Source organism: Triticum urartu, chromosome 3A (assembly GCF_056163025.1).
Source record: "Triticum urartu cultivar PI428250 chromosome 3A, HENAU_Tu73, whole genome shotgun sequence".
Taxonomy (NCBI): domain Eukaryota; kingdom Viridiplantae; phylum Streptophyta; class Magnoliopsida; order Poales; family Poaceae; genus Triticum; species Triticum urartu.
The window spans coordinates 318673126-318743958 of NC_141875.1; the positions used below are offsets into that span (position 1 = coordinate 318673126).

Consider the following 70833-nt stretch of genomic DNA (forward strand, 5'->3'; position numbering starts at 1 on the left):
AGAGTTTGCAAAACGGTGCGGACATGGGTGACATGCTCTTGGATAGATTTGCTAAACACAAGAATGTCATCGAAGTAAACCACAACAAATATACCAATGTAAGGGCGAAAGACATGATTCATAAGGCGCATAAAAGTGCCCGGTGCTTCCGAGAGACCCATAGCCATGACTAACCACTCATACAAACCAAACTTGGTTTTGAATGCGGTTTTCCATTCATCACCCTCTTGTATGCGGATTTGATAGTAACCACTTTTAAGATCAATTTTAGAAAATATAGTGGCACCGCTAAGCTCATCAAGCATATCATCTAGGAGTGGAATGGGGTACCTATAGCGAACGGTGATAGCATTGATAGGTCTACAATCGAAGCACATGCGAAAGCTACCGTCACGTTTTGGCACAAGAATGACCGGTACGGCACAAGGGCTCAAACTTTCACGCACATGTCCATGGTCTATGAGATGCTTCACTTGCCTTTGTATTTCTTTGGTTTCTTTAGGGCTGACGCGGTATGGAGCTTTGTTCGAAAGCGGTGCTCCGGGGATGAGGTCGATGCGGTGCTCAATGCCTCGTAATGGAGGTAGTCCCGGAGGTAGCTCATCGGGGAAAACATCTTGAAATTCCTGCAAAAGAGAAGACAACACTAGAGGAAGAGTGTGAGAAGTGTTAGTTTGTGGTGCATTGTCCTTGCACACGAGGACGTAGTGTAGGACACTAGATGGGTTCTCACACACTTCTCTCATCTCATGTTTGGTGGCAAATAGAACGAGGTTCTTGTTTTCGCTCATCGTGGAGGCACTCAATTTGGGCTTGTGGCGCTCACTCTCTTTTTGGTGGCTCACTCTCTCACCATTCTCTCCACGATGGGTGGCTTGCTTATCGGCGATCACTTGGCTTGGAGACATAGGTCGTAACACAAACTCCTTTCCTTGTATCTTGAAGCTATAGTGGTTTGCACGCCCATTGTGGACGACTCCTCTATCGAATTGCCATGGCCGTCCAAGGAGAAGATGGCAAACGGTCATTGGGATGACGTCGCACTCCAAGGTGTCTTCGTAGGCGCCGATTTTGAAGGAGACTTGTACTCGGTGCTCTACTTGGATAGTGCCGGAGTCACTAAGCCATTGCACTTTGTATGGATGTGGATGCTTCGTCTTGGGCAATTGGAGCTTGGAGCAAAGTTCTTCACTTGCGAGATTGCGACAACTCCCTCCATCGATGATGACCTTGACGGATCGTCCACTGATGCCGGCCTTGGTGTGGAATATGGTGCATCTTTGGTCTTCATCTTGGTGATGTTGGAGAGTCAAGACTTTGGAGACAACAAGTGCGGGGCTTGAGTCTTCATCACAAAGACTTGTTCTTCTTCATTGTTCACTTGGCGGTGCATGGCGACTTGCTCAAGGGCTTCCATTTCTCCTTCGCTCATGGAATCATAAGTGCCATCGTCGTTGAAGATCATGGTGCGCTTGTTGGTGCACTCATAGGACTTGTGGCCTCGGCCTCCGCAAGTGAAACACTTGAGGGAGCTCGTCTTGACGGTCTCATCGGTAGGGGTTGATGATGATGAAGCTCTCGGCTTGAAGTTGCTTGTAGTAGGCGAATCTTTCTTGGAAGTCGACTTGTCGATGTTGGAAGTAGACGGTCTTGTAGTCGGTATTGGAGTCGTTGAAGCTTGGTTATTGGAGAAGCCGTAGGACTTGGATGAGAACTTGGCATACTTGAAATCATCTTGCACTTGGCGTTCTGCTTTGGTAGCTTGGTGCATGAGCTCGATGAGATTTGAGTATGGTTGGAAGTCGGCGATCTTCTTGATAGGATGATTGAGTCCATTCAAGAAACGTGACATAGTTTGCTCATCATCTTCCGTCACATTGGCTCTTATCATTGCAATCTCCATCTCCTTGTAGTATTCTTCAACGCTCTTGGTCCCTTGCTTGGGTTGTTGGAGTTTCTTGAAGAGGTCGCGGTTATAGTAGGTAGGCACGAAGCGTGCTCTCATGACATCCTTCATTTGTGCCCAAGTAGTGATGGGTGGACCACCTCTTGCCTCGCGGCGCTCAATGACTTGTTCCCACCAAATGAGGACGTAGTCTTGGAACTCAAGGGATGCCATCGCGATCTTCTTCTCTTCTTCATAATTGTGTAAACGGAAGATCTTGTCAACTTTCAGTGCCCATGAAAGGTATTCTTCGGGATTGTTGCTTCCGTTGAACTTGGGCATGGTGAACTTGAGCTTGCCGTAGCGTTGCTCTTCATTGTGTTGGGGTCGGGGATGATGACGCCCATGTTGAAGATGATTGTCCAACTCGTGGTGCTCTTGACGCGAAGGGTTGTCAACCTCGTGTTGCTCTTGTCGTGGAGGATTCCCATTGTTTTCATGCTCTTGATGAACTTTATGGTCTTGGCGAGCTTGTGGAGGAACGCGTCGAGCTCGAGGGGGAACTAGACGATGCATGCGAGCTTGAAATCGTCGCTCGTGAATTTCTTCGCGAAGTGCTTCCTCTTCTTCACGGGCTTGTCGGCCTCGGTCGGCAACGGCTCGACTCGCATCGCGTAGAGCTTGTTGCGCCTCAAGTGCTTGATCGTCACGGAGTTGTTGTTCTTGACGTTGAGCCTTGCATCTTGTGCATTTTGGTGTAGACGCACGCGTTCTTCCTCTTCATGTTGGCGTTGTTGTTGCCGTTCTCGAGCTAGCGCAAAGGCTTCTTCGGCTTGATGTCGTCGGCGCTCTTGAGAGTCGGTATCCCAAAGCGGATTGAGGTTTGCTTGACGGTCGGTGCGCGCGGCTCGACGAAGAGTGTTCGATGTCGGTGTACTTGAGTCGGAATGGCGACTTGAACGGCTCCTTCTTGAAGTGGAAGAAGAGCGGTTGAGCAACAAAGCGCGAATCTCGTCCATCCTTGCGTCATTCTCTTGCTTGTGATCGTCAAGCTTGTGGTCGAAGTAGTCCCTTGTACGTTGCTCGGAAAGTCGCAAGTCGGCGGCAAGGTTGTCGATGCGTTCACTCATAGCTTGTTGCTCTTGATGCAAAGCACGTTGTGCACCAAATAGATGACTCTTGGTGACGAAGGAGTTCATGTCGTCGTCTTGCTCCATGAAGAGTGGATTGGTAGAAGTACTTGGCCTATCCATCATTCCAAGACAAATGTGAGTGGTAGAAAGAAAGGAACGAGTACCAAATGTACCTTGACCGAAGTTGAAAGTGGATTGAGGATCACTCCAATGTAGGACAAGGAAATAGCATAATTGGTACGAGTTCTTGTCGGTTTCTCACACCTATACAAGTAAAAGCTTTTGGTGGAGCTTGGTTAGGATGGTGGCACAAAATTTGATGCAATTGTAAGTGAGGTTCAATAATGTTGGAAAAGATTCGCAAGATGCAATGTAACAAGTAGACCAAGCATATAGGGTACACGGAAACACACACGCAAAAAGATAAGTGGGGTTGTGCAACCAAGGGTGAGCCAAAATGTGGAATCCACAAAAATACTCTTGTTGCACAACACTAGAGAGACGCTAGCACGATTGCACGATAGGTGGATACAAGAACGTGTGCACAACCTACTTAGCAAAAATGCAACGACTTCTATCCCAAATATTTTGAATGCAAGGTGTTGCTATGATATGATCCAAGATGATCGAGTATGACAATCTTAATGTTGTATGATGCTATGGTTCTTGCTTAAAAGCTCTTTGCTTATCTTTCCTCTTTGCTTAAAAGCTTGGTTGGCTCTTTGATGTTTGAGCTCTTTTCTCATGCAATGCTTGACGAACCAAGATAGCAAGTGAGTATGAGATGACAACTTTGTGACACAAGAGATGATACCAATATAGGCAACAATGATGTATGTATGTTATGGGAAGTATGATCACTAATGTGCACAAGTCTCGTTGCCGGCAATACTCAATGACTAGTCTCGATGGGTAAGCAACGCAAAGGAGTAAGGCTATGATGGCTATCAATGTAGTGGCAAGAGTGATATGTCCAATACCAAGATGAGGTTACCGGTCTAGCTTCCGGTATGGTGTCAAAATGGTGGCACGAATACCAAGTCGTAGTCGAGGTGGTCGTTGTTGATGACGCGTCCGTGGCGGAGATGAGCAGCGGTGATGTCGATGTCGAACCGTACCTAGATAGCCGAAACACAAAAGGATACGGTACCGCAACTCAAATTCTCAAACTTCAAAGTAGCAATTGTGTCGGAGAGCGAAACGGTCTAAAAATAGTTGGGTTATGCGGGAGTGGAGGAGGTATGAGGAAGTATATATGGTATATGGTGAGCACCGGAACAAAATTTGGTGGAATTTGGGCGGAGTTGTGGAAGTAGTGTGAACTTTCTGTCGAAGCCGGAAGTTCCGAGCAAGACGGAGGGTCCGAGGTCCGGAGGTTCCGGGGAAGGCCGGAAGGTCCGGGGGCCGGAAAGTCCGAGCTGGACCGGAAGTTCCGGTGGTTGGGATTCTGCCAAGAACAGAGACTTCGGGATCGTGGATTTGGGCGGAAAAACTGAGGGAAAGGCCCAAATCCGAAGGGGAAAAAGAAGAAATTGGAGGAAAAGAAAGGTGGGGAGGCTAGATCTACAAGCCACACATAAAATTCACGGATCAAGACCAACAAAATCTCAACACACGAACAAATCATAAAAAAAATTGGGGCTATTTTTGGTGGGGATTTTCGGATTAGGACGAAAAACAACAAAATTAGGCTAGAAACACAACGGGGAGGCTCCGAAATCGTGATCAACCTTGCTCTATATACCAAGATGATGTAGGGTAGAACCCTAATCGCCCGATCTTTCACGAAAGGAGCGGATCCCGCGAAGAACACGAGGAAGGAAACGAGGGAAAACACAAGGGGAAACACAAGAGGAACACTCAAACTAACAAGAACAAGTCACACATGTGCTAGATCCTCGGATACATAGAACGATACATGAATCCACGGACAACTAAGGACGATACAAAAGGGTAGCCAGTTCTTCTCCGTGAGGAGGTCTTGAATCCACGGGAGGATCTTCTCCGCGAGGAGGTCTTGAATCCAAGTGGATCTTCTCCGAAGAGGGGTTGCGGTCTCTCTCGTGGAGTAGATCCGGATGGATGAGCGAAGCTCTATCTCTCAAATGAGCTAAACCAACGCTAACCCTAGAAAGTTGTACGGGATAGAGTATATATAGTCTAGGTGACGAAAGGGTACACGGGCCTCGGCCCAAGAGGCTGCGCGCAGGCAGGGCCGGAAGTTCCGGGCGCCGGAGGTTCTGGGGAGGGTCCGGCCTAACCAGAGAGTTGCCGCGGAGGAGATGTGCTGGCATCCGGGGGCCGGAAGGTCCGGGCCGGCCAGAGGTTCCGCGCGCCGGAAGGTCCGGGACGGGATCCGGGCTAACCCGAGAGTTGGCACGCCTGGGCTGGTCGAAGTCATCGGCAGCCGGAAGCTCCGGGTCGGCCGGAAGGTCCGAGGACCGGAAGTTCCGGGCTCTAGCCGGAAGTTCCTGTCTGTCCAGAGTGCTGACGCCTGTCTCTTCATCTACAGTCCTCGGCTCCGAGTCTTGAGCGTTGTACCTAATGACACATAGTATCTCGGACTTAGGCAGTAGCCATGTCTCACTTGAAGAGGGAGAAAAATCAAGTAGGAATAGCACGTGCCCTAGCCCTTGTCATTGGTCCACTTGAAGCTTGGATAATTGATGTGGCGTCTATGGGGATGGTCGTGGGATGCTCCGCATCAAGCCTTGTGATAGATGTACCATGGCAAGGCGATTTATCAAATCGTTCCACGATGCAAATCAGGGGCCTATTAAATCTCGTCTGAATGTCACATTCGGATGAATGGATTCCAGAACCACCGTGGCGATAGTATCACCCTTATAACAGAACAATATTATATAGAGCTAGATATTGTTTCCCGAGTGTGGCATTACCTAGTGACTTGTCCTCCCAAAATCTAATTTCCAAGCCATCTTTTTGATAGAGAATGATCCATAGAGAAAGAAATATCTTCGTAGCCATTAGACCAGCCCAAAAGTACGAGTCCTCAGGCCTCCAATATACTGGAACACAGCCTTTGAGCCAACATATTTTCTCATTATGAGGGTTTGTCATACACCATCTTTCGTCAGTAGCTTAAACAACCACTTACCGAGAAGGGAAGTGTTCTTAACTTTAAGGTCACAAATACCCAACCCCCCTTGGTCTTTGGGACGAAAATTCCCAATGCTAGCACAAAAAAAAAGGAGCAAAAGGCTTGAAAACGTAAAAGTCTACTTGCAAATTATGCAAACGGAAGGACCGGACAAATGCAATCTCCGAGCAATGTTTGGTCATTCATGTGAAAGACATCAGCTGACCTCACATGGCACATCAAACGGCACCGAACCCTTTGTACAACAAAATATTCCCTCAAGAGTCGAGATTAATGAAATAAGCCTTTCGAGAAGCATTAGTTGCAACAGTTTCAGTTCTGATTTACCAGCATAGACGGAGATATTGGAGCAAAAGCGAGATGACCACATGGACGCATCATATGAGGGTTGATGAAACTGTTGATGCCTCAGCTATCAACCAGAGAGGTTGGCGTGCTTGAAGACAAGCACCAATATCGAAGGGGTGTAATTCAACTCCGTCAAAGATAAGGTTTAGTCCTGGCAAGGTTACATCCTTGCTGTGTGCATCTTCTTGATCTGGCTTTCCGTCATGGGTGGATGACTGTTCGTCAGAGATGTGTTTGGTGGTAGCCTCTTCCTGCTCCGGAGAGAGTGAATATGACCTTTTGAGGTTCACAACATTAGTCACAAATAAATAAACATGAGAAGAATATGAAACATATGACATGAAACCATAAATTCACAAATACTTCCTCCATTCACAAATATAAGATGATTTGGATATTTCAATATGGATTACATACAGACTGAAATGAGCGAACAAACACACTAAAACATGTATGTATACATCTAATTCACAAAAAAGTTAGAACTCTTATAGTATTTGTGACAGAGGAAGTACCTGACAGTCCTCCCATCAAAGCCCACAACTTCTGTGCCGCATCTCTGTCGGACAGCAAGTTTTAGCCTCTCGTGTTCACTTGGGGTTCTTGTGTTGGTTGGTGCTGAAGGATCATTTGCTGGATCCCATCTGCTACTAATACTATTGATTAAAGTGCGAGGTAGATCCCTTGAGCTTCCCCTCTTGTTATATAACTTAGCTACTGGTCCAGTTGCTTGATATTCACTACAAAGTTCTCTGAGACGCCTCCTTACATTTTGCATCACATCATAATGTTCAGTGAGATCATCTTTCTGAAGTATACGAGACGCAACCACCCTTTCACAAATCCTCTCACATAAGTTTGGATTGAACAAGGGAATTCCAAACTCCAAACTCAAGGGCACCCACTGGTAACTTGCATTTTCTGGGTGAAACTTATCCGATTCGACAAGATTGTTAAGTCTTAATAGACGAAGGTAGCCAAGCGTGGTCAACTGAAATTTACTGGATAGGTCTTTCAGTACTGAGGTCAAATTAAAGACCTGTTCCTTTGGCAAATTTGCTTGAGCTACCACAGATGCAATTGAATGATCATCATTCTTCAGGGGTAAAGGGATATCTACTGTGACAAGGCTTCCTGATGCGTTGAGATCATCTATTCTAAGCGGTTGCACTAACACGGCAGATTGCTTCAACATCGAGTTCAAGCAATGTAAGAGTAGATTGCCCTTGACCAAATTCCCTTCAAACTTCCCTCCTAGTCCACCAACCATAGAGCCATCCCAAGACCATAACATTGCTTTTTCACAACCAGCTAATGGTTCAGGAAGCAATCTGAAGCGTTGTCCTTTCAAGAAAACAGCAGATAGTGGTCCAGAATGGCCTGCAGTATACAATACTAGCTTCATCCAAGGTGTCATCGCAGAATAAGAGGGTGGACCAAAATGAATCGTGCCTGAAGGACCAGGAAGAACTGATGAAGAAGGAAGAGGAACCATTGACACAATAATGTCATAGTCACGGAGAAATAGCCGTTCTAGTGTTGCTGGAGCAAGTGAAGCAAGGCTCTCACATCGGAGGACATCAACAGTGTACTTCCTTTTTATCATCAACACATTGGTGCCAGTTGAGTCATTCTGAGCCTCAATTCTAACCATGTTTTCCCCACGTTCTGGTAAACCCATTGACACTGATGATATATTCTCATCTTTATTATCTAAAACACCAGTAGAGCAGTTATCCTGGGGCACTTTACCAAGGCCATCCTCAGCTCTGTCCTCGATGTTTGCATTGGCCAGATGGGCTGTAACATTTTCATGCAATAAATTTGTTGGAGTCTTTGTTTCACCATCTTTATCAGTACTATCATCGGTAGAAACTCCACCGGACTTTAAACACTCGAGGGACCACCGCAGACTGAATGCATGATTAGCAAACTCCTCTAGCACACCCTCAAATTTCTTTCCTTCTAAACTAGCCAGATCACTGCATAGTTCCGCAATGCAAGAATCACCTAATTTTCCAGCTTCATACAGCGTGACAGCATGAGATTTTAGACCTGCAGTAGGTCAATTACGGTGCTTAGTAGTGTGCTTATTTAGGCAATACACTAGGTATTAAACTATTAACAAGTACTACAGACGTCATGTAGATCAGCAATGTACAGGAGAAGAAGGGATCACTATATTTCTAAGAATTGGTGTTCAAGAGATTTCAGCTCCAAATCTCACAGGTTCTGCATTACAAATAAAGATAGTATCTAACCTGGGGACAATGAACCCATCATCAAGTATGAAGTAACATTGGCATCAACAACAAAACCTACATGAGCTGTCCCGGATATTCTCCTGGGTCCATTAGTATCGATGCTAAGCAACTGTTGGTTGGACTTTTCTGAGTTGATACTTGCATTTGAGCCTTCATCATCATCACTAAGAATGTTACTGAGAGATGGAGGTTCACCTTCGTCTTTAAATACAGAGTCACCATCCACAAGTTTTACAGCCCAGCCCAATCGGCAAGCAAATGATGCCGCTGCCTGCAGCTGATAAAGGTCAGCTTGTAAAGTTGCAGCCAATTCAGCAACAGTAGCATTAGCACTTGACACAACAAATACAGCATAAAGTAGCCTGCAATCAAGAAAATCAGGTAATGGATTTTATCACAATACAACAATGCAAGTGAAATATATATTTGAATAAGAAATGAAGGTCATCATCACACAGAAGGATTGCTAGCACTTACTCTTCGATTGGGTCTTCATAGGATTGATCCTTGTTAGAAACAAAGCCTTCAAGCCTAGAAACTGAACAAAAAGAAACAATATAGTAACCTGAAAACATGTTTTCTTAGCACAAATCGCAACGCGTGCTTATTACTTCAATCAAAGGAACAACATTACACGGCCAATTTACCAATTCTTATTACGAAGTAAGAAAATGACTAGGAGATTTTGATATGATGATCAGCAGCATTAAATTGACACCATTGCATTAAATGGCATTTCTTTTCAAACAATGCTCTTGGGTTTCATATCCATAAGAATGACTAGTTTTATATTGTTGTCTTTTCTAACAATACTAACATGGTGAGCTACACATAGATTGGAAAGCCATAAAAGATCTTGTTTTTAAGATAGCTTTGTTCGCCATCCTTGCATGCAATTTCGTATACTGTAGAAAGCAAAAGAATGTGATCCATGGCAAGGGGTCTCGGACCATGCGACCATGGCAGAGGCATTCTTCGATCACTTCCTCTCACTTCTTGGCTCAGCTTCCTTGGTTCCCACTCGAAAGACTGGACATTCGAGGGGAAAGCTGACATGATGGCAGGTGTTGGAGTACGACGATCCCTTTGCAGTTCGGCTAGGGTTATCGACAACGCACAGAGAGCAAATCCAACAGTTCACACGCGGGGAATTGTCAGGTTCGGGCGGCCATGGAGGCGTAAAACCTTACTCCTGTGTTTGGGTGGCTTGACTTGGGGCTCAAGTTACAAGTGCAGCTTGCCGGAAAAACGTGAACAAGCTGCAACTACTGTGTAAGCATGAGCAGGCTGTCGACCCGTGCCAAGGTAGCCATGGGCCTCCTTTTATAGACGAAAAGGGGTCACCATAGTGGCAACATGCTCATTACAAGTATGTGAATAGTAGTCTTGATGCTATCCACCCTAATCCTGCCGGAGTAGGACAAGGGCATCTAATGCACCGTGAGCTGGTGGCCATCCTTCGGCAAAAGGTGTCTCTCCTGTGCCGTCAACGTGGATGAACCTATCTTCTTGACACGTCCACCATACGGGTGTCAATAAAGTTGATCTGCATGCGAGGTGCCGACACGTGTCCTGTTGACTCCCATCGGGCCACCTGCCCGCTCAACACCTCACCTTGACAAGCCATCAGCTGGTCAATGAGGTGGAGCTGGCGGCGGGCAAGGGAGAGCTTTCCTGCAAGGAGCCTTGGCTTGCCGGTGCGAAGCTTGCCGTCAACTTAAGTCTTGTCCTTCAGTACTAACGCAGTACTTCTCGATGACCTGCCTAGAGGTCCTCTTCACGGTCTTGGTGTCCAAGAGGTGAGGCTTGGGTTGAGCTATCCTCCGGCAAGCCCTTGCCGTCCGGAGGGCTGCAACTGCCTATGCACAAGTCTGGAGTACTAAAGGACCCATGTTTTAGTACACCGACAGGAGCCCCCAGGCCTGGGCCGTACACGCATGTGAGGCGTCATTGGGCTAGGCCCAAACAGTGCACAGGCACGCGTGGCAGGGAATAACTATTGTAATCTTCTCTTTTACCACGCCCCCACAATGCGCATTAAATGCGGAACGTGAGAGAGGTGGAACGAAACGGCTGCCAGGGGTAGTGCACCTGAAAAGCGCAGCCACGTAGGACGGAAAAAAGCCAGCCTCCGCGCCTTCCCCATTAAAAGGAAACTGCGAGAGGCGCTGCTCATTTACCCCCTTCCGCTCCCAATCTAGCAGCCGCCTCCTTCTGTTAGAGTTATATTATTGATGGCCTTTGGCCTTTTGTATTCTAGCTTCTTGGCATTCTCTTGTACATGTATATATGATGGCTTTGGCCTCCTAATAATATCAAGTTGCATATTCCTGACATGGTATTAGAGCCTAGGTTCTTTTTTTTCCATACGTTTGCAACTCGTGCTGAATCAATCGGCGGCCATCTCATCCCCAACTTCGGTTGCCACTGCCCTCCGGTCGCTGATCTGGTAGTCACCGTTCTCCGGGACCGTCCTCGAGTGGGTGTGCGGGGCGCGCTGCCTTCTCAGGCCCCTGCTTGTGTCGTTTTCTCTCCTCGCTAGTCCAGATCGACGAAGGGCTCGCCTCCCGGTCTAGATCGAAGAGGCTGGGTCTGGCAGCCTGTACGCTTGATCGCTGCTCCCTCCTGGCGCCGCAGCTCCTCCACCGGAGGCACGTCCTGTCGCCGCCCTGCTAGCTCCGGCCGCCGTTTGCTCTTCGGGCCGGCCGCTGAAGTCCGGCGTGGATCCGCCTCAACTACAAGCTTCGGTCGCGGTGCTCCTCCGTCCTTCAACCCGGCTGCCTCCGCCACGGATCCCTGGCTTCCGCCGTCGTCGCTGATCTTCTTGCCGGCCATCGCACCAGCTCCGCCGTTTCCGCTACCTTCTGTGCGCCGCCGCCATATCGCGTTGTTCTACTGTCGCGGAGGCTGAATTGCGTCGTGTGGGGTTTGGTCTTCCGTGAAGCAGGCTGGCTTGGCCCTTGGCTGATTAGAATTGGCCCGTTTCTTTCCATTAAAAAAAAGGAGTACTATGTCATTGTCTTTAGTCACTGGTTGTCCTTCGGTCGTCAGCTCACAGAGGCAGCTTCCATCTTTGCTCGGTGCCCCTCCTCGGGCGTTGTTGTCTGTTACTCCGAATTTCTCGGATGGCAGTAGCCGCTCTTCATCGACTTCCTTTGCGGCCTTCACACGATATGGTGCCTGCTCTACGTCGACTTCTCTCGCGGCTTTCGCATGCGGTGGTGGTCGCTTGAAGCCGACTCCTCCCGCGGCTTCCACGCGCGGTGGCGGTCGCTCTACGCCGACTCCTCTCGCGGCTTCCACGCGCGGTGGCGGTCGCTCTACGCCGACTCCTCCCGCGGCTTCCGCGCGCGGTGGTGGTCACTCTACGTCAACTCCTCCCGTGGCTTCCGCGCGCGGTGGTGGTCGCTCTACGCCGACTTCTCCCGCGGCTTCCGCGCGCGGTGGTGGCCGCTCTACGTTGACTCCTCTCATGGCTTCCGCGCGCGGTGACCGCTCTACATCGACTCTCGCGGCTTCCGCGCACGACGGTGATCGCTCTATGTCGGCTCTCCAAGTGGCCGGCTCTCCGTCGACTCGCTACTCTCAGTCGACTCTACACGTGGCTTCCATGGGTAGTGGAGTCTGCTTATTATCGGCAGATGTTTCTACCTCGACCCCTTCCGCCATGTCCATGTCTCCTCGTGAGATTGCGCAGCTGCAGTCTCTACTTGCTACTTGGGATTCTTCACCGACAAGATCTGCAGGTTCCGTGACTGACTCTTCTTGCAATAAGAAACCACCTTCTACTCCTTCAGGTACATCCCCATGGATTCTTGATACTGGAGCATCTTTTCATATGACCTATGATTCTTCCACTTTGACCTCTGTTCGACCTGTTGAGTCTCATGTTTGTGTTCTTACGGCTGATGGCACTCCCCTCCCTGTAGCTAGTCGAGGCACTCTTAGCACTTCTTCATTTCATGTTCCCTCTGTCGCTCATGTTCCTCGACTTACCATGCAGCTCATATCTGGTGGTCAGATTGTTGATTCTAATTGTAGGGTCATCCTCGACTTTGATTCGTGTTCTGTCCAGGATCGTCGCACGGGTGCTCTACTTGGTGCTGGCCCTCGACGCTCTGATGGTCTCTGGGAGCTTGACTGGCTACGTCTTCCTTCCGCTGCCTCCGCTGCCAGTCTCGTAACCCCTGTTGCTGCATCTACCAGCTCTTTTCAACAGTGGCATCATCGTCTTAGCCATTTATGTGGTTCTCGTCTCTCGTCTTTGGTTCATCGCGGTGTTCTGGGGTCTGTCTCCGGTAACGCTTCGTTGGATTGTCTGGGTTGTAGGCTAGGTAAGCAGATTCAGCTACCCTATCCTCACAGCGAGTCGGTGTCTGAGCGCCCTTTTGACCTTGTTCACTCTGATGTTTGGGGTCCAGCTCCCTTTGCTTCAAAAGGGGGTCATTGCTACTATATTATCTTTATAGACGATTTTTCACGGTACACTTGGATCTATTTCATGTCTTCTCGTAGTGAGGTCTTATCTATATACAAAAAATTTGCTGCCATGGTTCAAACCCAGTTTTCCACTCCTATTCGTGTTTTTCGCGCAGATTCAGCTGGTGAGTATATCTCCCATGCGCTGCGAGGATTCCTTGCTGAGCAAGGTACTCTTCCTCAGTTCTCTTGCCCTGGTGCTCATGCTCAGAATGGTGTGGCTGAGCGCAAGCATCGTCACCTTCTTGAGACGGCGCGCGCGATGATAATCGCCGCCTCTCTTCCGCCTCACTTCTGGGCTGAGGCTATTACCACTTCCACGTATCTTATTAACATTCAGCCATCTGCTGCTCTACAGGGTGGCATTCCTCTCGAGCGTCTTTCTGTTCGCTCTCCTGATTATTCGGTGCTTCGCTTGTTTGGTTGCGTTTGCTATGTTTTGCTTGCCCCTCGTGAACGCACCAAACTGACCGCTCAGTCTGTTGAGTGTGTTTTTCTTGGATACAGTGATGAGCATAAGGGCTATCGGTGTTGGGATCCCATCGGTCGTCGGATGCGTATTTCTCGGGATGTGACCTTTGATGAGTCTCGTCCCTTCTACCCGCGTCCATCCTCCTCGGCCTTTTCCATAGAGGATATCTCTTTTCTTACATTTCCGGATACACCTCGCCCTGTGCCCAGTATTCCTACTCCTCGTCCTGCTGTTGTAGATTCGACACCGTCCTCTCCTACGGTTTCTTCTCCTCCCTCATCACATGACTCCCCACCTTCATCATCGACACCTTCACCTTCTCCATGTTCATCACCGATACCTTCCCCTTCTCCACCTTCATCGATACATTCCCCGTCTCCATCTTCAGTGATTCCACCTCTTCCCTCCTTTCCTTTTCATTATACTCGACGTCCACGTATTGTGGACGAGTCCACTGATGTGCCCTCTACTTCTGGTGTGTCGTCTTCCTTCTCTCAATCGACTTATGGTCTTCGTTCTCGGCCTTGTCCGCCCCCTGATCGATATTCTCCTTCTCGCTATGGTCTTTCGACCGTTCTTGAGCCGACTTCTTATCGAGATGCTATTGTGCATCCTGAATGGCAGTTTGCGATGGCAGAGGAGATTGCTGCTCTTGAGCGCACCGGCACATGGGATCTGGTTTCTCTTCCTCCCGGTGTTCGTCCCATCACTTGTAAGTGGGTCTATAAGATAAAGACTCGCTCTGATGGTTCTCTTGAGCGTTATAAAGCTCGTCTTGTTGCTCGTGGCTTTCAGCAACAACATGGTCGCGATTACAATGAGACTTTTGCTCCTGTGGCCCATATGACCACTGTCCGTACACTTGTTGCCGTGGCTTTTGTTCGCCATTGGTCCGTGTCTCAGCTTGATGTGAAGAATGCCTTTTTAAATGGTGAGTTGCGCGAGGAGGTTTATATGCAACCGCCACCTGGGTATTCTGTTCCTGATGACATGGTTTGTCGTCTTCGCCGCTCTCTTTATGGCCTTAAGCAAGCCCCCCGTGCCTGGTTTGAGCGCTTCGCTTCTGTGGTGACTGCTGCTGGTTTTTCGCCCAGTGCTCATGATCCAGCATTGTTTGTCCACCTTTCTGCTCGTGGTAGGACTCTTCTTCTTCTATATGTTGATGACATGATCATCACTGGCGACGATTCTGAGTACATTGCCTTTGTCAAGGCCCGCCTCAGTGAGCAGTTCCTTATGTCTGATCTTGGTCCTCTTCGTTACTTTCTTGGGATTGAGGTTTCATCCACCTCTGATGGCTTTTATATTTCCCAAGAAAAGTATATCCAAGATCTTCTTACTCGTGCGGCTCTTAGTGATGAGCGCACTGTTGAGACTCCTATGGAGCTCAATCTTCACCTTCGTGCTTCTGATGGCGAGCCCTTGTCTGATCCGACGCGTTATCGTCATCTTGTTGGGAGTCTTGTCTATCTTGCTGTCACACGTCCGGATATCTCGTATCCTGTCCATATTCTGAGTCAGTTTGTTTCTGCTCCCACTTTTGTTCACTATAGTCACCTTCTTCGTGTTCTACGCTATCTTCGAGGCACGATCTCTCGTCGTCTTTTTTTCCCCCGTTCCAGCTCGTTACAGCTCCGGGCCTATTCAGATGCAACATGGGCTAGTGATCCTTCGGACCGCCGTTCACTTTCCGCTTACTGTGTTTTTCTTGGTGGTTCTCTTATTGCCTGGAAGACGAAGAAACAAGCTGCAGTTTCTCGTTCGAGTGCAGAGGCCGAGTTACGAGCTATGGCTCTTCTGACGACAGAGGTGACTTGGTTACGATGGTTACTGGAGGATTTTGGTGTTTGTTACTACACCTACCACCCTCTTGTCAGACAGTACAGGTGCTATCAGTATTGCGCGGGATCCGGTGAAGCATGAGCTTACCAAGCATATTGGTGTGGATGCCTTTTTTGTGCGCGCTGCTGTGCATGATCATGTTATTGGTCTTCAGCATGTGCCTTCCGAGTTACAGCTAGCAGATTTCTTCACGAAGGCCCAGACTAGAGCGCAGCATGAATTTCATCTCTCCAAACTCGGTGTTGTGGATCCACCATGAGTTTGAGGGGGGCTGTTAGAGTTATATTATTGATGGCCTTTGGCCTTTTGTATTCTAGCTTCTTGGCATTCTCTTGTACATGTATATATGATGGCTTTGGCCTCCTAATAATATCAAGTTGCATATTCCTGACACCTTCATCTTCCTCCTCGCGCAAGAACAAAGCACTCTGCTCCTTCCGCCGCTGCTCCACCGTACCATTCCTCAATCCCCAGCGCATTCACCATGGCCCCAAAAAGAGCGAAGAAGGCGATGGACCCGGAGGCAGAGAAGAAGAAACTCAAGGCGTTGACGGCCGACGACCTAACTTCAAGATATTCGTACGTCTGGTCGAGCCAGACCGACAATCATCCGGCTACAGAAGTCCTCCCGGGGTCGGCTGATCCAGCGGACAACCAGTTTCACTTCTTTGCCGGGTATTTCTATGGCGGGCTCTACCACCTTTTTCAGATTTCTTCGTGTAGGTCATGCAGTCCTACGGATGTCATTTGCTGGATTTTGCTCCCAATGCCATCACTTGCGTGTCTATTTACACACATCTGTGCGAAAACTTCCTGGGGATAGCACCCAATCTTGACCTGTTCCGGCACTTCTTCATCCCCCGGATCGAGAACGACGCTCTCTCCGGCAGCATTACCTGGATTCCAAGAACGCGGATGAAGGAGCACTATCTTGAGGGCAAGCTGCACACCAAGTGGAACAAGTGGAGGGCGGATTGGTGCTGGATTAAGCAGGATCCGCAAGATGAAATCCCTCCCTTCTGCCGCCTCCGGACCCAGAGGATCGGGAAGGGGAAAGCTTGGAGCAATATCGGGCCCAGCAACGCCAAGCTCGGGATGGCGTTGTACAGAATCCACCGTCTCAAGGCCGTCGGGCTGACCTTAAAGGTGGTTGGGGCGGATATCACCCGTTGCCGGATCGCCCCGCTGCATCATAGAGGAGGCCGAAGGGCATGGGAGTACCAGAACCCCAACGACCCAATGCGCCTGCACCCTGGGGCCGACAGCAACTTGTCGGTGATGGAGCACTACTTGCTCATATGCCAGCTCTTCAACAAGGGCTGCGAGTTCCCCTTGCCGGAAAAGGTGGTTCTGCTCTGCAACAACTCCACCAAGGGCGAGATCCTAGCCAAGATACCGGAGTGCAACGCCGACGCCAAGGGGGTTGTGGAGCGGTGGACAGAGCCCTCCAAGGCTGAGGTGGAAAAATTGCTTGCGGGTTTGAAGGAGAAGGCCGTCCGGGTGGAGAACAACATGGTTCACCCCCACCAGAGATGACGAGGCCGTCTTCCTCAAGGCCAGAGCAGAAGAGGCCAAGAAGGCTAAACGCCTCCAGCAAAAGGTCGACGCCACCGGCAAAGGGAAGCAGGTGGTGGAGCACAGGGGAGCACACTGAAGACGGGGCCAGTGCGCCCATTGAGGATCACGCCAAAGAGCGGCTCGCTGAGGAAGATGCCGAAGAGCATACCGGCGAGACCACCGAGGATGACAATCCCGTCGGGGAGCACGAGGACGATGAGGAGGAGCTCGCCGGAGAAACGGAGGGAGATGAGTACATTCCCCCAGCTCGCACCAAAAGTGCCTTTGCAAAAAGGCCCGACAAGAAGAGGGAAGCACGCCTTGATCTGCTAAGCACGGACCTTGTTGGGACCCAGGTGGCCGGCAAGGCTTCTCGTGCGCAGCCTTCTCAGCGCCAACCCCCTCGCGTCCCAGCATCTCGGCAATTGACTTCGTCGGTTGCTGGAGAGGTGGGTGCTCCACAGCCCCCAGCTCCTTCAAGGATGAAGCGTGCTAGGAACCCTCCACCGCCACCCGCCACGACCGGAGCCGAGGCGGCTGCGCTCTACGACTTGTCCGTCCTCAGCGAGCCTGATGAGGAAGAGGAGTAAGCACCCCACCCTCCTGTCATCACGCTTTTTTTGCATCGGTTGTTGATTCTGATCATCACGAACTTCTTGTTGTTGATTCTGATCATCACGAACAGTAGGAGGCGGACGGCGGCGGCAGCAGTCAGAGATGCGGTAGCGGCGAGGGAAGAAGGGACAACAGCGGCCGGAAAGATGACGCTGCAGCGCGAGATCCGACCTTAGCACGAGTTGCGCATGCAAAAAAGTAACCTAGGTCTGAAACCATGTTAGGAAAAATGCAACTTGTATTTCCAGGTGGTCATAGGCCGCCAATATATTATGCAGAAAACCCCTTATAGAACGGAGAAAATACAACGGTTACACGGCTAAATATATATAACTCTAACATTTTTCAGTACTTTTCTAAAATGTACGGGCGATGTATTAAATGTTGAACCTGTCAAAGCAAAAAAACTATTCACTCGCATGTTTGTACAACCTATATGTTTGGTTTCTATCAAAGATAAGAAATTTTAGGACAAATCATTTATGTCATAACTTGATCGAAAAGGGAAAAGGTTATCCAAATCATTTATTGGCAGTCACGAGACAAGATAATACATGCCCATGAAACAAAGAGAAAACATGAATATGGGATTTAGATACAAGACAGCATGAGCAACAACGCCAATCAATTAGAGTAATTTTAACATGAACAAACTAAACAAAGCACTAGACAATTTTAACCTAGGCATTACATGGGTGTCTTATCCTCAAAAAATATTCCATGAACTCTATATACCTTTGAAGCGGTCATCAGTGTAAACAGGCACATCAAAGTACACTAACCCTCTTTTATAGAGGTCATCTATAATCTTCATATCAAAAAGAATATATGAATTGGCTTCCTCTTTGCAGATTTTGTCTATGGTTGCTGTTTCTTCTTCTGAAAGTTTCTACAGTAGATTAATAAACATTAATTCTTATCAGTTCTACATGAGACTACACAAAGAAATGATAGCTTCATATAGACCAAACAAGAAGCTCATCTTCCATACTGAGAAAGAGGGAACCTGACCTTGAACTCTTCCAATGTAAAGTTAACCAGACAAACTCCCCACCAAGGCTCGATTGGGAAGTCAACAGGCTGTGTAGGCAGTAAATCTTTTGCGATTGATTTGTTCAGCTTCCACATTAGTTTCTGAAGAATTAAACAGAGGGAAACCCATCATTTACTAGGATGATCGATCTTGCTGCAAGATAGTTTACCAACATGATAAACCTCTCTAGGTATACTAAGAACAAAGTTAACCTGATTTCCAAGACTTATCATGAACTAAACTAACATGATTTTTTTAAGAGAGAAAAACCCCAGCCTGATAGTATATGCACGGTGTGGTCTAGAACATTATACAGCTCAGATTAACTTAGATTTCTCACAAAAAAAGAGTTGACTAACTTTTATATCTATGCAAGAGTTCATTTATGATCTTAGGCTTAAGTTATTATTTATGTTCTGGTTATCTAGATAACACCGAGTAGTTATAGTTAATTACTAGTTATTGTAATAAGAGCATGTACAGTTTGCAAGCGCTCAGAGAGATGCTTAACAAATTAAGCTGATTTGATTTGCCATGTGGACCGCATTGTCGCTTATTTTTTTACTAGAATACACACAAGCGTGCGTATCTTATACTCCCCCCGTTCAATAATATAGTGCGTATAGATTTTTTGAAAAGTCAAACATTGACCAAGTTTATAGAGAAAACTTTGGCATTCTAGATGAAAATGTTTTACTCCACAAACTTGGTCAAAGTCTATGAGGTTTGACTTTTCAAAAAATCTATATGCACTACATTATGGAACGGAGGGAGTATGAAGAAAGGGTATAGAGCCCATCCATGGTACACTGTAACATAGGCACGATGTGCCAATCCACTTAATCCTGTTACATGATTACAACCTGAACATAGGCACAATTTGCAAGTACGCACATTGTTGCTTATTTTTTGAAGCATGAGTGCTTGATAGGCACCAACACTTAAGAAATGCTTATGTATTTGATTAACACGAATTTCATCCAAGCACCAGCAGGTAGGGGCTTGCATTAATTAATCATTTATGTTCTGGTCTTCTCGATAACACCAAATTGTAGTTATCATAGTAAGAGCATGTAAAATTTGCAAGTGCTTAGAGAGGTGCTTAGCAAACTAAGCCGATTTTTGTCATGTGGGATGGCATTCGTGCTTATTTTGAATCATGAGCGCTTGATAGACACAGGTGCTTATGTATTTAATTAGCACAAAATTCATATATGAATCAGCTTTTGGGAAGGGGAGCCTTGGCGCAATGGTAAAGCTCCTGCCTTGTGACCATGAGGTCATGGGTTCAAGTCCTGGAAACAGCCTCTTACAGAAATGTAGGGAAAGGCTGCGTACAATAGACCCAAAGTGGTCGGATCCTTCCCCGGACCCTGCGAAAGCGGGAGCTACATGCACCGGGCTGCCCTTTTTAATCAGCTTTTTCCTTAAGTGCCCGAGGCTTGCCAATGGTAGGGGCTTGCATTGGAGTAGATAAAATTTACGTAAGTGCTTGATGATGTGGCTAGATACTCTCCCTTTAAGCACTCGCGCATAAGTACCTTGCACTATGCATGCGTAGGGTTCACCAGATTGATGGCTAATTGAATTTATTCTTGCATGAGAAAAGCTAGTATTTCATTTATTTTTCCAAGACTTTAAATCGCATGTTATTGATCTTTCTAATGGATAAATCAAAATCCCGCATAATCAACTATTTAGGCCGATACTAAAAGCAATAGGGCTCAGATATAAATGCATGTGCAAACAGAGGACTAAAAACACAGAGGAAATTAAATCATATCACAGAGAACGTGCAAGAGCACATCCTATCATACGAAGAAACAACAACAACAAAGCCTTTAGTCCCAAACAAGTTGGGGTAGGCTAGAACTGAAACCCATAAGATCTCGCAAACAACTCATGGTTCTGGCAGATGGATAGCTGCTTCCATGCACCCCTGTCCATGGCTAGTTCCTATCATATGGAGAAAAGCAAAACAAATTTACAAGAGTCCAGTCACGACAGGCTTTTCATCTTAAGGGAAAGGAAACAACCGAGGACCAAACCTAGCAGTACACACCCTCAAGCCTATTCCTCATGGTAGTTCATGCAACCAACGGCGATAGACTTCTATGGAAAGAAACCATTTTATTTCATAGTAATGCTATGGTGTTCTTATGGTTAGTTTGGAGTGCAGAATTGGAAGTGGAAAACAGAATTTAGCATTCATGGAAACGAAACTTATAGATGAATTTCAAGTGTTGGATCACAATCCATTCAGCCAAAGCCCCTTAAACCCTATGTATGTAAGTATGTTTCACAAGATTGAAAGGGCAATTGTTACCATGAAAATTAAGTAATGAGAACATTGACAATAGTGCAGTACTACCTTTGATCTGCATTTGTTCATAATATCAATAAATTCATTTCTTCCAATACCAGTCAGCCTTAGGGCATCAGCAGCAGTGAAGTTTGGAATACTATCATATGGTTGTTCTGCAATGTAATTACACATGTAAGAAATATACATAAATATTGTTGATGAATAAAGCAAGTAAAAATCCCATCAGTTGTGATATTTCATCTCATATTTCACCGTGGCTCCAAACTATTATTGGGATAAGCAGTAAGAACACAACGTCCCAATGCTGGGAAGTGGGATGCTGATGCACTTTTTTTTTCAGAAAAGGCAAAGCTTGTGTTTCTATCCATTGGTAGAAGAAAGATTTACAACCGTACAAGCCCAAGACTAGGCCAAAACAAACAAGCACTCAAGACAAGACTACGACAGCGGCTGCTAGACAGACACCATCCACACAAACACACAGCACGGAAACCCCGCCACAGGAAGCGACAATCCAACTCTGCGAAGAGGGCAAAGTTGGGCCTCTCCCGCTTTGGAGAGAAGACACATGCGTCGTGGACCACCGGTCTCGCACCGCCACTAGTGCCGAGGCCACCACACCTCACCGCATCCCTTGATCCTTGTCCATCGCAAGATACTCCAACATCCGTTAGTCAAAACCCCTCGAGAACCCCAGGCTTGGCCCCTGCTAAGGCGTCAGGCAGGGGGGTCTCTAAGTAAGCACCCTCGTTCAGAAAGGATGTTGCTCTCACCAAAGCTCCAGGGGATTCTTGCTCCCTTGGGGGTTCCTCGATCCCAAGACCGCACTTGGGCAGAGCGACCACCGGTGGGGAGGGCAACGCCCCGGGAGTTGGGGCCACGGCTGTAACGTTTAGGCTCGGCTGCTAATCATAAACCTTTGTGCGGCCTTCGAGAAGAGCAAACCAAAACAAAGGCGCCAAAGAAACTCACATGTCAGATCTAGGAATCCAGTTCACCAGCCTAGCCCACCTAGCGGCTGAAGGCGGCAATCGGACAAAGCCGCCAAAGGGACGAAACCACTTCACTTTGATCGCCAAAGAACACGAACGTGGCTCCCCACCAGCCAAGGGACCAAGAAAGGGGCCCCTTCCATTCCCACTGGCCATCAAAGAGAGCCAGAGGAGTCTGGACAAAGAGGAAACGAACAAACCATAAAGGAATTTGTCGTGGGAGTAAGTCTGACAGTAAGGATAGGGGATACGAAGGATGAAGCAAGGCCCTAACTACGGCGAGGTTGTACACACGAGTTTTATGAATTCAAGCCCCTCTCGGAGGAGGTAACAACCCTACGTCTCGGTGCCCGGAGGCTTGTCGACTGGAATGTGTGTGTGAGTTACAGGGGGTGCGAACCCTTGTGCCAGAGGAGGGGGGTGGCTTATATAGAGTGCGCCATACCCCTCCAGCCCTCAGTTACACAGGGTTCAATGTAAGTTAAGACAGAGGCGTTACTGGTAACGCCTGCTATAATGACCATTAATGACCTTTAAGACTACGGAGTGAACGCCTGACCGTTGCCATCCTGAGGTGGCTTTAGATCTTCTGTACTCCGGGTGATTCTTCGTACGGTCGAGTGACTCTATCTTGGTCGAGTGGAATTGGGGTATCCGAGTGGAATAGTTGGTCGAGTGGCTTGCACTCCAAGGTGATTTCAGTCGGTATCTTCTGTTGTACTTCAAATGTCTTTGACTCTAGGGCAATGTCCTTGGGTAGGGCGTCTAGGTCAAGCCTATGACACTACCCTAAGCACATGGCATCGTCATTAGCCCCCGAATGAATTGAGGTCCGAGTGAAGTAAGGTTGAAGCTGTTTCCGATTCGATTCTATGCTTCGGGGGCATTTCATCGGAGTCTGGAAATCGTACTGGAACTTTAACCTTGCGTCAGTCGCCTCGATCGATTATGTGGTCGTCGAGTGAATTACGTCGTAAATCTTCGAGTGACTTAGAGTGTGAAATCTTCGGCGCGGTTGATTGCCCTGCGGTTCCTGGATCTCACGGGATTCGAAATTTTGGAGAAGCACGCGGGACGGAGCGCGGCACAGTAAGCGGAACAGATAGACAGAGGCGCCTCAATTTCCGCGCCATCTTTTTCGCCACGTATCAGGCGAGCGTCTGCTGCGGGATGTGATAAGATCTCTTGGGCCCACCGATCAGCCACTCGGAAGCAGCCCCATAAAGAGTGCTTGGGCCGATGCAATGCACAGTGCTCCTCATTCGGTCCTCTTCTCCTCTGCTTCTCCACCGCGCATCTCCCCGCTCTCGACGTTCCGCCTAGTCCGCGTGCACGCCACCACCATGGGGAAAGACAAGACCGCGGCACTGGAGCGCGCGAAGGTGTCGGCGGCGGCGAAAGGCAAAAAGACTGCTCGGGGGTCGTCGTCGCGGTCCGGTCTGCCGCCTGGTTGGATCCAGGGGGACTGGATCCGCTCCACCGTCGTGCAGGAAGATTTGAAGAGGCTCGCCGAGGACGGCATGATTGCTGACAAATCTTGGAGGCTGCCGGAGGGGGAATCCGAGCCCCAGCCGCGCGAGGGTGAGCGTGTCCTCCTCACCACACACGTCGATCGAGGTTTTTCCTTTCCCCCGCATCCGTTCTTTCGGGGTTTCTTGAACTTTTTCGGTGTCCAGATTCACCATTCCCCCCCCCCCACCCCCAACTCCATCACATATCTCACTGCGTACATCTCTTTGTGCGAAAACTTTTTGGGCTGCCAACCACATTGGGATCTCTTCAAACACATCTTTACTTGTCGTTCTCTTCACTCGGAGTGTTTTTTGAAACTTAGACGAATACGGGATCGCAGCTAAGCCCCCGAGTGAGAGAGTTGCTCTTCACTCGGAGTATTTTTTGTAACTTAGGCGAGTGCGGGATCGCAGCTAAGCCCCCGAGTGAGAGGGTTGCTCTTTACTCGGAATATTTTTTGTAACTTAGACGAGTGCGGGATCGCAGCTAAGCCCCCGAGTGAGAGGGTTGCTCTTCACTCGAAGTGTTTTTTGAAACTTCACGAGTGCGGGTCGCAGCTAAGCCCCCGAGTGAGAGGGTTGCTCTTCACTCGGAGTGTTTTTTGAAACTTAGGCGAATACGGGATCGCACTAAGCCCCCGAGTGAGAGGGTTGCTCTTCACTCGAAGTGTTTTTTGAAACTTAGACGAATACGGGATCGCAGCTAAGCCCCCGAGTGAGAGGGTTGCCCTTCACTCGGAGTGTTTTTTGAAACTTAGGCGAATACGGGATCGCAGCTAAGCCCCCGAGTGAGAGAGTTGCTCTTCACTCAGAGTGTTTTTGAAACTTAGGCGAATCGGGTTCGCGGCTAAGCTACCCACTGGGGGATTTGAACACACATGTGAAAACAATCATTTAAGATATTGCAAAAATCATGTCTTAGATAAGCATACTGAAGGATTCTTATTACAACTCGTCGATCCGAGTGTTTAGGTATAAAAACGGCGGAGCAGGTCCGCATTTCACGAGCATGGCTCGTCTTCTTTCTTGGCTACGTTGTAGAGGTGATACGCCCGTTGTGGAGCACCTTGGTGATGATAAAGGACCCTTCCCGGGCCGGAGCGAGCTTGTGAGGTCATTTCTGGTGCACTCGGAGCACAAGGTCTCCTTCCTAAAACGCTCGACCTCTGATATTTCGGACATGGAATCGACGTAGGTCTTGCTGATAGATGGTCGACCGGATCAGAGCCATCTCTCGTTCTTCTAGGAGATCAACTGCGTCCTGGCGTGCCTGTTCTGCTTCAGCTTCAGATAAGAGTTACACTCGGGGAGCATTGTGTAACAAATCACTCGGAAGCACAGCTTCAACGCCATATACCATGAAGAAAGGGGTTCTATCAGTCGACCGATTAGGAGTCATTCTCAATCCCCACAAGACAGACGACAACTCAGTCACCCAAGCTCCAGCCGCATGCTTGAGGTCGCGCGTCAATCAAGGTTTCAGTCCTTGAAGGATCAAGCCATTCGCTCTTTCAGCCTGTCCATTCGACTGCGGATGCGCAACGGATGCGTAATCGACCCGAGTGCCTTGGGAAGCGCAGAATGCTCTGAACTCATCAGAAGTTGGACCCGTTATCTGTGATAATGCTGTGAGGAACTCCATATTGGAATATCAGCTCTCTGATGAAGCTAATGGCAGTGCTTGAATCAAGATTCTTGATAGGCTTGGCTTCGATCCACTTGGTGAACTTGTCGACTGCTACGAGCAAATGAGTGAAACCGCTTCTGCCAGTCTTCAAAGGTCCAACCATGTCCAACCCCCAAACTGCAAAAGGCCAGACGAGTGGAATAGTCTTCAAGGCAGATGCAGGCTTGTGAGACATGTTTGAGTAAAACTGGCAGCCTTCGCACTTGTCGACTATATCTTGAGCCATCTCATTTGCTCGCGGCCAGTAGAATCTCGCTCGGTATGCTTTGGCCACGATGGTCCGAGAGGACGCGTGGTGACCGCGGGTCCCCGAGTGGATCTCATTTAAGATCAGTCGACCTTCTGGAGAGATGCAACGCTGAGCTACTCCAGTAACACTTTCTCTGTAAAGCTGTCCACTTATCACCGTGAAGGCTTTGGATCTGCAGACAATCTGGCGGGCCTCATCTTCATCCTCTGGGAGCTCCTGCCTGAGCAGATATGCAATATATGGCACCGTCCAGTCGGGAGTGATCACTAAAACCTCCATGATCAAGTCGATTACTGCTGGAAATTCAATCTCAGTCAGATTGCTTGAACTTATCGGTTGCGGGTGCTCCTCTGTAAAAGGATCTTGAACTGATGGGGTATGGAGATGCTCTAAGAACACATTACTGGGAATAGGCTTCCGAGTGGAGCCTATCTTCGCCAGATCATCAGCTGCTTGATTCTTGAGTCGGGGTATATGGTGGAGCTCCAACCGTTCAAACTTCTCTAATTTTCTCACTGATTGCAGTAACCAATCATGGCAGGGCTCCTGATGTCCCACTCCTTCATTACTTGATTGACCACCAAATCTGAGTCGTCGTAGATCATCAGGCGACGGACGCCGAGTGAGATGGCCATACGCAACCCATATATAAGTGCCTCATACTCAGCTTCATTGTGTGAAGAGTCGAAGTGAATCTGGAGGACATAACTGAGCTTATCGCCTCTTGGGGACACCAGGACCACTCCAGCACCAGATCCGTTCAACATCTTGGACCCATCAAAAAACATAGTCCAATATTCCAAGTGAACTTGAGTCGGCTGCTGCTGCTCGATCCACTCCGCCAGAAAATCTGCTATTGCCTGAGACTTGATTGCTTTCTTTGCTTCAAACTTGATATCCAAAGGAAGGAGTTCAATCGCCCACTTGGCCACTCGACGGTTGCATCTCGATTGTTCAGAATTTCTGATAGTGGGGCGTCGATGACGACTGAAACCGAGTGGTCTGCGAAGTAATGTACAACTTTCTTCGTGGTCAAATAAATCCCGTAAACAAGCTTCTGGTAATGTGGATACCTTTGCTTGGACGAAGTCAAGACTTAAGAGATATAGTACACTATGCGTTGAACTTTGTAGGCTTTGCCTTCTTCTTCCCGCTCGACGGTGAGCACTGTGCTGACAACTTGTCCAATGGCTGCGATATATAACAATAGAGGCTCTTTGCTGACTGGGGCAGCAAGCACCGGCTGAGTGGAAAGCAGGACTTTGAGCTCTACAACCGCTGCTTCGGCTTCGGGAGTCCACTCGAACTTGTCAGACTTCTTCATCAGTCGGTAAAGAAGCAATGCCTTTTCACCGGGACGAGAAATGAATCGGCTCAATGCAGCCAAACAACCAGTAAGCTTCTGAACATCATGCACACGCACAGGGCGTTTCATTCGAAGAATTGCTCTAATCTTTTCTGGGTTTGCGTCGATCCCTCGTTCGAAAACGAGGAAACCGAGTAGCTTTCCACCTGAGACTCCGAATGTGCACTTCGACGGATTGAGCTTGATATCATATCTTCTTAGGTTGGCAAATGTTTCAGCGAGGTCAGTCAGCAGGTCGGAACCTTTACGTGACTTGACCATGATATCATCCATGTATGCTTCCACGTTCCGACTGATTTGAGTGAGCAGGCACTTCTGAATCATGTGCATGAACGTGACTCCAGCATTCTTAAGGCCGAAGGGCATGGTAATATAACAAAAGCACCCGAACGGGGTGATGAAGGCCGTTTTTATCTCATCGGGTCCATACAGTCGGATCTGATGATACCCGGAATACACATCCAAAAAGGATAAACGCTCACACCCCGCAGTTGAGTCGACAATCTGGTCGGTGCGAGGGAGAGGGAAGTGATCTTTCGGGCAGGCCCGATTGATGTGCTTGAAATCGATACACATACGAAGTGAATCATTTTTCTTGTACCATGACGACATTGGCGAGCCACTCGGAGTGGTACATCTCGCGGATGAACTCAGCTGCCAACAGCCGAGCCACCTCTTCGCCAATTGCCTTTCTCTTCTCCACGGCGGACCAACGGAGGTGTTCCTTGACAGGTTTTGCTTCCGGGTCGACACGCAAACGGTGCTTAGCCAGTCCCCTGGGTACACCCGCCATGTCAGATGGTTTCCATGCGAAGATGTCCCAGTTCGCACGGAGGAACTGGATGAGCGCTTCTTCCTATTTACTGTCGAGTATTGTTGAGATGTGAGTCAGGGCAGCATTGGGGTCTTCCGGGTAAATGTGGACGGGCTTTGTTTCTTCGGCCGACTGAAATGCGGACTCTGAAGCAGGCTTCTTAGCTCGCAACAAATCACTCGGATCTGCATTTTTCTTATATTCTTCCATCTCTACTGCTGCCATCTGCTCGTCGGCAATCTTTGAGCCTTTCTGAAAACATTCCTCTGCTCTCTGCCGATTCCCTGTGACCGTGATCACTCCTCTGGACCCTGGCATCTTCAACTTAACGAGTCATGAAACGAGCATATGCGGTTTGCACGGTCGAGTCATGAAACGAGCATATGCGGTTCTGCCCAGAATTGCACGATATGCACTGTGGAAATCTACCACCTCAAACATCAACTTCTCCTTGCGATAGTTCTTTGAATCACCGAAAACCACATCAAGGATGCTCTGACCGAGTGAATCTGCTTTATTTCCTAGGATGACTCCGTGGAATCGCATGTTGCTCTCACTGAGCTTGAACATCGGAATGCCCATCCCTCAGAGGGTCTCAGCATACAGAATGTTCAATCCACTGCCACCATCCATTAGAACCTTGGTTAGTCGGGTACCCCCAACGACTGGGTCGACCACCAACGCTTGCCGCCCGGGGTAGCAACATGCGCTGGGTGATTGGACTGGTCGAATGTAATGGGAGTTTTTGACCATTTCAAATACGTCGTGGCTGCCGGAGCAACCATGTTCACTTCTCTGTTAATGACTTTCAGTCGACTTTTGCTCTCTAAGTCAGCAAAAATTACCAAAGTAGCATTCACATTGGGGTAATCATCATCTTCCTCTTTCTCTTCTTCCTTATCAGAGTCCTTCTCTGGGGGCTGACCCTCTCTGAACTGCTGAATCAGGAGCCGACACTGTCGAGTGGTATGCTTGGGTAGAATCAAGTTACCCTCTTCATCTTTTTTCGTGTGTATGTGACATGGTAAATCGAGGATGTCGTTACCGGCCTGATCCTTCACCTTCTTGGGCACCCACGGCTCCTTAGGTTTTCCTTCGAATTTTCCTTGATTCAGAACCGCAGCCTCGGCGGGACCTGCAACTTCAGCCTTACGCTTCTGCTTCCGACTGAAATTTCCACTTCAGTGTCTTGGGCAACTGGTTTTCCCTTGCCACTGCGGAGTCGGTCTTCCTCTTCGCCGTTAGCATACCGAGTGGCTATTTCCATCATTCGGGCCAGAGACATGTCTTCGGACCGACCGAATTTCAGGTTGAGCTCTCTATACAGGACACCCTCTTTGAAAGCGCAAACTGTCTGGTGCTCTGACACATTATCTACAGTGTGATGAAGGGTAGTCCATCTCTGGATGAAGTCTCTCAAAGTCTCATTCTGCTTCTGAACACAGTGATGCAATTCAATCAGCCCAGCAGGTCGCTTGCAGGTGCCCTCGAATGTTTTGATAAACACAGTGCTAACTCTTCCCAACAAAAGATACTTCCAGGGGCCAACTGATTCAACCAAGCTCTGGCCGAACCCTCAAGCATCAAGGGGAGGTGCTTCATGGCTACATCATCGTTGCCTCCACCAATCTGCACTGCCACTCGGTAATCTTCTAGCCATGTGCCGGGCTTCGACTCACCGGTGAACTTACTCACGCCTGTCGCCAACCTGAAGTTGGGGGGAATCTCAGCAGCTCGGATGGCTCTGCTGAAACATTCGGGTCCAGAAACAAATGCTCTGCTTCCAATCAGACGGTCTCTGTCTTGTCCCTCTTTGTGTGCCTGGCCCTTGTCGTCCAAACCTTGTATGAGGAGTGATCTCGCATCAAACCCAGGCTCTCTTGGATCGACTGGAGCCCTCCGCTCATCACCATACAAACGCCTGTCATCATACCGCCGGGGCGCGTACGATCCGCCCTTCGAAGGGGGCGAAGGCACTCGAGGGTGGTCATCATGGGCATATCGATGATCATACTGTTCGTGGCCTCGCCCCAGGTACTGGTCCTGGCGGCGACCACGATCGTCATGCCGCGGAGGCGATTTTGGGTGATGCGCCGGCTAAACTGTGTCTACAACCATGGACCTACTATGGATCCTATTGCGCGACTGAGAAACGGCTGAGTTTTGTTCCCCCACTGCCCAAAGCAGTGCTCGGATCTGCATCAAACCTTTGCCAGCTTCTGAACGAGATGCCTGAATTGATTCGGCTATACGTGTCGCAGATGTAAGATTTTGGATCTAAGTGCGGTATACCTGAGGTTCAGGCGGAAACAACTACCGCGGCCGTTGACTGTATTCAAGGATCTGTCGACGAGCACGTTCGTCGAGTGAGTGTTGGAGATTTTCCAGACGCGCGCGCTCAGCTAAAGTAGCCAGGCGCGCAGCCTCCAAGGCCCAAGCCTCAGAGGTCTCTCCAATGATGGGGGTGTGGAGTGCCTCCACATTGCGACGGTGCAGCTCTTCCCTTTGCTTTGAAGTCAGAGCTTCGGGGTGATATTCATCATGACCATGCGACGGGCCGCCATCGCCGCCGTCGCCGCGACGGAACCCAGGCGGGCTGCGAGGCGAGTCGACCATGAGGACTTCCGCCACAGGGTCGCTGCTTCCGCACTCGGAAAGAGTGTCCGCGGAACCAGTCAACAGGTCGAACGGTCTATAGAGGGATTCGTCGGGCTCAATAGCCGCAACTTGAGGGGTGGCCGACTGGCGAGCCACCGCGTGCTTTACCCACCGCTGGAGCCGCGACCGACTGAATCGCTTGCGGGGGCGTACAACGAGGAAAGTGGATGCCGCGGGAGCCGACCGATACTGGGTCGACGGCTGCCGCAGGAGGACGCCGCAAGCACTCGCCCGGAAATGCGCCGTCCCGCGGATGGGAAGGTCCTCGACGTCGAAGGGGGTTCTTGGAGCCAGGCGGAGTCATCGGCGATGAAGAAGAGCGCGCCAAGACGGATCTCATGGCCCAAAGCCAAACCACCGCCGAAACCATGTTGATGGAGATCGAAAAAACCGCAACCTCACCGGAAGTCGCTAAGACGCCGGCCCCACGGTGGGCACCAACTGTCGTCGGAATAAGTCTGACAGTAAGGATAGGGGGTACGAAGGAGGAGGCAAGGGCCTAACTACGGCGAGGTTGTACACACGAGTTTTACGAGTTCATGCCCCTCTCAGAGGAGGTAACAGCCCTACGTCTCGGTGCCCGCGGGCTTGTCGACTGAAATGTGTGAGTTACAAGGGGGTGCGAACCCTTGTGCCAGAGGAGGGGGGTGGCTTATATAGAGTGCGCCAGACCCCTCCAGCCCTCAGTTACACAGGGTTCAATGTAAGTTAAGACAGAGGCATTACTGGTAACGCCTGCTATAGTGACCATTAATGACCTTTAAGACTACGGAGTGAACGCCTGACCGTTGCCATCCTGAGGTGGCTTTAGATCTTCTGTACTCCGAGTGATTCTTCGTATGATCGAGTCACTCTATCTTGGTCGAGTGGAATTGGGGTATCCAAGTGGAATAGTTGGTCGAGTGGCTTGCACTCCAAGGTGATTTCAATCGGTATCTTCTGTTGTACTTCAAATGTCTGACTCTAGGGCAATGTCCTTGGGTAGGGCGTCTAGGTCAGGCCTATGACCCTACCCTAAGTACATGGCATCGTCAGAGGTGCCTGTTAAAGACGGAGCACAAAAAAGGTTTGGTGCAGCGGCAAACGAAAGGTCGAGTGACACGCCCCCTGTTACCTTATATGACAATCCATAGTTACCGGATTCGGGGTTCACTCCATTCACGATTCGGGTTCGAGATTCGCGATTCGGTAGTGCCTAAGAATCAAGTTCAGTGGGGGGTATACAGCTCTAGTTCATGAATCGGGTGACCGGTTCGTGAATTCGATGATACCGATTCATGATTAAGAGCACTCCAATTCGTGAATAGTATTTTCACAAAGAACAAAAGGAAGTTTTGCAAAAAAAAAGAAAGTTGAATAGTTAAAGACCAGATAATGGACTTGGAAAATGACATTGCATTGTTGACTCTTCGCCCATAGAAAGCTCTTAATGAGTGCTCTAATCAATGGCACAAATATCAAAATCTGATTAGAAGATGAATGGAGAGAAAGTTCCCACCATAGATTTCGCTTGGAGGACGTACTGGTTAGTCTCATTCAAACCAGATTCATTCTTCTAAAAAAATCCAAACTAGACTCATTGTCTTCTGCAGGAAGCCCGAGCTATTCCCCAACTCCACCCCGTGTGTTCTCCAAATCCAGAGCTCCTAAATCCGGATAGCCAGCAGAGTAGAGAGACACAACGCCTTACCAATGATGGAGGTGATGAGCGCGCAAAAAAGAAGGTGTTGCTCGACGGAAGTGATGCGAAAGATGAACATTCACTTTAATGCGTAAACTTGAAAAATACGCCGAACTAATTCTAAAACATGGCACGGAGGGGGAAATGGTGGAGGCCGCGTTCTTCTTCAATGACCGTAAAATGGTGGACTCCTCCAAGCTTCGGGCCACCGTTCGCGTCTTCTTCAACGACCTAGGCTACGACCACAAGATCGCACCCGAGCCGCCCAACCATGTGGGATGCCCTCGTTATTTGGATGATGGCCACTACGGGGGCGGCACAGGAGGGTATGATGACTATCACGGCCAGCACCACCACCACTCGCACCACTCCAACTTGGACGACAATGAGACCTCAAACCGCAGCTGCTCCCCCTCACACAAGCCTTCGGATCCGGCCTTGGGCCGTGGTGGCACGGTGGTTAGGCAGACCCCTGATGCGCTGCCAGTCCACCCACCCGTCTCCAGTCACATCCGCCGATCCAATGGACCCAGTGCTCTCCCCGGCCAGCGGTGGTTCCCCGTTGCTCTCGGCGAAGGAGTGGCACATCCAGTGTCAGACTGCTCGTCACTCCGGCCTCCTCCTTGCGCTCCCCTCCTCCTTGCGCTCCCCTCCCGAGGCTCTCACCATCAACGTCTCCACCGCCACTGAAGACCCCGCCACCCGGCCCACCTTGGTGGCCCCTCCTCCCGACCTGGCGGCCACCCACCCCTAGCTCAATGCAGCGCTGCCATCTCCGGTTGTGCCTTCTCCCATGGAGCAACTAGGGCAAGAGCCGCCTCCCTCGGCTGTGCATCCGACCAAAGAGCAGCCCGGGCAGGCTCCCCTCTGTTGCGCCTCCTGCACGCCGCCTCTCCTGGGCACTCTGTGCCTTCCACCCCCTCGGGTGTTGGGGCCTGCACCTTGCGTCGCCCAGGCTTTGACCGCGGCAGCCCCGGGCACCCCGACGACCGCAGGCCTCAGTGGTGACCACTCCAATGGCCTCCCACCCCCACCCACCGTGGACCGCGGCCTACTCCAGGCGGGCCAAGCCTGTGTCGACTCCGGTGACGGCCTATAGTCGCAGCTCTCGTCTTGACGCGGCCAGACCGATGGACAGCCCCGAGCGGGCAGAGATCCGGGCGGCGTTTCGAAACCTCAAGTCAGGTACTACAAACATTCTTGCTAGTTCTTCCAATTGCTCATTCTCTACTCTAGAATCGGCTCCACTTGGTCATCTGGCTAAGGTCGCGGCAAACTCGGCGATCGTCTTTAGGGGGGAATTAGGTCGCTCCTTAGTTCAGATTGAGGCGATTCACGCTCGCAAGATCCTAGATGGGAGGTTGACCGAGACTCACGCCCGCCTTCACGTCGGTGGATTGGGGTCAGGTTCACCTAGACCAATAGACAGATTGATACGACGCAGCCTGTTCTTGACCGCATCTTTGTGTCGCCGGAATGGGAGCTCCGCTGCCCCCTTGCTTCTCTCTGTGCCATCACCAGGATCGGGTCTAACCACGTCTTTCTGCTCCTCTTCGGAAAACGACCGGCCTTCGCAACCTACACAGTTCCGCTTCGAGACCTTCTAGCTTAATCAACGAGGGTTCGTCAAGGCCGTCTGCGGTCGGTGGATTGCTGCTCGTGCGACCCCTCACCGTTCCCTCTCGGCGGTTGACTTTTGGCACTTCTACGCTAAGCATGCTTGCCAGTTCATGAAGAGCTAAGGGGCTAACTTGGGCCGGAATCTGATGGAGCGTAAGAAAGCGCTCCTTGCCTCCATCCAGGCATTAGACCTCCGGGCTGACTCCTCGGGCCTGTCTCCCGACAAGTGGATGGTTTGAGGGCCAACTCACGATCATCTATACCGACGAGGAGGCTTACTGGCGCCAAGGTACCCAGGCGGTGGGACCTCCAGGGCGACCCTAAAACAACATACTTCCAACTTTCCAAGCAATTGCCAACGGTCAGAGGCGTCGCAACACCATCCCCCTCCTTTAGGACGGTGATAACCTCCTCCAACGGTCGTCTGACATTCGCGCCCACGTCGATTGATTCTACAAAGCCCTCTTCTCCCACTCCCCTAGGGGAGGAGTGGCCCTTGCTCCTAATACTTGGACGGGCCACCAGCTTGTTTAGACGGTGGATAACGCGGCCCTCACGGGCCCTTTTGCCGAGGAGGTCCTGGCGGCCATTAATGCCATGAATCCGGCATTCCGCCTCGGGGCCCGATGGTCTCCCGATGAAGTTCTTCCAGTCCTTCTGGAGTGTCACCAAGCCAGAAGTTATGGCACTATTTGAGGAGTTCTATGTGGGATCCATAGACCTTACCCGGCTTAATTACGAGATTATCACTCTAATCCCCAATGTGCCCGGGGCCTCGGACATCCGCCAATTTCACCAGATCACGGTGATAAATGTGATCTTCCACAGTCTGGCAAAGGGGTACGACTATAGGGTGACCCATCACAACCAATCGGCCTTCATCCAAGACCGATACATCTTGGATGGGGTCTTGGTTTTCCATGAGGTCCGTGCTAGACAACAGAAGGCGATCTTCCGAAAGATCGACATCCATAAAGCCAATGACACGGTCCATTGGTCCTTCATTCGGGAAGTTTTGCTTCGTAAAGGCTTCGACGATCGCTGGGTCACCAGAGTTATGCAGATGGTGTCCAGCGGACGTACCGCGATTAACATTAACAGGGAGATTGGTTGCTTCTCTCCCCACCCCTTGTGGATTAGACAAGGTGACCCGTTCTCCCCCTTTTTGTTCAACATGGTGGTCGATGCCCTCGCAGCCATCCTAGACAAAGCCAAAGCCGTGGGCCATATCCGTGGCGTGGTCCCTCATCTTGTGGGAGGGGGTTGGGGTCTCCTACAATACGCTGACGACACCATTATTATGGTAGATGGCTCCACAGCCGACATCACAAATCTGAAATTTCTCCTTCTGTGCTTTCAATAGATGTCGAGCCTCAAGGTCAACTTCGAAAAGAGCAAAGTAATGATATTGGGCTACTCGCCTGCCGAGCGCTAGAGTATTGCTAACCGCCTGACGCAGTGGCTTTGGCGGATTGTGAAAGGGGAGGGTGGTCTTTGGCTTGACATCATCCGAAACAAATACATTCGGGGCCAACCGCTCACCTTCTGCCAGCGAGCTGGCGGCTCACAATTCTAGCAGTCCATTATACAACTCCTTTCGGTCCTTCGCATCGGGACCACCATCGCGGTGAGGTCCCACGCATCAACCCTACTCTGGTTCGACCGGTCGGCGGGGGATCGCCCATTCGCTGCCAGATTCCCAAATTTGTTGTCCATTGCGGTGGACCCTAGGATCTCTGTTGAGGTGGCCCTTATTGACTTGGGGTGCCTCGTGTTTCGGAGGCCATTTGGGCCTTTGGAACTTGCCGCCTGGCACGAGCTCCTTGAGAGTATCTCCCTCCAGTCCCAGACGTGGATCAAACACACGGCCGCATCTCCTGGCGCCTGGAGACGTCTGGCCGCTTCTCCACCAAATTGCTCTATTAGGCCGTTGCATCTCCTGGCCCAGAGCCCCTAGCTCTTGTCTGGGCAATTTGACTCCCACTGAAGATTTGGACCTTCCTTTGGCAATGGATTTGGGGACGGGTACCTTCAAGGGTGGAGGTACTCAACAGAAACGTCCCTGGGGACAGGATCTGCCCGCTATGCGGGACGGAGGACTCGAATCACACCTTCTTCACATGCATGTCCGCGCAATTCTTCTGGAGCTGCTTCCGCTAGGTGGTCGGCGGTCGTTGGTGCAACACCAACCAATTTCCCCAACCTATTCGAGGAACTCCAAACCTCCACCCTGCGTTTCCGCCACATTAGGTGGACAGCTATTGGGGTTCTTGCGTGGACGCTATGCAGGGCCGGCCCTATGTTTGGGAGGGCCTTTGGCGAACTCGACGACGTGGGCCCCTAATACTATACGTATGTGTGTTTCTGCACATTATATAAGCATGTAGGGTATGTCTAACTTCATTTGCAAAATATTAAGAGTAATTTTTCAGCCATACATGATGAAGAAAAATAGTACATACAATTAGAAACACCTTAACAATTCTATACCATGTATACTAAAAGTGCTGACGGATGAACCATTGCATACCTTTGAAAAACTGAGAGGACGGTGATCAATGAACTCTTAGCTTCACGGACGGACGGACGGCAAGATCAAGACGGGTCAACGACGGCACGGTGCAAGAGAGCAAAAATCGGGAGCGAAGCCAGGGCCGGCAGCCGGCAGGCTGTAGCGGCAGCAGCTAGCAGGGCGCTGAGCGGCAGCAAGCGGCAAGAAACTAGAGCGACGGTTGAGTCTCAAGCGACGAACACAAAGACGATGAGGCAGTGATCGCGATGTGTTTTTTCTATTCTTTGATTGAAAGTAGCGATCCCTACGGATGAATGGATGTGCGAGAAGTGATGCGACGCTTGACCTTTTCCTCGCTAGCGATCAGCCGCCAAGTCCATCACGCATTCACGCTGCTCCTTCTACTTTTTTTACTGGGCTATACATATACATGCATCACCAATCATGGGCCCCCTACCAGACCTGGGCCCTAGGCGGTCGCCCCATCTGCCATACCCAGGGCCGGCCCTGACGCTATGGACGGTCCGAAATAGGCTTGTGATTCAACGTGCGCCTCTTCGACGTGCTACTGACGCGATTTTCAAAATGGGTGGCTATTTGCAGCTCTGGCGGCTGCTTAGCCACCCGCAGGATCGGGACACCATCGACATCTTCATTGCAGATCTTCGTCCGTTGCCTTTCCGCTTGGCTCATCCACTTCCCCCACCACCTCCGGATCTGGATTGGGTATTGGGTGCCGCTCTGGACCTTTTGGGGCGCCCCCTTGGCCACTGCTTCCTTTTTCTTTCGTTTAGGGCTTGTTGAGTTGTGACCTCAGCAGAACCCTGTTGTGCGATGTTTGTGTGCTACATGTGTGTGTGGTGTGAACTTATCTGTTGTATCTTTCTCGCTCTGGTGTTTGCTTTATATATAAAGCGGCGTGATGCGGAAAAGCAGGGCGCTGCTGAACGAAGTCAAGCCGTCAAACTCTATATCTTCGTCGTTGTCGCGCCAGGTCTTGACAGTCGTCGTCGTTCTCCCGCCACCCCGTCCTGGTCACCGTCGTTGTGCCGTGCATCACTACCATGCATGCACCGCGTCGAGGTCGCTGCTCCTTGGCCACCAAGTTTGTGCCGCAATTGCATATTCACTGGCCAGCAGTAGAAGGGTCGAGCAGCTACACACATGCCCGCACCAGGTTAGCCAACGATTCCATATTTTTGGTTCATTTTGGGTTCGACGAATTGGGCGCTGATTCAATAGTGATCTGAGCAAATATGAACCCCGTTCTAAATCGATCCATCGGAATCGGCACTCAAAGGCTGTTTTAGCGAATCCGATAACTACGTGACAACCGGAGGTCCAAGACGTATGCGGCGTTGGTACCGCCTTTCCCGCGGCGAGTAATCCCCAAAGGCAAAGGAAGGCATGCACTATCAAGACAAAAGGAGAATGGGAGGCAACCGCTCTGTTTTCCACACCAAACCGCTCTGTGGCGCTTGTTATTCTTGTTTCGCCGAGGCTTCTCGTTCCCATCGCGTGCTTCGGAGGTGCTTGGGTCTCCACTGCGGTTACTCTTCCGAGCTAGCCAGTTGTCTTCGGCTACGCAGAATCAAGGCATTAAGTGTGAGGGCCGCCGTAGACCGAGGCTTTTCCTGTCTGAGCTCTCTAGCGAGCCATTCATTGCGGATGTTGTGCTTAAAAGCGGCGATTGCCTCGTCGGCCATGTAGTCCACTATCTGATTTTTCTTTGTCAAGAACCGATTCCAGAATTTTCTGGCCGACTCCTCTGGCTTCTATGTGATATGGCCGAGGTCATCGGCATCCAGGGGTCGGGCGTAAGTGCCCTGGAAATTTACTTAGTAAGCATCCTCAAGGTCCCCCCCAGTTGCCGATGAATCTTTAGGCAGGCTATTAAGCCAATGCCAAGCCGATCCCTTGAGTTTCAAGGGTAGCTACTTTATGGCGTGGAGATCATCGCCTCAGGCCATGTGGATATGCATGAGGAAATCCTCGATCCACATAGCGGGGTCCGTAGTTCCTTCATACTACTCAATGTTATGGGTTTAAACCCTAACGAAAACTGGTGCCACATAACCTCATCGGTAAAGCACATAGGGTGGGCAGCTCCTTGGACCCTGGCTGTAGCATGACGCGCATCGGACACGGTAACGTGTCGGTCACGCGTGTAGTTTCGTACATAACCATGCTTGGCGAGCCAAGCCAGATAGCCCGCCTGTCCAGCAGGCTGGCGTTCCCTGGATTTGTAAATTGATCAAGATGGAGGCTTTGTCCTTAATGGTGGCCTCTCTCGTAGATTTTTTTTCTTGCGGGGCTGAGTTGGATTTACTCCTCCTCGGCACCCGGTTGTCTCGAAGACTTCCTCATTCCTGCCGGTAGGCCAATCTCGGCCGAGAGGAGGGCGATCGGGCACTTCGGCCCAGTCGCGCTTTGATAGCACGCTGCCATCGGCCTCCCCATCGAGCTCCGGCAGCAGGTTCCTTTTGGGGTATAACCAATTAGCGAAGGCATGTCTATCCTCGAGTTCTTGTTCAACCCTCAGGAGCTCAATCCATCGATCATTGAGCTGATCCTGATCGGTTCTGAGTTGCTGGGATTTTTTCTTGTAGCTCTTGGTCGTGCTGGTCAGGCGCTTGCAGAGTGTCTCTGGCCGAGGCTCCTTGAAGGTAGGCAGCGGCGGCATGTCGTCTTCCTCCTCGGGAAGATAGGCAGCGGCGGCAGCTGGGTCACCGTCGTCTCCCTTGATAGCGTCGTCACTGTGCTTGTTCGCGCCGAGGTCGTCGCCGGCATGCGGGTCGTTGTTGCAGTCATGAGCGGTGCCGCCGTTGGTCTTGTCACCACCACTTCTGCCCCCATTACTTGCGTCGTTGTTGCCTGTGCCACCATTACGGCGGCCTCATCAGCGGCATTTGGGTGGTTTACCGCTTCCTCCCCCGTCTTTAAGGGTGTCCACCATGTAGACATCATAGGTGGAGGTAGCCGACCATGCACCGGTGACTGCCTCCTCGGAGGTGCTTGCTAAAACATCGTTTAAGTCCTCGACGGTAGCGACTAGATGGGTAGAGGGTGGACCAAAAATTCCGACCTCTCCAACCTTCTCCCAGATCTGATCGTAGATCGAGGCATGATCGTATGAGATAGTAAGGTCCTGAATCCGATCTAACATCTCGTTCAGAAGGGTGATGTCAGCCTCGCCCATCTCCTAAAAGTAGGCGGGGATCAACTGAAGTTTGCCAGAGGTGCCACTGGATGCGGCCTCGGCAGTTGCGTCGGTAAGATCTGACGTCTGACTCGACGGGGTAGTACTCGGATGCAAGCTAGAGGCTAGACCCGAGGTTTGGGCGGTTCCGAGGCCCTGCTGCGAGATTGAATCTGGTGCTAGGACGATGGCGTCAGTGAGATCTCCAATCTGGTCTGGCACCCAGCCCGAAACGGTTAGCTCGCCATGGGAGTCACGGCATACTCTAGATTGCGAAACCTGATGGTCTGGCCTGGGGTGAGATTCTCGACCTAGCCGAGGTGGCCAGTTGAGTCGGCGTGCAGCACAATGCTGCCGAAGGCAAAAGGTTGTCCGAGGAAGGTCTTCCCGCAGCCAATGTTGTCGTCATCGCGCCTTTGTGACCACACAGTGGGACCTGCATAGGCCAGCAATGTTGGAGCTAAATACGGCAGATCTCGGGTAGGGGTCCCGAGCTGGTGATCTCGGCTAGATGGTAACAGGAAGTAGGAGAGGCGGTGTTTACCCAAGTTCGAGCCCTCTCGAAGAGGTAAAACCCTACGTCCTGCTTGTATTGTATTGACTGTGGATGGGGTATAAAGTACAGGTTGATCTACCTCGAGATCGTATGAATGAGTCTAAAAGTCTTACCTCTATGGACTAAACCCCTCGGCTTATATAGGGGCCGAGGATACCTAGGGTTACACGTGGTCGGTTGCATCTAGAGATAAACATGTCGAATATTTGAATATGCCTTGAAGCGTGCGCCAAGTCTTCGAAAGATTCAATCTTGAGTATGCCGAGGGTCATGGCCCATTCTTCGGTTGTCGGTGGGCCTCAGCCCGACCCATGAATGGTAGGCCGACGTTGTGAGTACCCCCTAATCCAGGACACCATCAGACGGGGCTCCGAGTGCCCAGCATAGTCCACAGCCCCACTCGCGAGCCTGAACAGCAGGAGCACCACAGCTCCACAAGCAACAATCTTGCAGCCGCCCGCGTCCACCAGGCCATGCTAGGTTAGGTATGTTGGCTAACAAGAGGGGGGAGAGCTATTGCTTGCTACCAAGAGCATGGAGTGAAGCCAAGTCGTTGCGAACGCACAACCCAAGCGCAACTACCGTGAGCACCAGCGCACAGCCGAGATCCATGTAGGGAGGCGCCCGAGAGCGGATGACAGGGGAGGAGAGTTCAACAGCCATTGGCAACCGGCATGTTGTACACTAGGACGTATGTGAAATTTACAAAAAGACTGAAGAGCCATATTTTTCTTCTACTATCATTAGTGAGCATGCTCCAAGTGCATGAGACGCCCATGATAAAGCAAGAGGTGGAAAACCAAAAAAAAAATTGTGGGGGTTGAGGGGTGGGGGGTGAAGGCTGGCACACACCTATCATTACATTTCCCTGTTCTACAAAACTGAACAGATGAAAAACAATTGAATCAACCTGGGATACCAGCAGATTTCAAAGGATGCCTCCATTATTACTTTATAAATGTGGAAATTTTCCAGCAGAAAATAATTAAACTGATCTGTAGGACTGCAGCACAAGATAGAATTCTTTGAAAGAATCTTGCTGTTAACAACAGATTACCGTTCTTCATAGTTTCGAACAGGATGTCACAGTAATATCTGAATGGTGAGATCCTCAATACTCGGCATATATAGTCTGCAAGATGGTATGGGTATAACTGCAAAACATTATGTATGAAGTGAGATATTTGAGCTTTTCAGGTGAACTATTTACCATAGGAGAGCCATTCTTTGTAACAAGCTGGGTTGGATTAGACTGGTTTCTGTGACATAAACAAAAATGACAGTTCCATGCAAGACGTAATTCCAAGTGCTGTTTCATCTTTCCAAGATAAGAGAATGTTGAATCATACCATATACCCAACAACCATCAGAACACATCAACAAAAGAGCAACATGAGCTTGCAGAAGCAATTACAGAAAAATAATAGAAACTGTAACTGGCAAGATACAGTATGAAAACAAGGTATCTAAAATCAAAGAGTAAATTCCACATTTTACCCGTTTGATGTTTACCTCATTTAAAGTTCTCTGCCACATTTTACCCCAAAGCTGTTACATTGTGTCAAGTTCAACCCAGTATAATAATTTGCGCCAATTTGGAGAGGCTAGGTCCACTTGTCAGGCTGACATGGCTGGTGACTAGCATTCCAACTAGGAAGCGTAAACCAGTTGGGAGTGTACTACCTACCCACACAACCTGACCGCCTAACCAGCAACCCCGCCCATGTGGAGTAACCAGCGAGTGCTGCCGGCGAGCTTTATCGCGCGTCGCCGCTCCTCCTTGCCGCTGTTTGCTCATCTCTAGCCCACCATGTAGTCTCACAGAGTGAATCTGGCTTGACCACACCACCAAACAGGTGCAGTCTACTGGGCTAAGGTGAGTCTGCGGATTATGCTGGTGGGCAAGAAAGCAGGTCTGGTCGTGCGGATAGGGAAGACGCACCGAGCTGGTTTGCGCTTTGGAGTTGGGATCCAATTCACTAGCCATGTCATCCAGACATGTGGGCCTAACTCGTCAAAATCAGAGAAAATTCATTAAATTGAAAAAACTTGACACGACGTAACAGCTACGGGTCAAATGTGGCAGCAAAATCCAAATGGGGTAAACACTTTACTGTCCTAATTTAGGTCACAAACTTAATAGTGTGCGCAGGACAGGTCAAGGTGACACCTGGGATAATCTCACTTGCCCAGGGGCCGATGTATCACATTCTATGTGTGGGTCTCTTGGAATATTGCAAAACACCCCACTGAACCTAGCCATAGCATTTTCTTCCTCCACTCTGTTCACCTTTATGTTAATTCTTGTGATTTGTCTTCTCTGACAAAGTGAACATGGAGACAAACAGGCTGGCCAGAGAGATAGAGAACATTCTGCTGCTGCGGCCAAGAATCGGCAGCTGGTGGAGGTTAGATTGCTTTGTTCTCCCAAAAAGAGAACATATTTATGGGGACAATGCAAAACTGACTCATTGCCGCCCTATATCTGCAACCTCGGCTACACGACACCATGACATGTTGATAGGCACGCACGACGCAGTGCAATGCAAGTGATTAGGTGCTGCCTTGTTCGGCATGATCTCGTGTATTATTCCAACCTCTCGCGTCACACTGTTAGACTTGGTGTGAGAAAAGGCATCAAATGAAGTTGGTGATGCATGCGTCTCGCAGTTGATGAACAAAAAGGCAGCCACCTTTGACGATTGTCCACCACCATCAGTACTCAACCGGTAAACTGTCTGGGGAAGATTGACGGTGCAGAAGATGAGAAGTTCGAGAAAAGGTGCAGCGATCAGGAGGGGGCAGTAGGGAAAAAGATAGTGTGGCATGTCCAGCGGGTGGTGATTTTAAATTTCAGGAGGCCTGAGGCCTGAGCTTGGCACTTGACACTCAGGGTGGCACCTAATTGATCAGGACTGCACACAATGATCAAGTTATGGGACCAAAATGAAGACTTGTGAAGTTCTGTGACTTGGTTGCACCTAACACAAAAGATGTTGTATTCGCACTGTATTTTACTCATAACAGGTTGAAAAAAGGGTATAGTAATGCGCTAGTGAATGTTTATCAAGAGAGGATTGAAATTTTCCCTCAACAAGTGCCCAATCTTATGCAAAAAAAATATTCTAAAATGTTATCAGGAAAATGGGAGGTATTAGAAACGTACTGCAAGATTGCGCCGGAGATAGCGCATCATTTCTTCATAGTATTCCCCTTCCCTGTAAACTCGACGGGCAAAGCAGGTATTCCATTGTAATCGTTTTCGGATGCAATAATCCACAATCCTGCCACAAAAATTAACAACACAAGATTACTCCTGAAAATTTAACTCTATCAAGAACAGGAATCAAAATACGAAGTACTACAAGGGAGTTCTTTGGGAAGGCCTCTTATGAAGGAACCTACAATGATATTTGTAAGACACGAAGTATTGGTACAAAGGTACCTTATTAGAACACCAACCCTTAACTAGAAGGCTCCCAACTTTACACCCACTCCACAAACATCAATATTTTTGTGTGCCAAGTCATGAAGAATGGATTGCACTCCAGCCTCCAAAACCAGCGTACCTCCGCTGACCATGAAGAGTTGTTTGATTTGTCTTTGTTGTTGCAGGATTGTCATCTCTCGGATGCCCCGCCACAACAGCGTATACCTGAGGTAACGCAGGTTCTGAACCCGTCACACCCGCCTGACGAGAACAGGCACAAGCGCCCCTGGATGCCGAAAATGGAGTTCCCCAGATTTGAGGGAGAAGGGTTTCGTATTTGGTCACGCATATTTCTTTTGTACCAAATTCCAGAGGTGCTCAAATTGATGTCTGCATCTCTGCACTTGCATGGTAATGCAGCACAATGGTTTCAGGCGTCCCCTCAGTTCGGTGCTGCTATTTTACAGAAATTTTATATGAATGTGCACAGAACTTGTATGCGAGATTTGCTTGTGCTGAAGCAACAGGGATCAGTGGGGTATTGTATTCAGTTTAACCAATTGGTGTACCAGGTTAGACTGTACGAGGGTGTAGTTAGTGAGACTATGTTAGTCACTCATTTCATTCTGGACCTGGAAGAAGAAATTAGACATGCAGTTGAGCTCCAGTGCAGTGGAGCGAAGGAGGAGGCTCGGCTGCTGTTGTATTTATAGGAGGAGGGTTAGGCGCGGCTGTGAGTGTTTGTGTTTTGCACGAAAGTCATGACGACGTATTGCTGGGCTATTGAAATCAATCATGCATGAGTCACAATCGGACACGGCTGATAAGGAAAACCAGATCTTTGAATTTTTCTGGTACTTATCGTGACGGACGAAAGTATTGAAACAGGAAACAGATATCAAGAATATGTTCCCTTCTTTGACACAAAGGTACGTGAGACCAGTAGGTTTGTGCATACCACTTGAGGTTGCGTCCTGGGTTCAAATCCTAGAGACAGGCATTTATTTTTCTAAGCCGGATTGCCGCCACACTGGCAAGCTGACGCAGAGACCCAACGTGGCCCATTAACAGAGTGCGCAAGCAGCGCAGCATGGAGGGTTGGCCCATGTTTTTCTAAACAGCTATTGTCGCTGCACTAGCGGACAGGCCGACGCAAAGGGCCAACATGGCCCATTAACAAAGTGCGCAAGCCAGTGACCAGAGCAGCGTGGAGGAGGCGGGTAGCCGGCCCAAGGGCGGTGTGCGATGTTGAAGTGTATATGTAGATTGCCTAGCCCTTTCCATCAGTTCGGACTTTTGGTTGCGTTGACTAGTGCATGAAGCTTAACATGGTATCAGGGCTTTAAGGTCTTGAGTTCAAGTCCTGGCTTTCATAATTTATCCAAAAACTGTTGATGCCTCCCTCTGTGATCACGTACAGGCCTCTTGAGCTATACCTCTGAGTCTATTCACGTGTTGACTTCGCGCGTCACACGTGAGAGAGGGCGTTGAAGAGTACATGTAGATTGCCTAGCCCTTTCCATCAATACGACATGGAGCAGTAGAAGCAGTTTTCAAGAAAAACGGTCAGAAAAAATCATCAAAACATGAAACGATGGAGGTGAGGTGGGAGATGGAGTGCCAAGGAACAAAAGAAACATAAGATAGCAGTCTACATATTCTTGCATGATCTTATAACAATAAAATGGTAAATAGATCATGGTGATGCATATAACATATTTATGCCCCATTACAACACATGGACAATATTTTTTTCCTTTATCTCTCCGGCGCAACATAACTCTTATGGGCCAAAGACACAGGGGCAGTCCAAGCCAAAAAGGGAGGAAGAGAAAAAAGTAAAGGCATGTCTCATCCTATTACTCATTGCCTAGTCCACATGATCTTTTATGATTACAAATAAATTTTATCGCCATGTAGTACAAAACAATTGTCTTAATATTGTGGGTACCGCGTATGCTAGATTTTCAACGCAGATGGCGAGGTAATAAAGCTTTCATTTTCTAAAAAGAATGAATATGTATGCTAGAACCTCGTCTTTCTTCGACATTTTGATGAACTTATGAGTTTTTTTCCGGAACACGCATGAGAATTGTGCGTTCATAAATTAAGAGAGAAAGCAAGTTTAAGAATTACAAGAGGCCGGCCCTTAGGCTAGCCGAAACCCTTGTCCACCATCCACCACACACACCTAAGACAGACTACTCTCAGTCGCCCACAGCTTCACGAATTACCTGCCTCTTCTGCTGCGCAAACTACCACACTTTCCACTCATCAGCGATGTGAGCCGTTATTCGACTGGTGGTCAAGGAGATTTTGTCAAAAACACTCCTGTTCCTTTCCTTCTAGATGGAGTTCAGCACTAGGATGATGTAAGAGTTCAGCTCCTTCCTTGCCACCACCGTGGTGTTACTAGTCGTTGTCCACCAGTCCACCACCACGTCCTGCTGGGATGGGGTGAAGCTTTCCCAGCCCTTAACCCTCAACGCCTCGAACCACACCGTGCGCGCCAGAGAGCATTGCACAAGCAAATGATCAAGAGTTTCAGGCTCTTGCTGACACACCAGGCAGCTCGGCTGGTGTGGTAGGCCCCTTGCGGCAAGGCGATCAGAGGTCCAGCCCCTGTTCTTGACGACCAACCAAGCGAAGAAGTTCAATTGCGGCTGCGCCCAAGAGTTCCAAACTTCATTTGCTACAGGTATCTCAGTTAAGCCAAAGAAGAAAGCACGGTAGGCAGTCCTTGCCGAGTAGCACGGTAGGCAGTCCTCCCTCTGCACGCTACCCCACGACCTGCAGAATTAATGATCATGGCAATTGTAAATTGCCCCACAAGCCATTGATCATCACCCTCATGGGTGCCGACATCGAAGAGATCCAATATCTCCACCTCACACCAAAACCGCTGCGGTCGAGCACCTCCAGGAGAAACGGCCAAGCAAGCGAGTCGAATGCCTTTGCCACGTCCAGTTTGAGAAACAACGACAGCACCTGCTTCCTGTGTAAAACCTTAACCGTCTGATGGACCAAGGTGAAGTTGTCCTGAATACTTCTTCCTGAAGTAAATGCACTCTGATTGCGCCCCACTAGACTGCCCAACTTTTTTGCAAGAAGGACCGCAAGAATCTTTGCGATGATCTTTGCAAAACTATGAAGAAGGCTTATGAGCTGGTAATCGCCAATGTCCACCGCATCCTCCTTCTTTGGTAGCAGGATGATTAGGGCTTCGTTAAGCAATCCAAAGCTGCGGTTATCCCCATGAAAGAACTGTTGCACTGCGGCCAGCACCTCCGCCTTGATGATATCCCACATTACTTGGTAAAATTGTGTCGTAAACCCATCTGGCCCAGGGGCCTTGTCGGCCGGCAACGATTTGATGGCCTTCCAAACCTCCTTCGCCGTGACAGGTTCGTCAAGCTCCGCGAGCTCCTCGTGAGATAGATCTAACTCCGCCAAGTTAACTGTGTGCTCCCTCTCGGCCGTGCTTCCCAACAGCTGCACGAAGTGGCTGAAGGCGAGCTCTTGCATGCCCTCTTGATCGATGCATTGTACCGCCCCCTTCCTCAACTTAAACTGATGTTACGCCGCTGACGCTTTGCCGCATTTGCATGAAAGAACGTTGTGTTCTCATCCCACTCGGAAAGGCAAGTGATACGCGAATTCTGACACGCAATGGTTCACTGCAGGAGGCCAGACCCAGGCATTTCCGCTTGAGATCTGCCCGAAGCCATCTTTTGCTGGGTATTGAGCGCTCTGTAACCTTGGGATTCATTTTAACAGTTAAGATTTACTAACATCAACGAGCTGTGGATCTAGGAAATTAATCATGTTGCATACTTATGGGAATGAGTTAATTCTATTTTTCCTACTTGTACACATATTCTAGCACGTGCGCACGTTATTAGACTTACTTGGAAACAAATCTAGCACATGGATTTCACTTCCTTTTGCATATACTCTCTCCGTTCCTTTATATAAGGTGTATTTGTTTTTTCAAAAGTCAAACGAGTGCATGTTTGACTAAGTTTTTAGAAAAATTATATCAATATCCACAATATGAAATTTATATACTTGATGCATCATGAAAAGTAGTTTCACATTTTATCTATTAGGTATTGCAGATATTGTTGTTTTATTCCATAATCTTGGTCAAACATTGAAATGGTTGAGTTGCACAGAAATCAATACACCTTATATTCTGGAACAGAGCGACAACAGACCTCTACATACAGAACATAACAGTTGCATTGGTGTCATGGCTAGCTCGTTCTACAAACAATTGGTTGGTCCTAGGTTCAAATCACAAGAAACATTAGAGTTGCATGTTGTATGCTCTTTAAAGAAACCGAATATCATGTGCTTCACAGACTTCGGGGGAACTTGACAGGCTTGGTTCACTTTCACCCAATCTACCTATACCAAACAAAAAGCTTTCACAAGCTTATGCGAGAGGTAACAAGTGAGTCCATCTTTCACCTATGATCTACTCTAAACCCAAGCCCTGCAATGTTCCAAACTGAGACCATCACATGCCACTCCGAAGCCTCCTACCTGAATGCAGCTAGTAACGGGAACGTCAACCGCCGCATGATGGGTCGCTTTCGACGCGTGCTCAACGACCTAGCGCTCAAAGAAGTGTACCTCAGCGGGAGACGCTACACTTGGTCGAATGAGCAGTCGCCCCCAACCCTTGTCCACCTCGACCGGGTGCTTTGCACCACGGACTGGGAGGAGCTTCATAGCGCGTGCCTCCTACGCTGCCTCGCCTCTGTCATCTCCGACAACAGCCCCCCTGCTTCTGGACTGCTCTCCGATAGCGCCTCCACACCGGCGCTTCCATTCGAGGATTTCTGGATTCGCCTCGACGGATTCCACGACGTCGTCGCGGCCGCATGGCACTCCGTCCACGTGACAGACCCATTCCGGCGATTCATGTTGCGCATGCACGCCACCACGCGCCAGCTCACTAGCTGGAGTTCGCGGACCGTGGGCAATGTGCGCCTCAGGCTGGCGATCTCCCGCGAGCTTCTCCTCAGGCTTGACACCGCTTTGGAGAGTAGTGCTTTGTCCCCGCACGAAGACTGGCTGCGTCGCCAGATCAAGGCCTCCTACCTAGGCCTTGCTTCCCTGGAGCGATTCATCGCTCGCCAACGCGCCCGCCTTGCGAACCTCAAAGACGGCGATGCCAACACATCCTTCTACCACCGGCAATGCTCATATAGGCGGCAGAAGAACACGGTGCACAGCCTGATGGTTGACGAGGAAATCATCATGGACCAGGGAGACATGGCCGCGTAGCTTACGCGCACTTTGACGCTCTGCTTGGCACCGCCGCGCCCCGGGAGTGCACTCTGGACCTCCCCGCCCTCATCACGCCTGCCAGCCTCGACGACCTCGATGCACCTTTTAACGCCGAGGAGATTTGGCAGGCCATCAAGCGCTTGCCCGCGCGCAAAGCACCCGGCCCCGACGGCTTCACCGCTGACTTCCTGCGCGCATGTTGGCCCATCGTCAAGCAGGACCTCATTGACGTGTTCTAGCAGCTCTACGCGCTCCGGGGCCGTGGTTTCAGCTGCCTTAACCAAGCGCAAAGCACCCGGCCCCGACGGCTTCACCGCTGACTTCCTGCGCGCATGTTGGCCCATCGTCAAGCAGGACCTCATTGACGTGTTCTAGCAGCTCTACGCGCTCCGGGCCGTGGTTTCAGCTGCCTTAACCAAGCGCTCCTCACGCTGCTGCCCAAGCGCGCGGACGCTCGCTGTCTCGGAGACTACAGGCCGATAAGCCTCATCCACCTCGTCGCCAAGATCTTTGCGAAGGTCCTCTCGCTGCGTCTCGCGCCCAAGCTCAATGCCCTCGTCAGCGCGAATCAGAACGCGTTCATCCCTAGACGCTCGCTGCATGACAACTTCGTCCTCGTCCGGCAATCCGCACGCCTCCTCCATCAGCTCAAGGCCCCCCACTTGTTGTTGAAGCTCGACTTGGCACGGGCCTTCGACTCGATCAGCTGGCTGTTCCTCTTCGAGGTATTGCGCCAATACGGATTCGGTAACCGCTTCCTAGACTGGCTGGCCATTCTGCTTTCGTCGGCCAGCACCAAGGTGCTCCTGAACGGCAAGCCCGGCCCAACCATTTGGCATCGCTGCGGGTTTCGACAGGGTGATCCCCTCTCGCCCTAGCTATTTGTCCTCGCGGTCGACACGCTTAGCCGTCTCCTTCACCGAGCCACCGAGACGGGCATCTTGCAGCAGCTTCACCCGCGGCGCCCGATCCCGGCCGTCTCGCTATATGCAAACGATGTGATCCTATTTTGCCACCCCACCCAGGGCGACACCATGGCTGTGAAAGGAGTCCTGCAGCTCTTCGGACGCGCGTCGGGCCTCCAGGTGAACTTCCTGAAGAGCTCTGCCACACTCATCTGCTGCGACGCCGACGACGTGGCACCCACCATCGACGCACTTGGCTGCCCCATCGTGGACCTGCCTATCACATATCTTGGCATCCCGCTCACGATCAAGCCCCCATCCGCTGCCCTGCTCCAACCCGTGGTTAACAAAACTGCTGGCATGCTGCCTACCTGGAAGGCGCGCCTCATGAACAAGGCTGGCCGCCTTGCTTTTGTCAAGGCCGTGCTCAGCGCCATCCCCATCCACCAGCTGCTGGCGCTAGCACCACCGAAGCGGATCATCAAGGCTCTGGAGAAGATTCAGAGGGGATTCCTTTGGGCCGGGCGGGCCGAAGCCAACGGCGGCCACTGCCATGTCAACTGGCGGCACGTCGCACGGCCGATCTCGCTTGGAGGACTTGGTGTCCACGACCTCAAGCGCACAAGCCTCGCCCTCTGCACACGTTGGCTATGGCTAAGCCGCACCGACAGCGCCAGGGCTTGGAGTGGTCTTGACCTGCAGTTCTCCGCCGACGAGCGTGCCTTTTTCTTTGCCTCGACCACCATGCAGATAGGCAACGGTCAGCTCGCCTTGTTCTGGGAGGACCGCTGGATTGACGGACGCTCCGTCAGCGAGATCACGCCAGCGTTATACTCTTGCATCCCCAAGAGACGCCGCAAGTTGCGGACGGTGGCGGATGGCCTTCAGGCCAACAGTTGGGCGCGCGACATACAGGGCACCATTGGGATTCAAGAGATCGGCGAGTACCTGCAACTCTGGCACATGATTGAGCACACAACGCTCTCCGCCAAGCCAGATCATCTACTCTGGAAGTGGAGCTCCAAAGGCACCTACACCGCGCAGTCCGCCTACCTTGCCACGTTCCACGGATCCACCGCATGTGATGCTTGGAAGCTCACTTGGAAATGTTGGGCGCCGCCCCGGGTACGCTTCTTCCATTGGCTCGCCCACTTAGACCGGTGTTGGACCGCCGACCGCCTCGCCCGTCGCGGCTTGCAGCACCCCGCGTGCTGCCCACTCTGTGACCAGGCGCCGGAGACCCTCCAGCAGCTCCTCCTCGCTTGCCCGTTCTCCCGGCAGGTTTGGTATGAAATCCTGAGCTGGCTAAGGATTCCCTGCAACCCGCCTGATGGCAAGCCATCAACCAACACCTGGTGGCTCTCCGTGCGGCAGCACACGCCCAAGCCTATGCGCAAGGGCCTCGCCTCGGCGACACTACTCATTCCTTGGATGTTGTGGAAGCATCGGAACGACTGCGTCTTTGACAGAGTCAGCCCTTCTATAGCTACGCTACTGGATAAAATCAAGGAGGAGGCGACCCTTTGGGCCAGAGCCGGCGCGTTGGGCCTGCGTGCCCTCATCCCCCAGACCTAGGATGTACATTAATTGCACCACCCTCACTCTGTATAATTGCCTCCTAGGAGGATGTAACTGAAACCCCTTCCTTTTCAATGCAATGAAACGCAAATCTTCTGCGCTTTCTCGAAAGAAAAAAGGATGAGAGCTAGGGAAGTGCCAGGTATATAGCTGAACCTGTGTCGAATTGTCTCTACTAATTAATTGTAGTCGCTTTTTGAACTCAAATGCAACCACCACGGATTGCAGGTTGCAGCAGAGCTAAACCATGGAGAGTTATGAGAGGAAGCTGTGTTCGGTACGGCTCCTGCTCTCAGATTCTGTACGGGAATCAAGGGAGCAGAGCCGAACACCCGGGCTCCGAGAAAATACGATTCGCGGATCGGCAAGGAGCGGAGCAGAAAATACACTAGCGCGGAGGAGCGACCAACAGGTCGATTTTATTTTTGTGGAATCCAAAAGGCACAGAGTAGTTAAGAGATATTACCCACCATTGCCATTACTAACCCCTAAAATCTCATACCGCTTTGCTTAATCTGTTCCATCTCCCTTGTTTCTCCCGTATGAGGAATAGAGAGAGGCAACCAGCGGCAGCCACGGCTGACACTGAGGCCGTGACCGACGGCAGCCACGGCCATCACTGGAGACCGACGAAGGCGACCTGCTACACCGCTAACTCACTTCTTCCATTTATCCTGTTAAGGTATGGTTCCCATCCCCAAACCCTAGGTTGTAGATTGGTTCATGTTCACCTGTCCCCATTGCTTGTATCAAGATTTTCCCATCCCCTCTCTAATTTCAACACGACATGTGCCAAGATTGATTGAGGAACTCGGTTTCATAGAAAATCATGTATATTCAAGATAGATTTCAGATTGGCTGTAGATAACTAGTACGAAGTGCAGATGTACGCCTCTCACTAGCTGATTACTGAATGTGAGTGTGTTCTGTTCCTTTTATATATATGCTGCCAATGAGTCGCTTCCCTAAATAATAGATTAGACGTACTATCAGATTTCTTAGTAGTAGTACTAGCTAATTTATTTATTGTGAGGTACTTATGCCTTCATATATATTAGTAATAATACTAGAAGACTTGTTCCGTGCATCTCCAACTTCATTTAATTTTTATTAGCAGCTGGTACCGTTGCTTACATGGATTTATGCCGAACACAGTAGCAATGGAAGCAACTGCTGAGTGGAATGAAGAACACACTCGCTTGGTTTGTGAGTTGTTCAAGGAACAAGTTGAGGCTGGAAATCGCCCAAATACACATATGAATAATACTGGGTATATGACAGTGATTGATAAATTCTACCAGAAGACTGGAATACAGTACAACAAAAGACAGTTTAAGAACAAATTGGATAAACTAAAAAGTGTGTACTACATTTGGAAGAGTTTGAAAAAGGAGACAGGTATGGGCTGGGATTCTGTGAAGCAAACGGTTACAGCTTCTGCGGAGCGTCGGAAAAATCTTTAAAAAGTGAGGTACTAGTCGTTTTCTATTTTCTGCACATACAAAACATGCTTCACCATCCGTGGATGTCTAACGTTTAGTACTTGGCGTTGACAGAAATACCAAGGTTGTGGTAGGTTTCAGAAGGCGGGACTTCAAAATGAGGACCTTTTGGCCAAGATCTTTGAAGACTTGCGCAACACTGGTGAAGACCATTGGTCTCCTGCTAATGGTAGCTTGCCCCAAAGTCCTTAGAATGTTGATGCTGAAGACCACAGAGATGAGAACGAGGACAAAGAAAGTGAGGACGAAGATGAGTCGCCAATTATTAATAATCTCTACTCTTATAAAAAAACGAGTTGGTGATGATGGTGTGCCTGCCATCTTGCAATATAGACCGTCCGATCTATATTTGACGGATAGAAAGCAAACTATGGCAATTTTGCAAAAAGATATCCACACCTCTCTCCACATTTGCAGATAAGGCCTTCCCTCGTTCATCCTTATCTCCCACAACCTCATTGTTGAGCAATTAAAAAAGGAAGCCTCTGGAACAATTTGGCATGGTGGCCGTTGCCGGCGTCGTCCATCCCCATGCCTCCGCTCAGTCCGACCACCAATCACCACCACACCCTACTCCTCACCTTATCTCTCCTCTTTCTCGAGATATCATTAGTTTTTACACATGGGATTACTCCCGCATGGGTCAATCACAACAGGTGTTTTATAAAAAAATGCATCTTGATGTTCCGTGCAATGCGCGGGCATCTTGCTAGTAAAGGAAAAAGAGCAGGTGGTCCTATAGACGGAAAAGGGAAAAAGTCAAGGAGTGGTTCTGTGATCATGCAAGACCATTTGAACGAAATTGTTGAGCTGAGCAAGAAGTCGCAAGCAACCATTGAATCCATTGCTCAGAAGAGGGAGGATGCCTCAGTTTGTACCATCAAAGATGCCATGACTCTGGTTACAGAATGTGGTGGTGTCATTGGCACTAATGAGCGCTTCATTGCTTCTGAAATTTTTGTAAAGGAGCAAAGAGAAATGTTTATGACCATACCTGATGCTCGTGCACGATTTGACTGGCTTAAAAGGAAATATAATGCCAAGTATGGCAAATAGATTATAATATTTTGGTTGTAATTGTTAAGGCATTCCTATAAGTAATATGCCCTCAACACGCCTATCTTTCAAGTTGCATTTAGTAATTTATTTGGCTTGTAAGACCCTGTCCGGTTTGTCACAAATTATCTATATGAATACAGTCATTTGAATCTTATTCCTATTTATGTATGTCATTATTGCCATCGACTCGTTTCTCATTGTGAATTGTCTCATGTATGTTATATGCATAGATGTCCTCAAGCGAAAGTGATAGTGGAGGGAGTAATTACTCAAATGAAGAGTGTGACGAAGATGTACAGCTGATCAACTTACATGAAATGATGATAAGCAATCTTGCTTCTGCTGTAACTGTTGTTGAAAAGTACCACATGGCCTACTTGGATAAGAATGAACCTAGGACTTCAATTCTCAGTGGAATGGGCTGGGTGAAAGAAACCTTGCGCGCTCCAGGGGAGAGCCACCGCATGTTTCGTATGAATTCTACAATGTTTCACAATCTGCATGATCTTTTGGTGAGTACGTATGGTCTGAAATCAACTACGCATATGAGTACTTTTGAAGCTCTACCACTCTTCTTGTACATCTGTGGTGGATATCACTCAAATCGGGGAGCGCAAAATCGATTTAAGCATTCCAGTGGCACAATCAGTAGAAAGTTTGATCTTGTTCTGCACAGCTTGGTAAAGATGTCTAAAGATTTTGTGCGACCAAAAGATCCAAACTTCTCTACGGAGCATGGTATGACTGATAAGCATTTTCGTAGATTTGATTGGAGTCCTAACTATGTTCCGACAATACCAACGAGGTATAGGAAATATATTATTTCTCAAGATGCATCAGACTCATCAACATCAAGCACGAGTGATAGGTCAATGGATAAGTTCCGTGACGACCTTGCAAAGGCAGTTGCTGAATCTACAAGCTAGATGTTGTGAATATTTTCTATGTCATATTATTTTTTGTTCCGAGACAACTATGGGTAGAACATTTTATTTCATCTATTTAGATTGATCATGTTCATTATATACACTTGGAGAAGTTGCTACACATATAACATATATTGTTATATACATACACCACTCTGTTATTGTGTGATAATCATGGGACCACTTGTAGCACACACATGTGATGGTTACAATTGCAATCAACGTAAGATGATGCTTCAGATAAGCTCAAACTGAATTGTTAACTAACGCTCCATACAATATTCCTATTCCTATATAATATGTTAATGTTCACAACATGTCATGGTATGCCGGACGTATATGCAGAGGGGTGACAAAAGTATCACAATCAAAGGCAGTATGGTCTATTTATTCCTAAACCCACAAATCAGTGTTTTAGGAGCCAACTGATAGCCAACACTTTTGTAAAGCTGATCCAGATCCTCATGGGAGTGGATTCTCGGAGGATCAGGAGCAGGGAGCTGTAAAATGAGGATCTGGGGCTCTAACGAACAGGCTCTAAATACCTGCGGTGCCACTCGTCCTTGGTGTGGAGAGTGGACTGGAGACGCTTGGGGAGGGACTCCCACGGGCACTCCTCCCGGATCGCTTTCACTACCATCTGCTCCTCGACCGCCGCCGACATCGGGTCTCCGCCGCGCGATGGCTTGGTGAGCGGGTGTGGTGGATCTGACCACGCGCTAGCGAGATCAGACCAAGATCTCGCCGTGTGGGGTGAGAAGGGGGCTAGGGAGCTTGCGATGCCTAAGCCGGTGCGTGCTTCCCGCGGTGATGCGTCGCTGTGCTGGGGGTGGGGAGTAGTAGGAGAACCGTGGAGAGAGGGGGGACTTCCCCTGTCCAGCTAAACCGCAGACGAATCTTTGAAACTTGCCGACTACCATGTCAAAGAGTAAGAGCATTACTAGTAGAATCTCTAAATCCTCAAACTCTTGTAGCAGTTTTAAGGTTCAGAAGTACCACTTTTTGATCTTTTTAAGGGTTGAAAAACAGGGGCAAAGACTAGAGCCTTCAAACCCAACCCTTAAACTGCTTTAACGTTTGGATTTGAAGGTTCTAGTCTTTGCCTCAACCCCAACCTTTAAAACTATCGTTTCATATATCACACATTTCGTCATATGACATATCACAAATTCCATCACATTTGACATAAAACAATAATCATTCTAGTTATTATTACAACACCGAATAAAACAATAATCATTCAAATAATTACAACAATGTTTGAGCAAATTACACGAATTGTTCGAATCAAATAGGACATAGAAAAGTAAAACAAAGATACATCATGGGCCAATGCGCCGCCCATCCAACTGCCAGTGGTGCTCTATTAGATCATCCCGGAGCCGACCATGAGTGGTTGCATCCTCAATCTCACGATGTGCTTGAAGAAAAGCATGTATGCGAGAAGGATTTCTTTCCGGTTGCACACGGGTACCAACATTGTCATAGAAACAAGGGAGGTTTAACCCTCTTTCATCCTCTAGGATCATGTTGTGTAGAATCACACAACATTTCATGATGTTCATCAAGGTTTTTTTGTCCCAAAACCGAGCTGGACCACGAACTATGGCAAACCTTACTTGCAAAACACCGAAAGCTCTCTCAATATCCTTGCGGGCTGCCTCTTGTGCCTTGGTGAAATGAGCCTCTTTTCTTGTTAAGGGCACCCCATTTTTCTCCTTGATGGACTTCACAAGAGTTGCCCATTGGGGATAGATGCCATCGGTGAGATAGTATCCCATTGAGTACTCATTGTCCATGACTTTGTAGTTGCAAGCTGGAGCATCCCCAGAAATTAATCTTTTGAACAAAGGAGATCTATTGAGGATATTGATATCATTGAGTGTTCCCGGCAACCCAAAGAATGCATGCCAAATCCATGTGTCCTGAGATGCTACAGCCTCAAGCACAATGGTAGCATCACGGCTTTTACCGCAATACATTCCGTGCCATGCCTTTGGGCAATTTTTCCACCTCCAATGCATGCAGTCAAGACTACCTAGCATCCCCGGCCATCCCCTTTTTTCATTCATTTTCATTAATCTCTTTGTATCTTCCTCGTTTGGTGCCCGAAGATACTGCTCACCGTACAACCGAATGACCAACTTGGCAAACCTACGGACTGACTCCGTGGTTGTATCTTGCCCAATGCGAAGATACTCGTCGGTATAATCCGCGGGTATGCCATAAGCGAGTACCCGCATTGCCGCCGATATCTTTTGATATGCACTAAACCCCATGATACCGGCGGCGGATCTACGACGTTTAAAGTAATAGGAGGCGGCCTCACAATCGTTGACAATCTTCACAAACAAACTACGCCGCATTCGGTACCTTCCGCGGAAGAGACGAGGAGGGTATGTAGGTACCTCCGCGAAGTAGTCTTCCATCAAATGCTCGTGTCCGAGAGCGCGGTTCCGGTAGATGGTGACTCGCCCCATCTTCGACCCTCTCCTCTGATCCATCAGCCTCACGCGGTTTTCAAAGGATTGCACGTCGATGAGGAGGCTCATCATCTCGACGTCGTCGTCATGCAACAACTCGTCGATGTCCGAATCGTCGGATGACGACCAACCCGACGAATCGGACAACGAGTCCATGACAATCTCCTCATTGTTCATCTCCATTTGCAAAGGACAGTCACTAATTAGTGCTAAAAAATGAAACAATAAAGAAAATGAAACAAAATGAAAAAAAGCACATACCTCACCTCTCGGAGGAGGCGGCGTCGGCGACCGGCGGGAGGGCGGCCGGGGCGCGGCTTGGACGGCGGGAGGGCGGCCGGGGCAGGGCGGGAGGGGCGGCCGGCGGGAGGGCAGGGCGGCGGCGCGGCTTGGACGGCCTGGGCGACCGGGACGCGGCTCCTCGATGCGGCTCCTCGAGGGGCGGCCGGCGGGAGGGCAGGGCGGGAAGGGAGGCGGGAGGGCGGCCGGGCCGCGGCGGCGCAGGGGATGCGGGAGGGGAAGCGGGAGGGCGACCGGGCCGTGGCGGCGCAGGGGAGGCGGGAGGGGACGCCGGGGCGGGGAGGAGGAGGCGCGGCCGGGGCGGGGAGGCGGCGGGGCGGTGCGCGACGGGGCGGGGAGGCGGCCGGGCAGGGCGGCCGGATCCGGGGAGGGGGAGCTGGGATCCGGGGAGGGGGAGCTGAAAACTCCCTCCCGCGCGAAACTGGCGAGGGAACCGGGTCGGGGAGGGGTTGGGCTGCCAACCCCTGTTTCTACAGGCTGGGAAGGAGAATAGGGGTTGAGCCTCTAAAAAAATTTAAGGGTTAAGGGGGTTCTATTCTTTGCGATTTTTTCGTCTCAACCTGTAAAAAAGCGGTTATTTTTGAGGGTTTGAGGGTTTAGGGGTACTACTAGTAATGCTCTAACGCTACACTTACGGACACAGTCTGTTACAGGGAACGTACGGGCTGATGTGGAAAAATCTTAGGGATTAGTTTGGATTTAGGGTGGCCCACAGCGCGAAATCAGGGGGGCAAAGGATTAACTGAAGGAAATTGTTTAAAAACAGCCGGCTGATTACAGCGCGGCGTAAGCCTCCTCCGATGCGCGACACGCGTCCATCAGACCCGCACACCGCTTCTCCGCCCCGTCCTTAACCCCACGCGAGACGTCTCAACCACAAAAGAAGCAACTGGTCGTTGACCCAGCTCTCCAGTGGCTTTGAAATTCATCTCTTTCCCTTGGTCGATGCTCTTCTTCTACCTCCTGCCCCGTCTGTTTTTTCACCGGTGAAATCGGAAGCCCGCTGCAAGCCGCCCATGTGATGTCGTGACTAGCTCGAGAGGCGACACCCGCTGCCAGCCGCTCGGGGACCCTGGTGCAGGGGGGTCACCGGCGCTGCAATGGGGGTCGCGTGGCGGTGCTGCAACGGGCGAGGGCGCGCGGCGGCGATGCAGTGAAGCGCTTGTCGGTGGCTCCCCAGTGCTGCTATGCAGCGCTCACCGGCGGCCTGAGCTGCGACGGCGCTGCAATGATTGCTTCACCAGCAGCTGCAATGGAGCTTCACTGGCGGCCTGGAGCTGCTATGCAGTTGGCGGTGCTATAATGGAGCTTCATGGGGCGTCGCCGGTGCTACATCGGAGCTATCGCTGCGCCGCCGGGGCTGCAATGGAGCTTTACTGGTGCTGCATGCCGGATGAGGCACGACGATGTCGGGTCACCGGCGCTACGATGGCCGAGGCGGTCGGTGCTGCAATGAAGCCTCGTCGCCGGGCACCGATGTTGCAATGAATTCCTCGTCGCCGGCCACCGGCCACCGGCGCTGCAATGAAGCCAATCGTCGCCGGCCATGGGGTGTTTCTCATACTCTGTAGTAGCGCTGGAGCGTTGACCCCATCCCTGGTGCTGCTCGCCGTCCACAAAAGCTACGATGCGTGACCCACAGATGGAAGCGATGATTGAGGAGGAATCGCGCGGCCCTAATCCATCCCAGTTGAGTGAATTCGACGGCAGGCTAGGCGGCTTAAACTTGGACAAGATCAGCCGCCTGATTTGTAGCAGGCACCTTAACTGAAAGAAGACAGGTACGTCTGTAACTTTCTTCCCGTGCCAACTCGCGCGTAAGTCTAGTATTTTCGGTATATACAGTTATACACTACGGGCGTGTTTGGTTGCCTGGGTGCATCTAGCATGCATTGCATGAAGGAGCTTGGTTGGGGCTAGTTTGGTTGACCTCATGCAAAACTGAGTTAAAATGTGTGTTTGGTGTACTGCATGAGATGAGCTAGGCTCAGGTCAGATTTTGTTTGGTGTGTTGCATCTGAGGTTGTATGAGAGATGCAGCATACAACATATGTTGTTTGGTAGGTTGTATGATATGGAATTTGACTCAAGGGTGATTGATCATGTATGTAAAATAATGAGGATATAATTTTGGTAATATGCACTCCAAATCAGATATCTTTGCTGATTGAAGTAATAAAAGAATATATGTTCACACGTCTTAAAAATGACTGAGATGATTGAAGTAAGAAAAACAAAATTTCAGCAGCATCTTTGCTGTTTGTATAAGTACACAAGCAGTTTATATACACATATAAGCAATTTATGCTACAAAATAACTAAAGAATCCTTCTTTTCCGGTCCAGCACATAAATAGCACATAAATTAGGACGTACTAGAGTTCACATATTAGATAGCCACAAATCCATGTGGTTCATATTACAGTCCAGAGTTCACATATTAGATTGGCACAAATCTATATTGTCTTTACATCACATATATATGGGGATAGTTTTTCTGACCAAGTACAATAAAATATGGCCAGCTTCGTTGAATTGGCACATATTTGCTCACACTCCACCCCTGGGCACTTCATCGTTGGTGACAGGCATTCCATCCTTGGGCAGTCCTTCCTTGGGCACGGGCACTCCACCGTTGACCTTGGAGAGGTAGTGCATGACCCAACGAGTGCGACGAGTCTCCGACATCTGCACGAATGAGTGGCTCCTAACCCTGTTGGCATTCTCACTGAGATAGTCCAAGACAATTAACAGATCATCCTCGGTAAAACCAGGGAGCTCCATGACAGCATCATAAAGTTCAAGATGTGCCTCTCCGATGGACTTGATAACAATAGCAACTTCACGGACTGCTTCGGACATGTTGCTCATGACCAAGACTTCTTCTTCACTCATCAAGCTAGCCATCTTCCTTTTGCCAGTGGAGCTAGACGCATCCTTACATGGTTCCTTCCCATGAGGAGCAGCAGCAGTTTCCTCATGAGCAGCAGTAGTGGCACTCAAGCCAGGTTCATTCCCATCAACAACAAATTCAGAACCACAAGCTTCAAGGTTTACAAATGATGAGGAGGTTCCCACCATTGAAGGAACCCCAAGAGCCTCATTAGATGTCATTGCATACCTTCCTATAGCAATACCACTTCCAAAGATAGCAAGCATCCGAACATAATTCTCTAAAGGCACATTGAGGTACTCAACATCTTTGGGATGGTCCTACATGAAGCATAAGTAATTCCATGAGCATATGTAATTAAATAGCTAATGATCAGCCACTAAAAGCTAGTACAAACCTTGATATGGCCCATGTAGTGCTCTTCCTCCAGCAATATGACATAGTTGTTATCATCCCAAAGTGACCCACTAATGTCTCGGAGCTTACTTATCTTCACCCACCTAGCACGCCACTTGCGCGGGTGGTTGTACACTTGGGTCCCGGTTATGGAAAGACCAAAGTGCTCACTACAATTCTTAGCCACCTGGTTTAGGTGCACCTCCTTAAAGCCCTTTTCCGTCTTCACTCCACTAGCAATGAGCTCTACAAAGCGACGTAACATGAACCCAGACATTGGAGATGTCCAGCGCAATGGGTGATTCCCACCGCTATGCCCACCATCAGCCGCCATCTCAGCCATCACTCCTATGTACAGAACAAAAAAAGGAAAGAAAAATGGTTACATAAGAGAATAAAATTTTATATCAAGTATAAACATAATTAAATAGAAGTAAATAACCAATAAACAGAAATAAAGTGGAGCTCAAACAGCAACATAAGGTAGCAAATAAGACATAAATGTTTCAATTTGGGTACATGACAGAATTATTCATAATGCATTACAACATAGAATTGAGCTCTACATGGTAGAATTATACATAATACATTACAATATAGAATTGAGTTCTACACTTGAGCTCTACACATGTGAATTGCCCCTATTGGCAAACATATGCCCAACCCAATCATCTCTAATTTGTGACCAGGTTCTATTATCATGTTCTATGTCAATCACACCATTCGATGCTGGATTTCCAGTCCAAGTGTGCTCAAGTGGTACAAACTCATCCTCTCCCCACTGAAGTATCCAATTATGAAGAATGCAGCAAGCTAGGACGATTTTGACTTGTGACGGATAAGGGTGGTGAGGCTTGTTGTCCACAATTCTCCACCGGTTCTTGAAAGCTGCAAACGCCCTCTCAAACGTGATCCTCGATGAGGAGTGGCAGAGGTTGAATATTTCCTTCTCATTTTGAGGGACACGTTCACCAAACTCAGTAAGATGATAGCGAGTAGCCCTATATGGTGGAAGAAATCTTGGCCTCACGGCATAGCCCGCATCCACGAGGTAGAATTTTCCTAACAAATAAGAGGTCATGTGTTGTGTTACTACCAATAGTTTGAAATGATCAAAAGCCACTAAAAATGGTTCACTAATACCTGCAGGGACAACAAATCCATCATTCCTTTCCAAAGCATCAGCCAAAATGAGTGCATCATGGGCCGACCCTTCCCAACCAGCTAACACATAGGTAAACTTAAGGTCAAAGTCAACCGCAGCCATCACATTTTGGGTGGTGCCACCTTTCCGACCCCTAAATGTCGAAGCAATAGCAGTCGGTACCTTGGCAGCAACATGGGTGCCATCAATTGCACCAACACAGTCCTAAGAGAAGAGGTGAGGTATATTTTTGTAAAATATGGGTTATCCGGCATGTCCATAGAATTCTAAATGGTAAAGTATTACCTTAAAGTAGGGATAGAAGCCCCTATTGTGTAGGATTTTTGGATGAACATTGGAAGGGGGCTGGATCATCTCATCACGCAACTCCCCAATTGCATATAAAACTGCCTTGAAGTATTGACTGATTACTTCAATTGACCTCCTAAATATGGGTTTCATTGCCCTAAACCTATGGTTGTGCCCAACTACAAGAAGGAACATCGCAAGCTACTCCTCAATGCAGGTATCAATGCTGTCTTCCAACAATTTCCGATCACGGAACAAGTTACACAAGTTATAAAATGGGGCCCTGTTCATCCTTAGTAGGTCATGGCAATTTATATCATTGGTTTCATAGATAAAACGTAGATTGGACAACCTAGCTACGTCTCTCTCAAGCATAACGTAACGAATTGGAGCACGATAGTTTCTAATTCTAGCCCTTGTAGTTATTGTGGCCATATAGGCACACAAAACAACAACCAAACCAGCAGCTTGCACTATCAGCGTATCTCCGGTCTTCCCGTTGTCATCCATCTATATAAATTCAGCACATATTTATAAATTAATAAAGGCATGGGAATTGATAATATTGACATTATTTGCATCGTCAAAACAAAATAAATACATGAACAAATTGTTGAGGAAGTTAACTCACATAGATCTATGATAATCAAAAAAATTAGCTCACAAATATATGCACCTTTCTTTCCTACCTACTGATTCCTTCTAATTTCCACAAGTTAGCTCACATAGATCCATGAGGCATGCTAATCACACAGATCCAGGAGAGGAGGTTCAGGACAGGGCCTGTACAGGAGCGACGGGATGCATGTGCATCCCGGCAATGGGTTGCATCTGCGTGGAGGGAAGGGGTGAACGTGTGAGCACGCGCATGTGTGCGTGTGGGTGTCGTGCATGTACATGAGCGAGGGGAGCAGCTCCCATGGCCACGGCGGCCATGGCTGCGAGCTCAGCTCCGACCTAAACGCGCCCACGCCGGCCATGGCCGGGAGCTCGGCTCCAACCAAAACGCGTGCATGGAACAGTAGCATCCCGCCTAGCCGCCTGCTCACATCCGCATCGGTAGAAGCAGCAGCGCAATGGAAGAGAGAGATGAGAGGGATCCGTGAGGGATGGGGACAGATGGAAGAGGGATGGGAGGAGGAGAGTCCAACCTCTGCGCGGAGAGGATGCGCGCCGGCGACGTGCCCACAAGGCGACGGGGCGACGAGATCCGTTCGCAAGAGAGAGGAGAGGGGTGGGGAGAGCGGCGCGAATGCGGGTGTGAATCGACAGGGAGAGAAACCCTATCCCTCTTTGCTCGCGTGGGTGCAGGCATGGGTGCAAGCTCGCGAAAACGACCGAAACTTGCATGCGAGCTCAGCCTGGCTGGGGGGCCTATTTTGCATCAGTCGGGCCTGGCCCAGAACGATGCGCAGCCTACCAAACATTGCAAAAAATGCATGGTGGGTGCGATGCAGGTGCGAGGCAAAAACCAAACACGCACTACGTTTCTCATTGCCCAAAGGCCAAAGGCAAAAACGATAGTAGAGTATGTTTAAAGAAGTGTATATACTATGCTAAAGTTTTTGATTCAGCTGCATCACCCCCATCTCTAAAACAGGTTACATAATTCTGTGAGGCCTGCCTAAGCGCGAAAATTTTCCCCTATGGTCATGCTAGGGTTTACTTTTTCTCCGGCTGATCCCCCGCCAGACCACCATTACCTTTTATTTGGCCACGATCTTCCTGGGCGGTTGAGAGTGTTAGGTTTCTTGTGTTTGTTGAGTTTTTTTAGAGATATACATGGTGGAACAAGAACACAAGGGGAAAGGCACTGGCGGAAACATGGGGAAGGATCCAATCGATGTGAGAGGAATCGTTAATGGTTGGCCAAAGGAAGGAGTTGCGACTGGTCCGCTGTCAATGGATGGTGGGGGATGTGGCGGTAGTGGTCGTGAGTACGATAATGGAGAGCTTAGTGCACGGCTAATCCCAACTATGGAGGATCGTTTTGAGGGGCTAAATTTGCATGGGAAGGAAGCAGTGGAACTTAACTTTTTAATAGAACCGAAAGAGATGATAAATGAGGTGAGATAGAATGCTCTCTCTAGGGTTCACACAACCAAATCATATAATCATGCGACACTATTCAATGCAATGAGGGTTGCATGGTGATGGTGTCCTGAATTAGAGGGTGCTAGCCCCGTGGGTCCCCCAATCATTGGTTGGGCCAAGGACCCCCAGCCGTGGGACACATTTGCCTCAAGATGGAATCTTTCGAAGACTTAGCGCATACTCCAAGATACATTTGAATCATCGGCATGTTTATCCCTTGATGTAGCCGACCTACATGTAACCCTAGGTACCCGTGGTGCCTATATAAGCCGAGGGATTTGGCTGTAGGATTAGATTCATTTGATGAGTCCAAATTATGTGATTGTTCTGCTAGTATTTTTTGTGCCTACTAAGTAGGCTTTGTGGAATTTTACGGTGTTCGCACACTTCTTTTTGTCGTTTTTATCAGATAACGCTTTTCTGGACCCAACAATATTTTATGAAAGAAATCTCAGGAAATGGTAGTGGAATCACGTATTTAAGTGATTACCACTTACCATAAAAGAATCAAGCAAAAGGGTCAAATAAGAAACCATCGCCGAGCCTCCAGTGCAAAAGACGGTGTTCTATACGACCGCACCCGCTTGTATGGGTGGTTGTATGGAGTGCCATCACCGCCACCAGATCAACTATTTCCACCCCGTGGAATCGGATCGTGGATCAGATACCTACGTAGACCAGAAACTAGTCCAAAAGCAGGAACCCTAGCCTCCGGAGCCATCCGAAGGGAGGAATCGGCAAGGAAGAGGTCGTCGCCTCTGGCACCGTCACCGGGAGGGCTTCAACATCATCACCACTGTCATCATCATCATCATCATCCACATCCTATTCATTGTAATCTCAAGAAAGAACCCTAAAGGGGGTGACTTGTGTATTACATGTGTGATTCATTCATGTCTTCCATCACCGATGTTATGATGTTTGTGCCTTCATGAGTGAGTAGTTCCCCTAGTTCTCAAGGATATGGATGAACCCTAGTGTGCTATATATAATTTGATATTAGGATTTAATATCCTCTTTGCATGTTTATGTTAATGTTTTTCTTGATGTTGGGTGAAGTCGACCATCCAATATATGCAAATCTTGGATGGAAGGTTATTACTGCTGGCGAAACGGTTGGTTGCAGAGGTAGGTGATGTTGGGGAACGTAGCAATTTCAAAAAATTTCCTACTGTAACGCCCGGATAATTAAGCTACAGTGATTCCCCGCTAATGATGCCACGTCACCACGGTTACTGTGGTAAACTCTCGATAGTTCAGAACCGAAACAAGTTCAAAATTTAAATAAAAGAAAACAATAAAAGTTTTCAAAAATTAAAACAAAAATGTTCGGTGGTTGCCAAATATTACCAAGATAATTATGGTGTAAGGTTCACAATTTTATAAAATGCCTAAATAATTTAAAATGATTTAAAACAGAAGAGGAAATAAAGAAAAGGAAACTACAAAAACAGAAGACAAAACAAAAAAAAACAAAAGGGGGGAGAAGCCCCCCCCTCGCTGGGCCTCGGCCCAGATGGCCTCGGGGCCAATCAGGCCGGCCCAGCCGGCCCCTCCTCTCTCTCCTTATCCCCACCCCGTAACCCTAACCCCCCCCACTCGCCCCACTCCCTCCCCCGATCCCCCTGGATCGGGATCGATCCCCTCTCTCCCCTCGTCTCCCCCAGCGCGCACCCGCACCGCCGCTCAGTGCCGTCGCCGGAGATCACCACGCCGGAGCCGCCCCGCCACCTCGCCATCCCTCGCGCCGCCGCACGCCCAGAGGCGAAGCGCCTCGTGCCCGACACCCCCTCACACGCCTCTCCTCCTCCTTCCCCGTTCTGGATCTGGGCGGCGCGCCCGACGCCGCCGTCGATCCCCGTCGCCCCGCCGCCGTTCACCATCGCCACCGCCACCGCGCTCCCCGTCCTCCTCTGGACGCCGCCGTGCCGCTGCCATCGCCCCGCGCCACCCCGAGCCCCGACGACCGCGCCCCATCCGCTGCCGCTCGAGGGCCTCCTCGACTCGCCGGACCGCTCCGCCATCGCCGGAGCCCTACCCCGCCGGACTGCATCCCCTGCGCCGCGTCGTCTCCGTCCGCCTCCTCGCCCCCCTGTTGCCCCTGACCCTACGGATCCACGGTGAGGCCCCCGGCCTCTCTTCCTCCCGGCTCCTCGCGTCGTCCCGCAGCCGTGCACGAGCACCACCGCATCGGCCACGCCATCGCCCGCGTCCCTGGCCGCTCGACTGCGCGCCAGGCCAAGCCCCCTCCTCCCCGCGCACGCCTCGCGCCCTGCGCGCGCGGCAGCCCAGGCCCGGCTCGCCGTGCCGTCGCTCCCCGCTGTCCCCGCACCGCGCCTGGGCCGCCTGCCCCGCTCACGCCCTGGTTGTGCTCCGGCACCACCGCGCGTTGCTCGTCTCCGCCTCTGGTTCCCGCCGCTCCGGCCACTCGCCGTGGCCTCGCCACTTCCACCGGAGGCGGACAGCCCCCGTCTCTGCGGGCGGGCGTCCTGGCGCCCCGCACCTGATCCACCGCCCGCGCCCGTTTGGCCCTATGGGCCACTGCCCAGTGGGCCCCCCACCCACGCCCCTGTTAAAAAAAAGAAAAAAAAACATAATAAAAATAATTAATTAATTAGTTAACTTAATTAGATCTGTTAAATTAACCTAATCACTTATTAAACTAACTAATCCTGTTTAGTTAACCTAAGTCAATGACAACCGGGACCCACGCGTCAGTTTGACCAAGTCAACTGACTATTAACTGCTGACATCACCCTGATGTCATGCTGACATCATAATGGCATTTCCAAATTAATTTTATTCTATTAATTTCAAAAATGATTTAAATCTTTTAAAATTAATATAAAATAAACCGTAGCTCGGATGGAAAAACTTTGTACATGAAAGTTGCTCAGAACGACGAGACGAATCCAGATACGCAGTCCGTTCGCCCGCTACGCATCCCTAGCATAGCGAACACGCAACTTTCCCCCTCTGTTTCATCTGTCCGAAAACGCGAAACACCGGGGATACTTTCCCGGATGTTTTCCCCCTTCACCGGTACCACCTCGTACCGCGCTAGGGCACACCTAGCACCACGCCTTGTCATGTCATGCATCGCTATGCATCTGTTTGCTTAAATATTTATTGTTTCTCCCCCCTCTTCTCTCGCTAGACACCGGGACCGACGCCGCTGCTACCCAGTACGACTACGGAGTTGACGATCCCTCTCTCTTGCCAGAGCAACCAGGCAAGCCCCCCCTTTGATCACCAGATATCGCCTACTCTTCTCTATACTGCTTGCATTAGAGTAGTGTAGCATATTACTGCTTCCCGTTAATCCTATACTGATGCATAGCCTGTCCTTGCTACTACTGTTGTTACCTTACCTGCAATCCTAATGCTTAGTATAGGATGCTAGTTTTTCATCAGTGGCCCTACATCCTTGTCCGTCTGCCATGCTATACTATCGGGCCGTGATCACTCGGGGGTTGATCACGGGTATATACTATATACTTTATACATGATACATGTCGTGACTAAAGACGGGTCGGCTTGAGGAGCACCCGCGAGTGGATCTTTGAGGCGGGGCAACAGGGCAGGTTCCGACCACCTAGGAGAGAGGTGGGCCTGGCCCTGGTCGACGTTCGCGGATACTTAACACGCTTAACGAGATCTGGGTATTTGATCTGAGTTTGGCCATTTGGCCTATACGCACTAACCATCTACGCGGGAGTAGTTATGGGTATCCCGGCGTCGTGGTATCAGCCGAAGCCTTCGTGACGTCAGCGACTGAGTGGCGCGCGCCGGATTGGAACGTAAGCCTGCTGTTGTATTAAGGGGGCTAGTTCTGCTTCCGGCCGCGTACGCAACGTGCAGGTGTGCTAAGGGCGATGGGCCCAGACCCCTGTGCGCTTAGGTTTAGACCGGCGTGCTGACCTCTCTGTTGTGCCTAGGTGGGGCTGCGACGTGTTGATCTTCCGAGGCCGGGCATAACCCAGGAAAGTGTGTCTGGCCAAATGGGATCAAGCGTGTTGGGGTATGTGGTGCACCCCTGCAGGGAAGTTAATCTATTCGAATAGCCGTGATCTTCGGTAACAGGACGACTTGGAGTTGTACCTTGACCTTATGACAACTAGAACCGGATACTTAATAAAACACACCCTTCCAAGTGCCAGATACAACCGGTGGTCGCTCTCTCTCAGGGATACGAGGAGGGGATCGCCGGGTAGGTTTATGCTATGCGATGCTACTTGGAGGACTTCAGTCTACTCTCTTCTACATGTTCCAAGACGGAGGCTGCCAGAAGCGTAGTCTTCGAAAGGATTAGTTATCCCCCTCTTATTCTGGCTTTCTGCAGTTCAGTCCACCGATATGGCCCTTTACACATTTACCCATGCATATGTAGTGTAGCTTCTTGCTTGCGAGTACTTTGGATGAGTACTCACGGTTGCTTTCTCCCTCTTTTCCCCCTATCCCTTCTACCTGGTTGTCGCAACCAGATGTTGGAGCCCAGGAGCCAGACGCCACCTTCGACGACTCCTACTGCACCGGAGGTGCCTACTACTACGTGATGCCCGCTGATGACGACCAGGAGTAGTTAGGAGGATCCCAGGCAGGAGGCCTGCGCCTCTTTCGATCTGTATCCCAGTTTGTGCTAGCCTTCTTAAGGCAAACTTGTTTAACTTATGTCTGTACTCAGATATTGTTGCTTCCGCTAACTCGTCTATGATCGAGCTCTTGTATTCGAGCTTTCGAGGCCCCTGGCTTGTAATATGATGCTTGTATGACTTATTTTATTTGTAGAGTTGTGTTGTGATATCTTCCCGTGGGTCCCTGATCTTGATCGTACACGTTTGCGTGTATGATTAGTGTACGATTAAATCGGGGGCGTCACACCTACGCACACGCAAGATCATGGTGATGCACAGCAACGAGAGGGGAGAGTGTTGTCCACGTACCCTCGTAGACCGAAAGCGGAAGCGTTAGCACAACGCAGTTGATGTAGTCGTATGTCTTCACGATCCGACCGATCAAGTACCGAACGCACGGCACCTCCAAGTTCTGCACACGTTCAACTCGATGATGTCCCTCGAACTCTGATCCAGTCGAGCTTTGAGGGAGAGTTCCGTCAGCACGACGGCGTGGTGACGATGATGATGTTCTACCGACATAGGGCTTCGCCTAAGCACCGCTACGATATGACCGAGGTGGATTATGGTGGAGGGGGGCACCGCACACGGCTAAGAGATCCAAAGGATCAATTGTTGTGTCTTTGGGGTGCCCCCTGCCCCCGTATATAAAGGAGTGGAGGAGGGAGAGGGCCGGCCCTCTCTATGGCGCGCCCTAGGGGAGTCCTACTCCCACCGGGAGTAGGATTCCCCCTTTCCTAGTAGAACTAGGATCCCTTCCAAGTAGTAGGAGTAGGAGGGAAGGAAAAGGAAGGGAAAAGGAGAAGGAAGGAAGGGGGCGCCCCCCCTCCCTAGTCCAATTTGGACCAGCCCATGGGGAGGGGTGCGGCCACTCTTTGAGGCCTTTCTCTCCTTTCCCGTATGGCCCATTAAGGCCCAATACGAATTCCCGTAACTCCCCGGTACTCCCGAAAATACCCGAATCATTCGGAACCTTTCCGATGTCCGAATATAGTTGTCCAATATATCGATCTTTACGTCTCGACCATTTCGAGACGCCTCGTCATGTCCCCGATCTCATCCGGGACTCCGAACTCCTTCGGTACATCAAAACACATAAACTCATATTATAATCGTCATCGAACTTTAAGCGTGCGGACCCTACGGGTTCGAGAACTATGTAGACATGACCGAGACACATCTCCGGTCAATAACCAATAGCGGAACCTGGATGCTCATATTGTCTCCTACATATTCTACGAATATCTTTATCCGTCAAACCGCATAACAACATACGTTGTTCCCTTTGTCATCAGTATGTTACTTGCCTGAGATTTGATCGCCGGTATCTCAATGCCTAGTTCAATCTCGTTACCGGCAAGTCTCTTTACTCGTTTCGTAATACATCATTCCGCAACTAATTCATTAGTTGCAATGCTTGCAAGGCTTTAAGTGATGTGCATTACCGAGTGGGCCCAGAGATACCTCTCCGACAATCGGAGTGACAAATCCTAATCTCGAAATACGCCAACCCAACAAGTACCTTTGGAGACACCTGTAGAGCACCTTTATAATCACCCAGTTACGTTGTGACGTTTGGTAGCACACAAAGTGTTCCTCCGGTAAACGGGAGTTGCATAATCTCATAGTCATAGGAACATGTATAAGTCATGAAGAAAGCAATAGCAACAAACTAAATGATCAAGTGCTAAGCTAACGGAATGGGTCAAGTCAATCACATCATTCTCCTAATGATGTGATCCCGTTAATCAAATGACAACTCATGTCTATGGTTAGGAAACATAACCATCTTTGATCAACGAGCTAGTCAAGTAGAGGCATACTAGTGACGCTCTGTTTGTCTATGTATTCACACATGTATTATGTTTCCGGTTAATACAATTCTAGCATGAATAATAAACATTTATCATGATATAAGGAAATAAATAATAACTTTATTATTGCCTTTAGGGCATATTTCCA

General features: G+C 49.6%; 4 protein-coding genes across 5 annotated transcripts; 2 read left to right on the forward strand and 2 right to left on the reverse strand.

The window, feature by feature from the left end:
- Positions 1-6045: 6045 nt before the first annotated feature.
- LOC125528906 (uncharacterized) lies at positions 6046-55538 on the reverse strand. Of its 2 annotated transcripts, XM_087547008.1 has the most exons (10): positions 55165-55538; positions 43088-43205; positions 40979-41075; positions 21121-21227; positions 18728-18850; positions 18452-18605; positions 9229-9289; positions 8749-9113; positions 7003-8542; positions 6046-6763 (listed from the first exon to the last, which is right to left on the reverse strand). In XM_087547008.1, the coding sequence occupies exons 1-10, from the start codon at positions 55281-55283 to the stop codon at positions 6517-6519; spliced, it is 2931 nt and encodes a 976-aa protein (XP_087403134.1). In that variant the 5' UTR covers positions 55284-55538; the 3' UTR covers positions 6046-6516. The 2 variants fall into 2 exon arrangements, with proteins under 2 accessions (XP_087403134.1, XP_087403135.1); XM_087547009.1 differs by lacking the exons at positions 40979-41075; positions 43088-43205; positions 55165-55538 and adding an exon at positions 36185-40917.
- Positions 51152-54353, forward strand: LOC125546808 (Myb/SANT-like DNA-binding domain protein). Its single transcript, XM_087545755.1, has 3 exons — positions 51152-52589; positions 52689-52818; positions 53110-54353. The coding sequence occupies exons 1-3, from the start codon at positions 52275-52277 to the stop codon at positions 53688-53690; spliced, it is 1026 nt and encodes a 341-aa protein (XP_087401881.1). The 5' UTR covers positions 51152-52274; the 3' UTR covers positions 53691-54353.
- Positions 55539-59243: 3705 nt separating the features above from the next.
- Positions 59244-61532, reverse strand: LOC147979571 (uncharacterized). The gene is made up of 2 exons (XM_087547010.1): positions 60692-61532; positions 59244-60614 (listed from the first exon to the last, which is right to left on the reverse strand). The coding sequence occupies exons 1-2, from the start codon at positions 61031-61033 to the stop codon at positions 59952-59954; spliced, it is 1005 nt and encodes a 334-aa protein (XP_087403136.1). The 5' UTR covers positions 61034-61532; the 3' UTR covers positions 59244-59951.
- A 4221-nt stretch (positions 61533-65753) lies between these two features.
- LOC147979572 (uncharacterized) lies at positions 65754-66926 on the forward strand. The gene is made up of 2 exons (XM_087545756.1): positions 65754-66785; positions 66918-66926. The coding sequence occupies exons 1-2, from the start codon at positions 65754-65756 to the stop codon at positions 66924-66926; spliced, it is 1041 nt and encodes a 346-aa protein (XP_087401882.1).
- Positions 66927-70833: the final 3907 nt, after the last annotated feature.

Bases quoted from the DNA above. Each gene is read 5' to 3' on its own strand.
- LOC125546808 (XM_087545755.1), top strand. From the start codon at position 52,275: ATGCCGAACACAGTAGCAATGGAAGCAACTGCTGAGTGGAATGAAGAA. The intron at 52,590-52,688 runs CTTTAAAAAGTG...TGGCGTTGACAG, and splicing joins CTGCGGAGCGTCGGAAAAAT to AAATACCAAGGTTGTGGTAG. The intron at 52,819-53,109 runs GTCCTTAGAATG...GAGCAATTAAAA, and splicing joins TAATGGTAGCTTGCCCCAAA to AAGGAAGCCTCTGGAACAAT.
- LOC125528906 (XM_087547008.1), bottom strand. From the start codon at position 55,283: ATGTCGGCGGCGGTCGAGGAGCAGATGGTAGTGAAAGCGATCCGGGAG. The intron at 21,228-40,978 runs GTAATCTGTTGT...ATTACATTGCAG, and splicing joins GTTCGAAACTATGAAGAACG to AACAACCATATGATAGTATT. The intron at 9,290-18,451 runs GTATATAGAGTT...CTTTTTGTTCAG, and splicing joins CACTGATGACCGCTTCAAAG to TTTCTAGGCTTGAAGGCTTT.
- LOC147979571 (XM_087547010.1), bottom strand. From the start codon at position 61,033: ATGGCTGAGATGGCGGCTGATGGTGGGCATAGCGGTGGGAATCACCCA. The intron at 60,615-60,691 runs GTTTGTACTAGC...TGCTTCATGTAG, and splicing joins ACTACATGGGCCATATCAAG to GACCATCCCAAAGATGTTGA.
- LOC147979572 (XM_087545756.1), top strand. From the start codon at position 65,754: ATGGCCTCGGGGCCAATCAGGCCGGCCCAGCCGGCCCCTCCTCTCTCT.